Here is a 71,558-nt window from a genome sequence, read left to right as displayed (position 1 = left end):
TATTGACTATCTGGAATTGTTATGTGACTTATAGAATGAAGAAGCCTACTTGTATTATCGTGCCTTATTCCTATGCACTTCAGCCTAAACAATCCCAAGCCCAACTTTTAGGGAAAGCAAAATGAAGGAAGTCTTGTTCAGGCTTCAGAAGCAGGAGAGCAGGCCTCTGATCTACTTTGGACCAGCCTTGACACTACCCAGACTCCGTGTGTGCAAGCACAGCAAGTCAGGCAGCACTTTAGATAAGAAAAGGAGTGGGTCTTAGAATCATTGAGCCCCTGGAGATCTGGCCAACCCCGCAGGGCCAATGAAATCCTATGGCTCACAAGGTGAAACAAACAGCATTGTAAAAAGGTAAAAGTAAAAACAGAGCTGCATTTCTGCATGCAAACTGTTAATTATACCAATCTGCAGTCTAGGATTATAAGCAAGAGCCCCTGAAACTGCAATATGAAGTCTCACCCTTGGGGTGGATACACAGCCCAGGACCCTTTCCCAATAGAGACTCCAGACTGCTTTTAACAAGGGACTTCCAGCCTGTTCAAGTCTAGATGTAGGTTGGCCCAATTTGGTGGTGTATGTGTTGTTAATTCTCTCTATTGTTTCTATTTCTCTTCTTTTAATTACTGTATGTTGAAATTGTCAAATAATCTTCCATAAAAATTTGAAATTGTTTCTGTATGTAATACCATGTGGTTTCTTGTGTTAATGAGTCCTTCCAACCTGAGAGGAAAGTAAAATTTTCAGCAAAAAAAGTGTGTTAAATTTTAAAACAATTAGCAACATTATTTTACAATAGCAGTCTATCTTAAATATTTTATAGTGATGGATAAAAGATATATAATCCACAAATGTAAAGTAGAAAATGAAAGCCACCTTCTCACAACTTCAACTCTGAAGTTACCATTATTAGACATGCCTCCACACATGCACAGCCTCCCGACCAGCGATTTGTTACAATTAATGAGTCTATCCTGACAGACTGAATACAGACTCAAAAGTATGAAATATGTTGCTAAATCTACTCATCCCAACCTTCCCCTCAAGAAACCAATTTGCACCAATTTCCTGGTGACTCCGATGGTAAAGAATCTGCCTGCAGTGCAGGAGACCCAAATTGGATCCCTGGGTGGGGAAGATCCCCTGGAGAAGTGAATCGCTACCCACTCCAATATTCTTGCCTGGAGAATTCTATGGACAGAGGAGCCTGGCACACTACAGCCCATGGGGGTCACAAAGTGTCCCGCACGACTGAGGGACTAACACACGCTCTCCCTAACAGTAAAGGAGAAATAAGGATAGCAATAATAAATGTTCTTTGTAGAAAATCTAAAAATAGAGAAAAGGAGTAGGAAGAAATTTAGTTTGTCAACCCCAATACCTAGAGTCAACACTATTTGCACGTGGTGAATTGAATTTCAGACTGTAACTTCTACTATTTTAAAGAGCCTACAGATAGAAATTTCCTGTATTGGCAAAGCACAAAATACAATGGCTATGCCGGTAAACAATTCCCTCGTGGTCCTTTTCCTCAGGAATTGAGGTGAGTAATCTTTTACCTGTTTGGATAGAGGAGGTTAGCATTCTCATCTCCATGGCAACTTTTTACGTAGTGATTGATAGCGACCGCATCCACTAGAGTCTTTTCATTTGACATTTCCAACCAATCGAGTGGAAGCGGGGGATTGGGGGCGTTTCCGCCGGTGCGAGAGCCAACCGCATCTGCCTTACGTCAGCCATGCGTCATCAGCCTGCGCCAAGGGCACCGTTGGCCCCCCCCTCCGTTCAAGGAGTAGTAGTGCTGCTTCCGCGGCAATGAATTGTTCCCGGGCGGTGGCGGCTTGCTGCCTGTGGCGGCTGCGCACAGGCCGCCTGCAGCCCCTCTCAGGTAAAGGGGAAGACTGAGCGCGATTGCGCGCGGGGCTGAGCCTAGGAATTTTCTCCTTAGGCTTAGGTCGGAGAGGTCACGGGGGGGTAGACGTTTATACGTCACAGGGCTGCGACGGAGGGCGACTGCGCGGCTGGAAAAGCGGCGCGAGGCCTATAGTCGGCGGCGGAGCCCGCCGGACGGAAAGGGAGTGGGTTTTCTCAGTGACGTTCTGGCGAGCCCATTAGGCGTCCGTGCGTTTGGGGGATGACGCAATTTCGCGCCAGTATTGTGACGTCACGGCAGGTGTGGTAGGCGTTCCGAACAGAGGAGAGTTGGCAAGCTTGAAAGTTTAGTGTCCTGAGACGGGGGGCGGGGTCCTTGTAGCTTTCGCATATGGCCTTGTAGGTGGCCCTACGGACCGGCAGCGTGGGTTTCCTCCCATACTCCCGCCCCACTCCGGAGCCGGTTAGAAACGCAGATTCTCAGATCGCTCCCTTAACCTACCGGATGTTAACAAGCCCTTGGAATGACTCGTGTGCATTTGCAAGTTAGAGAAGCACCGGAATGTTGGAAGGAGCATCGAGTTGGAGTAGGGAGACTTGGGCTTGGATTCTGACTCGTCTTTTCCTCACTTATCCGAGCTGCCTCAGAAAATTGTGAGGTCGTTGTCTCAAATACCACCTTCAGGATTTTTGCTTTATAACAATACCACTGATATTTTACCACTGATGCTACTAGAGTTTTGTTTTGTTTTGTTTTTAATTTCCCTAGACCGTATTCCTTTCTAAAATCAGAACATTGGAAACTAGATCCCTAGGTAAACGGAAAACCAGTATCTCTTGTCCCAAGGAAAAAATCATAAACGTACGCTGAAAACAAGTTATTGTATTAGATACTGTTGTCTACCAAGGTTTGAACTCAAGACCATCTTTTTTTCTTGTAAGAAAGGGAAATTAACAAATGTTAGGAAGATTTTAAGATATGTCAGCTGTAAACTGAGACAGTCTCTTTGATAAAATCAAAGGAGTTGGAAGAGAATCAGTTAAGTTGCTCAGTCGTGTGTGCGACTCTTTTCGACCCCATGGCCTGCAGCACACCAGGCTTCCCCTGTCCATCACCAACTCTGGGAGCTTCCTCAGACTCATGTCCATTGAGTCAGTGATGCCATCCAACCATCTCATCCTCTTTCATCCCCTTCTCCTCCTGCCTTCAGTCTTTCCCAGCATCAGGGTCTTTTCCAGTGAGTGAGTACTTCCAATCACATGGCCAAAGTATTGTGGAGTTTGAACTTCAGCATCTGTTCTTCCAATGAATATTCAGGACTGATTTCTTTAGGATGGACTGGCTGGATCTCCTTGCAATCCAAGGGACTCTCAAGAGTCTTCTCCAATACCACAGTTCAAAAGCATCAATTCTTCAGCGCTCAGCTTTCTTTATGGTCCAACTCTCACATCCATACATGACTACTGGAAAAACCATAGCTTTGACTAGACAGACCTTTGTTGGCAGGGTAACTTCTCTGCTTTTAATATTCTGTCTAGGTTGGTCATAGCTTTCCTTCCAAGGAGCAAATGTCTTTTAATTTCATGGCTGCAGTCACCATCTGCAGTGATTTTGGAGCCCAAGAAAATAAAGTCTCTGAGTGTTTCCATTGTTTCCACATCTGTTTGCCATGAAGTGATGGGACCAGACGCCATGATCTTAGTTTTCTGAATGTTGAGTTTTAAGCCAGCTTTTTCACTCTTCTCTTTCACTTTCATCAAGAAGCTCTTTAGTTCTTCGCTTTCTGCCATAGGGTGGTCTCATCTTGTGTATCTGAGTTTATTGATATTTCTCCTGGCAGTCTTGATTCCAGCTTGTGCTTCATCCATCCTGGCATTTCACATGATGTACTCTGCATTTAAGTTAAATGAGCAGAGTGACAATATACAGCCTTGACGTACTCCTTTCCCAATTTGGAACCAGTCTATTTATTCCATGTCCAATGTGTGTATGGAAGAAAATCATAGCAACTTAAGATCTTTTCATATATAACTTGAAATCTCGTAGGTGCCATCACTGGTATATGTTTCACATTTTAGGAAATCACAAATATGATACGCTTGAGAGCTTTTAGCACTGGGCCTCAATTTTCTTACTTCTCAGTTTCAAAGTCTGTGACAGTGCAGGCAAAACTCAGGATCTTTGAAGATTAATTTTAATGCGCCTTCATTCTTTTTCATTTGTAGTTACTTTGCATCCTGTATCTTTTTATCTTTGTAATGACTCAGTAAGAAAGGTTTTATTATTGTGTTTCCCCAAAAAAGGAAATAACCAGATTGTTTCCAATTTTATTTGTAAGAAATGGCAATTCGGAATTGTCAAAAGTCTGTGTTAGAGACAAGATAGGTATTTTCTGATTCCAGTTCTGTGCCCTGTCTATGGTCCATCTCATACTTGTTTTTCTTTTCCATTATAATTTATTACTAGATATAGTTTCCTGTGCTATATAGTAGGACCTTGTTTATCCTTTTTAAAAACATTTTTGATGTGGACCATTTTTTACATCTTTATTGAATTTGGTGCAATATTGTTTCTGTCTTATGTTTTGGTTTTTGGCCGCGAGGAATGTGAGATCTTAAATCCCTGACCAGAGTTCAAACCCACACCCCTGCACCGGAAGGCAGAGTTTTAACCACTGGACCACCAGGGAAGTCCCTTATCTATTTTATGTATAGTAGTTTGTATCTGTTAATTCCAAATTCCTAGTTTATCCTTCCCCCACTCCATTTCCCCTTTGGTAACCAAAGGTTTGTTTTCTATGTCTGTGAGTCTGTTTCTTAAATAAGTTCTTTTGTAAACTTCTTAGATCTCGTTTTAGATTCCACACATAAGTGGTATCACCTGGTATTTGTGCTTCTCTGCCTTCATTTAGTATTATAATCTCTAGATCCATGCATGTTGCTGCCAATGGCATTATTTCACTCTTTATGAGTGAGCAGTGTTGCATTGTGTGTGTGTGTGTGTGTGTAGATAGACCACATCTTCTTTGTCCATTCATCTGTCAATGGATATTTAGTTTGCTTCCATCTCTTGGCTGTTGTGAATAGTCTGCTAAGAACATTGGGGTGTGTGTGTCTTTTCCAGTTATAGTTTTGTCCAGGTATATGCCCAGAAGTGGTATTACTGGATCATATGGCAACTCTGTTTTTAGTTTTTTGAGGAACCAGCATACTGTTCTCCATAGTGGCTGCACCAGTTTACATTCTTACTAACAATGTACAAGGGTTCCCTTTTTTCCACACCCTCTCTAGCATTTGTTATTTGTAGACTTTTTAATGATGGCCATTCTGACTGACTGGTGTGAGGTAGTACCTCATTGTAGTTTTGATATGCATTTTTCTAATTAGCAGTGTTGAGCATCTTTTCATGTGTCTATTGCCTATTTGTATATCTTCTTCGGAGAAATGTCTATTTTGATCTGCCTAAATTTTTTAGTGGGTTGTTTGGTTTTTTGTTTTTCGTGTGTTTTTTTGAGTTGTATGAGTTGTTGGTATAATTTGGAAATTAAGCCCTTGTTGGCTGCATTGTTTGCAAATATTTTCTGTCTGCAGGTTCTCTTTGCATTTTCCTTTGCTGTGCAAAAGCTTATAAGTTTGATTAGGTCCTATTTGTTTTTGCTTTTATTTCTATTGCCTTGGGAGACTGATCTAAGAAAACCCTGGTACTGTTTTTGTCAGAGAATGTTTTGCCTATTTTCTCTTTTAGAAATTTTGTGGTGTCATGTCTTATTTATTTATAACTTTATATTTTGAGTTATTTTTGTGTATGCTATGAGAGCATGTTCTAACTTGATTTACTTGTGGCTATCCAGCTTTCCCAACACCACTTGCCAAAGAGACTTTTTCTCATTGTATAGTCTTGCCTCCTTTATCAAAGATTAACTGGCTAGGTGTGTGGGTTTATTTCTGGGCTCTATTCTGTTCAGCTGATCCATTTGTCTCTTTTTGTGCCAGTGCCACGTTTTTTGATTACTGTAGCTTTGGAGTATTGTCTGAAATCCGGGAGGATTATTCTTCCAGCTTTGTTCTTTTTTTCTCAGGCTTGCTTTGGCAATTCTAAGTCTTTATGGTTCCATACAAATTTCATGATTATTTTTTCTAGTTCTGTGAAAAATGTCACAGGTAATTTGATAGAGATCACATTAAATCTGTAGATTACTTTGGATAGTATGGCCATTTAAACAATATCTTTGCAATCTAAAAAGCATCCATCCAATACTTTTTTTTTTAATTTTTTTTTTCATCCAATACTTTTTAAAGCCACCTTGCAGAGGTTGTGACAAGATAGGATGGCAAATATTACAATACCTCACCCTCCACACATACCTCAAAAAAACATTTATTAGGTGCCTGAATCTGGAAAAGTGTTGCAGTGCTAGGGAAAAGTCAAATATGTTTTTAATAGAATTATAACTCTACCCATCAAAAGTCAGCTGTGTGTTTGAACTCATGCATTTAACCCCTTGCTTTTTCTCAGTAAATGATTTCTTAAAAATTAATATTGAGGAATTTCCCAGTGGTTCAATGGTTAGAACTTTGCACTTTCATTGCTGAGGGCCCAGTTCAATGGTTCAGTCACTGGTCTGGGAATTAAGATCCCACAAGCCACTCAGCTTGGCCAAAAAAAAGAAAGGAGTATTGCGTTGTTTTAAAAGTTCTTTCTTATTAACACATTTTGTGGTGGGAGTAACAAAATGAGAGAACAAGCAGACAAGGTTATTTTAAGAAATAGAGTCATCTCATTATTTATTCATGGCTGCACTGCGTCTCTGTTGCTTTGCACAGGCCTCCTCTAACCGCAGCAAGGGGGGGTGCTCTTCCTTGCAGTTCGAGGGCTTCTCATTGCAGTGGCTTCTTGTGTTGTGGAACACAAGCCGTAGGTGGGTGGGCTTCAGTAGTTGTGACTTGTAGGCTCTAAAGCACAGGCTCAGTTAGTTGTGGCTCACAGGCTTAGTTGCCCTGTGGTGTGTGGGGTTTTCCAGAGCCAGAGATCGAACCCATGTCCCCTGCATTGACAGACAGACATTTAACCACTGGACTGCCAGGGAAAGTCCCATCTCATCATTTTTAACTTTAACTTTTAGACCACATCTTTCTACAAGGAGGCCAGGCCTTGGACTTGGAGGAAGAACTTGGACAGGTTACCTTGACTTTGTCAAGTGTCTCAAATTGTTCTCCACATGGGAACATGGTCATGGAGGGACTTCCCTGGCAGTCCTGCAGTTAAGTCTCTGCACGTCCACTGCAGGGGGCGTGGGTTCAAAGCCTAGTAGGGGAGCTAAGATCCTACATGCAGCGTGGCCAAAACAAAACAAAAGGCCATGGACCGCAGTGACCTGCTGTCCGACGACACAGATCTGAGTGGTACCTTACCCCTGGCAGAACTTGGAATCCACCCAGTTAAGTCAGGCATGCTCAGTGAGATGGAGCAGGTTCTCTGGAAGAACGGATCAAAGCTGGGACAACATGCTTCCGACCCCCATACCCACTGCTCCTTTGTCTAGAGTGAGGCATTTAAAATCCTCAGCCTGAAAAGTTCAAACGCACATCTCAGATTTCATCAGGCCTACCCCATCACTTTGTGTCCAAAGCACTCAAGCCTTTTTTAATGGGAAAAAAAAAAAAAAAGGCTAGAGATGTATCAGAATGAAACTTTCTACACATTTTGTGGGTATTCCTTAGCCTAAATGAAAGGTATCTGTTAAACAGATGGTAGTCATGCATAAGAGCCCTGAAACACATCTCAAGATGATATCAATACAGTCAGAGTTCACATTACCAACTCAGTGGTCTAACTCTTTACTTCCATATCTGCAAAATGAGTTAACACCGTATACATCTAAACATGTTATAAAACTCTTCTCTTAGGGGAGAGAACTTTGGGAATGCTCTAATACAAGCCTCAGAGTTTATAGTCAAGGTGTTAACTATTTGGAGATTTTTTTAAAAGACAAAATCGAATCTATCCTGAAGAATTTACGTTTTGAAAGCAAGAGGAGTTCAGTTGAATTAAGTACCAGAATGAGATGAAACGTAAGCGCTAGGCTAGATTCTCAAAGTCAGATGCTCACTGGCACAGATACTTTTAATAAGAGAAATTAAATCTACAGTTCTTAACCTTGGCTGCAGAGAACATTTGTGCACAGAACTCTTCAAAAGCATCATCTCCCAGGGATCAACTGGGGAGGAGCATCCATGATTCTGAGAGCCCCCTAGGGGTTGTGTGCAGCCAGAGTTGGAAAAGAAGGAGGTGTATGAACTGGGGAAACATGCCCATCCAGAGACAGCTGCCGTGTTAGCTGCCTGGTGAGAAGACGCCATCAGTATTTCTAGATCGTCATATACTTCAAGTGAAGCCAGGCTCCAGATCTTTAGTTAAATCTTGTATGTTTTAAATACTGGTAATTAATTTACTTAGGAAAAAAAAAAAACAACACTACACCCTGCTGTATTTAAAATGGATAACTCACAAGGACCCACTGTGTAGTACATGGAATTCTGCTCAGTGTTATGTGGCAGCCTGGATGGGAGGGGCATTTGGGGGAGAATGGGTACATGTGTATGTATTGCTGAGTCCCTTCCCTGTTCACCTGAAACTATCACATTTTTTGATAATCGGTTATACCCCAATACAAAATAGGAAGTTTAAAAAAAGCCACAAATCACTGGAGGTTAAACAGAGTCCACTTGTAGGCATCCCCAACCTATGGGGAGCTTATTTGTGACCTTTGCTGTAAGATGCCTCTTTCTTCTATGAAAGGAATCATCTCAGTTTTCCCTGAGAGTAATGGAGAATAAACACTTGCATTGCAGCTTATGGAAGAAGAATCAGTGTCAGATTTTGCAGTTCGGGAATGACCTTAGACAATATCAATAGGGAAGCTGTGGATCGAATAATCCGGGTGGATCATGCGGGTGAATATGGAGCGAACCGCATCTACGCAGGGCAGATGGCCGTCCTGGGTCGGACAAGCGTCGGGCCGGTCATTCAGGTGGGTGTCTCTTGATCTCTCAGTGATGAATCACACTGGGTCATGCATTGTCAAGTGAGGTACTGTTGTCCCCAAGAGAGGAAAAATTGGTTGTGGGCTGGGGGTGAAGGAGTAAAAAGCATATTATTCTATTTTATACAGCGCAGACAAACATAAACAGATTTATAGTACATAAACAAATATACAATCTAGCTGTAGTATTAAAATTTCATGGCGGGGAGCAATAAAAAAGGATTAAGAGTCATTGCACTGACTCAAAGCACCAGTTGTAAGACCCTGTGGGCCCACCGCTAGTGGAGCCCAGTGGAGATATTCTATATTTTATACTGAAAGGCAGTTTGGACAGGCCTGGGCTTCATAGTCACATAGACCGAAGGTCACATCCCAGCTCTCTCCCACCTCCTACCTGTGTGAGCTTGAGGAAGTCACATGACGTGTTCCGTGTCTGCAAAATGAGCTGACAAAACGTCATTCAGTTTTGGTGAAGAATAGATGAGCTGGTGTAGAGCAGCGAATACCATGCCTGGCATGTAGCAGACACTGAGCACAAGTTAAATGGCCTGCTGTGAGTACTTGGGCAAATTACCTGACCTCTCTGTGCCTCACTTCCTTCATCTGTATAGTGAGGATAATAATAGTTTGTCCTTCACAAAGCTGTTTGACAGTACCTGGCTATGGGACATACTCTTAAGTGTTAGCTCTTAGGATCATTCTTCCTTTCTCTTTTGATGTAAATGATACATTTCTTGCTGTCCGAAAGGAAATCATATAAAGGATAATATTCTGCCTTCTTTATTTTGAAATCGGCTACACATCTCATGTCTTTGGGGGTGTGGACTGTTGTCCTCAAATAGGTGCGCTGTGGATCTGAGCAACTTCTGCCGGCTCTGCGGTTCGGAGTCTGCTTGTCTGGAATGGAGATAACAGACACTTCTCTTGGTTTGCTGTCTCTCTTCCCCGTAATCTGATGTTTGGGGCTTTTCCTTTGATGATTCAAGGGGGCTGGGGGAAGTAGCAGTTCTCATCATTCTCCCCATTGTGCTTCCTTTGCCCACATGAGCACAGCATGTGGCTTCCTTATTATGTAGCGGGTGGTCTCTCTGAAATGTCCTTGTTTTTATGTTTCTTACAGAAAATGTGGGATCAAGAAAAGGACCACTTGAAAAAGTTCAGTGAGTTGATGGTTGCATTCAGGGTGCGGCCAACCATTCTGATGCCCTTTTGGAACGTGGTGGGGTTTGCACTGGGTACGTGTCTATCTCGGAGAGCCTGCATGAGCTAAGGGATTTGGGATGATTGAATCACTAAATAACCCCTCTATGATTCTTGCTGTGTCCCCTTACAACCTTTTCATTTACTTAATATTTTTCTAAAGTTAAATTGTTTTTTTTTTTTTTGCTTAAATTTATTTAAGGTAGAACCTTAAAATCAGTAGTTTTATAAATAGAAGATACATTGAAAATACAACAGAGAAGGAAAAGGCTAGAGTAATTTGACAGTGGTCAGATGAAGTTCCCTGAGGAAGGTTCTAAACTTGGGATCTGCTCACTCGTAATAAGAGTCGGAATTCCCTGGCAGTTCAGTGGTTAGGACTCAGTGCTTTCATTGCTGAGGGCCCAGGTTCCAGCCCTAGTTGGGGAACAAAGATCCCACAAGTCCTGAGGCACAGCCAAAAGAAAAAGACAAAAAGGGAGAGTCAGTGATACAGAAGAACCAAAGAACCCCAGTGAAGACTCACTCCTGCCATAATCAGTAGGTTAGAAAATGCACTGAAAGAACATTCTTACTGTGATTCAGGGTTTGACACTGTCATCTGGTACCGTGGTTTTCAAGGATGGCAGGTTGCTCCTGAGGACACTTGGCAACATCTAGAGGCAGTTTTGGTTGTTGCAACTGGGGATGCCACTGGCACCTAATAGGTAAAGGTCAGGGATCTGGCTAAACATCCTACCACGTTTAGAACAACCACTTCCCCACAACAAGGAATTACCCAGCCCCAGGGTGCCAGTGACAAACCCTGACCTGGTCTCCATCCCCGGTGGTGTCCACCCCATCCTTTACCTTCTGGATCTGACCATTCCAGGCGCCGGAACTGCCCTGCTTGGGAAGGAGGGCGCCATGGCCTGCACAGTGGCTGTGGAAGAGTCCATCGCACACCACTACAACAACCAGATCAGGACGCTGATGGAGAAGGAGCCTGAAAAATACGAGGAGCTTCTGCAGGTATCTGACCACACTCTGGAAGGGACTGCGGGGGGAAAGGGCAGATACACAGTTTGGTAAGAGGAACAAAATAGAGTTTTAGGGACTAGCACTGCCTTAGAAACTGAGGGCAGCACCTCATCTGAAGGGCGTACATATTGCAGCTGAGCTATGGGCCATGTCATGCGCTCAGGCGGAGCTAGGACTGAAACCCACGTTTCCTGAGCCCACGCCTGTATTCTGTCTGCCTCTGGGTCATTGTTGGATCCTGAGCAAAGGCCATGAGCACAGATCCTTCAGATTAAATAAACGAATGTCCTCAGAATAGTAAACAAATATCCTCAGAAATTTGCTACAGAAAATAAGGGAACTGTTTAATTTTTTTTTAAGTCTAAGTCAGTGGCCACCCACCTGTCTCTGTAAATGAGTTTTTCTGGAACACAGCTGCACTCACTTGTCTGTGTGTCTGTGGCTATTGTCCCCTCTAGGGTGGCAGAGCTGAGTCATCAGGACAGGGACCTTATAGCCCAAGAAACCTGAAGTACTGCCTCTGGCCCTTTGCAGAAAAGTCTGCCTACCCGGGTCTTAGACAGGAATATGAGGCTTTGGCCACCAAAGTAAGTTTGAACAGTGGGGAGTTGGAAGGCTGACTTGTTTCAATTTCTTTTTATTTAATCAGGTGATCAGGAAATTTCGGGATGAAGAGCTTGAGCACCATGACATAGGCCTCGAACATGACGCAGAACTGGTGGGGACCCATCTTTACTGTTTGCTTGTAGTGGTACTTTATTTGGAAGGTTGAGGGACAGGAACATTTCTGTTTCCAGAAAGTTATAAAACCACCGTCAGAGAAAAAGAACCCATATCGGTCAGTTCAGTTCAGTCACTCAGTTGTGTCCCACTCTTTGCGACCTCATGGACTGCAGCACGCCAGGCCTCCCTGTCCATCACCAACTCCCAGAGCTTGCTCAGCTCAAGTCATTGATGTCCAGCCTGTGATGGCATCCAATCATCTCACCCTCTGTCGTCCACTTCTCCTCTTGCCTTCAATCATCATCAAGCATCAGGGTCTTTTCCAAAAAGTCATTCTTCACATCAGGTGGCCAAAGTATTGGAGTTTCAGCTTCAGCATCAGTCCTCCCAATGAATATTCAGGACTGATTTCCTTTAGGATTGACTGGTTGGATCTCTTTGCAGTCCAAGGGACTCTCAAGAGTCTTCTCCAACACCACAGTTCAAAAGCATCAGTTCTTCAATGCTCAGCTTTCTTTATAGTCCAACTCTCACATCCGTAATTGCTACTGAAAAACCATAGCTGTGACCAGATGGACCTTTGTTGGCAAAGTAATGTCTCTGCTTTTTAATATGCTACTTAGGTTGGTCATAGCTTTTCTTCCAAGGAGCAAGCATCTTCTAATTTCACGGCTGCGCTCCCCATCTGCAATAATTCTGGAGCCCCAAAAAATAAACACTGTCACTGTTTCCACTGTTTCCCCATCTATCTGCCATGAAGTGATGGGACCGGATGCCATGAAGTGATGGGACCGGATGCCATGATCTTCGTTTTCTGAATGTTGAGTTTTAAGCCAGCTTTTTCACTGTCCTCTTTCACTTTCATCAAGAGGCTTTTTAGTTCCTCTTCACTTTCTGCCATAAGGGTGGTGTCATCTGCATATCTGAGGTTATTGATATTTGTCCTGGCAATCTTGATTCCAGCTTGTGCTTCCTCCAGCCCAGCGTTTCTCATGATGTACTCTGCATAGAAGTTAAATAAGCAGGGTGACAATATACAGCCTTGACGTACTCCTTTTCCTCTTTGGAACCAGTGTGTTGTTCCATGTCCAGTTCTAACTGTTGCTTCCTGACCTGCGTGCAGATTTCTCAAGGGGCAGGTCAGGTGGTCTGGTAGTCCCATCTCTTGAAGAATTTTCCAGTTTGTTGTGATCCACACAGCCAAAGGCTTTGCTGTAGTCAGTAAAGCAGAAGTAGATGTTTTTCTGGAACTCTCTTGCTTTTTCCATGATCCAGCGGATGTTGGCAATTTGATCTTTGGTTCCTCTACCTTTTCTTAATCCAGCTTGAACATCTGGAAGTTCTCTGTTCATGTACTGTTGAAGCCTGGCTTGGTGAATTTTGAGCTTCACTTTGCTAGTATGTGAGATGAGTGCAGTTGTGTGGTAGTTTGAGCATTCTTTGGCATTGTGTTTCTTTGGGATTGGAATGAAAACTGTCCTCTTCCAGTCCTGTGGCCACTGCTGAGTTATCCAAATTTGCTGGCATATTGAGTACAGCACTTTAAAAGCATCATCTTTTAGGATTTGAAATAGCTCAATTGGAATTCCATCACCTCCACTAGCATCGTTCATAGTGATACATCCTAAGGCCACTTGATTCACATTCCAGGGTGTCTGGCTCTAGGTGAGTGATCATATCATCATGGTTATCTGTGTCATTGAGATCTTTTTTGTATAGTTTTCTGTGTATAGTTCTTCTTGCCACCTCTTCTTAATATCTTCTGCATCTGTTAGATCCATAACATTTCTGTCCTTTATTGTGCCCATCTTTGCATGAAATGTTCCCTTGGTATCTCTAATTTTCTTGAAGAGATATCTAGTCTTTCCCATTCTGTTGTTTTCCTTTATTTCTTTTCATTGATCACTGAGAAAGCCTTTCTTATCTCTCCTTGCTATTCTTTGGAATTCTGAATTCAGATGGGGATATCTTTCCTTTTCTCCTTTGCCTTTCACTTCTCTTCTTTTCTCAGCTATTTGTGAGGCATCCTCAGACAAGTATTTTGCCTTTTTGCATTTCTTTTTCTTGGGAATGGTCTTGATCACTGCCTCCTGTACAATGTCATGAACCTCCATCCATAGTTCTTCAGGCACCCTGCCTATCAGATCTAATCCCTTGAATCTGTCACTTCCACTGTGTAATCATAAGAGATTTGATTTAGGTCATACCTGAATGGTCTAGTAGTTTTCCCTACTTTCTTCAATTTAAGGCTGAATTTTGCAATAAGGAGTTCATGATCCAAGCCACAGTAAGCTCCCAGTCTTGTTTTTGCTGAGTGCATAGAGCTTCTCCATCTTTGGCTGCAAAGAATGTAATCAGTCTGATTTCGGTATTGACCATCTGGTGATGTCCATGTGTAGAGTTGTCTCTTGTGTTGTTGGAAGAGGGTGTTTGCTAAGACCAGTGTGTTCTCTTGGCAAAACTCTGTTAGCCTTTGCCCTGCTTCATTTTGTACTCCAAGGCCAAATTTGCCTGTTACTCTAGGTATCTCTTGGCTTCCTACTTTTGCATTCCAATCCCCTGTGATGAAGAGGACATCTTTTTTTGGTGTTAGTTCTACCAGGTCTTGTAGGTCTTCATAGAACCGTTCAACTTCAGATTCTTCGGCATTAGTGATTAGGGCATAGGCTTGGATTACTGTGATATTGAATGGTTTGGCTTGGAAATGAACAGAGATCATTCTGTTGTTTTTGAGATTGCACCCAAGTACTACATTTCAGACTCTCTTGTTGACTGTGAGGGCTACTCCATTTCTTCTAAGGGATTCTTGCCCAGAGTAATAGATATAATGGTCATCTGAGTTAAATTCGCCCATTCCAGTCCATTTTAGTTCACTGATTCCTAAATGCCGTCTCCTGTTTGACTGCCTCCCATTTACCTTGATTAATGGACCTAGCTTTCCAGGTTCCTATGCAATATTGTTGTTTACAGCATTCGACTTTAGTTCCATCACCAGTTGCATTCACAACTGAGCATTAATAGAACTGCTTGACAGAAAGCAAGCAAATGCCTTGCTCCCAGCTGGGAATCATTTCTTGCTTCCTTATCCTTTTCCCCAGCACATTCACTCTTTCTGGTGAGAAGCTGGTTGGGTCAGATGTTTTGGCTGTAGCAAAGGCATTCTAATCTTTTGAAAAGGATTCCCCCCCCACCCCCCGTTAAAATAAATCATTTCTTAGATCTTATTACTTATCAGAGAAGTCCCAACCCTGCCATGCTAGACATGTGCCTTGCAATGGAAGGTGAATATAGAACGGATTTGTTTGATTTGCTTACTGTTGGTTTTTTTTTTTTTTAACAGGCTCCAGCATATACCGTTCTGAAGAGCATTATCCAGGCTGGATGCAGAGTGGCGATATATTTATCAGAAAGACTTTAAAGTATGCCCACTTTTCCTTGTGTGTAAGGATAATAGTAATTTTAACAGGTGACAGTGGCAGAGAAGGAAATGTACAGTTATTGTTCTGTGACTTTGTTAATAAATTATGAGAGGTTTTTTCGTTAATAAAATTCTCCAGTGTTGGTTGTTCTCTGTGCTGCTTTACGGCCATAAGGCTGACAGTTTACCAGGTGTGTTCAGATGACAGGAAATGAAGCTGGTTCTCATTTGGTCTATACATTTTTTCCTAAAGCAACAAGTATGAATTAAGGAAGTAACATATCTTTGAGAGAAAGAAAAAAATGAGTTTACCAGTATCACAAAGTAATTTAAAACAGTGATGATTAACATTGACAAAGCAAGACTGTCTAGCCCATCAGGTAAGCAGAAGACTGACACTGTTTTTATTGTGAAGTGTGGGTTGAGAGCAGGTTACTCATCAGAGAATATACTAAATTGTGGATTATTTGTGAAGTTGAATTATAATCATTTCCTTTAGGTCTGTTCCCTAAAGAATGGACCAAAATGAACTATAATTTTCATCCTTTGTTGAAATCTTTTATGATTTACAAATTTTAAAATAATTTGTGGGGAAAAACCTATATCAGTTGTTCTCTTCTCTGGCTGCCCATTAGGGTTCCTGATGAGCCTTTTGGAATTTTTCAGGTTGTGAACCAAAAATTCTGACTTCATTAGGGGGGAGCCCAGGATCACAGTGGTTTCAGAAGCTCCCAGGTGATTCTAGGCTGAGTCAGGGCTGGGCACCCCTGGGCTAGATTGTCAGCTTCTGTGGTGAAGAGTCATGTCCCTGGGTCTTTGCCTCCTGCCTAGTGCCGTGTGTTTCATCACCGCCTGGCTTCAGGGCATCCCGTTTTGAAGGACAGCAACACTGGGATAGTTTGGATAACCTCTCTTTTTCCTAAACCGAACATGCATTTAATCATATGTGAGCAAGTGAATCAGTCTTCTGGTACTAATTGCAATAAATTAAACCTGGGAGAGAAGGGTTGAAGACAACTGAATTCTAAATTCTTGCAGTAGGTTACAAACAGATGTCTGTTGAAAGGCCAAGTTTCTACTCAGTTGTTGCCTGTCTCCATTATTTTATAAATATGCATTTTATTTCCTGTAAAGACAATGAGTTTATTGAGGGCTAAACATCTTTTCTAGTTCTTAGTCCACAGTAGGTGCCCATTAAAAGGGAGGGGAGGAAAGGAGAAAAGAAAAGGAAGGGAGGGACAAAATGTACTTAAGTAGCTACCAAACCGCTAGGAAAACGGCCTCGGTGGGTGCTCTTCATCTGGCTCCCAGGGCGCCGTCCCTAGCCCTGTTCTGTCCATCGTTTTCTTCTTGGTATCTCATCCTGCCTTGAGGCTGACTCCGTCACATTTATATCTCCAGCCTGGATTTCTCATTTTCAAATAGCCGTCTGCCTACAAGATCCTCCACTTGGAAGTCAAGAAAGTCCCAAGTTCCACACACCCCAAGCTGAGCTCCCTACCCTCCCACCCCTAGTCTTGCTTCCCCAGTGGCCTCCCCATCACAGGGAATGGCACCTCCTTTGTGGTCCTCAGGCCAAAAGCTCTACGGTCCCCTTTGACACCTGTTACGCTCCCATCAACCAGGACATCCTTTGGGCTCTACCAGATCTTCTTCACTGTCTGAACTGCCGTCACTCAAGCCTCTCTCCCGCTTCCCCCCATCTCTCACCTAGGCTATTTAGAAGCCTTCTAACTATTCTTCCTGCCTTACCTTTGTCCTCCCATTATCCATTCTCAACCCAGCAGCCAGAGCGTACTTTGAACTGTCAGTCAGATCCCAATACTATTGCTCAGCTCAGAACCTCGCTGTGGCTTTCCCCAGTTACCACAGGTTAAAGGTCATGGTCCCTAAGATGGCTTATGAGACCTACATAATCTCGCCTCTGTGACAGCTTCCCTTTCCTCACTCTTCTAGTCACACTGGCTCCCTTCTGATTCCTTGAAATGCTGAGGCATATTTCTGCCTTGTGGCCTTTGCAATGGCTATTCTCTTGGCCCGAAATCCTTTCCCCTGGATATCTCCATGGCCAAATCCCTCACTGACTCCTAAGGTTTTGTTCAAATGTCAGTTTTGAAAGGACACCCACTCTGAACACCTCTTTCCAAAAGGTGTAGCCCACCCCACTACATAACCTCATGCTCCTTGCTCTGTTCTGCACTTTCCCCCCATAGCACTACTACCTTCTAGCATATTATATAAGGTACTTACTTCCTGTGTTTCTTGTCTGTTTTCTCTCTGCAAGAATATAAACTCTATAGGGTAGAAATCTTTGTTTTAATCACTAACACATAACTAGTTGATGGGCTTGGATGAAGAAATTGTTCTCCCTTACTAGAAGTCATTTTCAGATAACTGGTAAATCAGAACTACTCTTTGCATCCCAGCAAAATTCAGTGGAGATTTATTGAAAAGATTTTACCAAGCTGTGCTGGGCCCCTGGCCCTGGTCTGTACAAATTGTTTTGCTGTAAAACTCAAAATCTTTTAGCCAGCAGTTGGGGAGAGGGTGGGGATAGGGAGATGATACCAGGAAACCAAAGGAAGGCCCTTCTCTGTGTTTCTTGCTGATGATTTGAAAAAACACAGACTGGAATGTTGCATATGAATCCACATGCAAAAGAATGAATTTAGATCTGTACTTAACAGCACATAAAAAAATTAAAACACTGTTAAATTTCTAAAGCTCTTAGAAGAAAACATAAGAGTAAATCTGTGTGACTTTGGATTAGGCAACAGTTGTTTAGATACGACACCGAAAGCAAAAGCAATGAAAGAAAAAAATAGATAAACTGAACTTCATCAAAATAAAAACTTCTATTCTTGGAAGAACACTATCATGAAAGTGAGAAGACAACCAACAGAACAAGAGAAAATATTTGCAAATCGTGTATCTGATAAGGGATTTGTATCTAGAATATGAAGAATTCTTACAACTCTAAGACAAATTAATTAAAAATAGGCAAACATATCTCCAAAGAAGATATGCAAATGGCCAATTAGCATTTGGGGAAAAAGAAATGCCCCACATCATTCGTCACTACAGAAAATCACAACGAGATACCCCTTCACACCCACTAGGATGGCTACAATCAAAAACATGGAGAATAAAAAGTGTTGGTGAGGATGTGGAAAAATTGTAACCCTCTTACACTGCTGGTGGGACTGTAAAATGGTGCAGCCCCTTTGGAAAACAGTCTGACATTTCCTCAGATAGTTAATATATAGAATTACCGTGCTACCCCAACCCCTCTCCTAGGTGTAAACTTAAAAGAAGTTGTATTCAAATAAGTAATTGGATATGAATATTCATAGTATTAATAACATTGTATTCACAGTATTAATAACATTGTCTGTGATAGCCAGAAAGTAGAAACAACACAAGTGTCCATCAGCTGATGAATGGATAAACTAAATGCGGTGTATCTATACAATGGAATGTTGCTGCTGCTACTGCTAAGTTGCTTCAGTCGTGTCCGACTCTGTGTGACCCCATAGACGGCAGACCAGCAGGCTCCCCCGTCCCTGGGATTCTCCAGACAAGAACACTGGAGTGGGTTACCATTTCCTTCTCCAGTGCACGAAAGTGAAAAGTGAAAATGAAGTCACTCAGTCGTGTCCGACTCCCAGCGACCCCATGGACTGCAGCCCGCCGGGCTCCTCCGTCCATGGGATTTTCCAGGCAAGAGTGCTGGAGTGGGTGCCATCGCCTTCTCTGATGGAATGTTAATCACCTGTAAAAAGGAAGGGAGTGCTGATGCATGTTGCAGCACTGAGGAACCTTACAAACTCGATGTGAAAATATCTGGAGAGCGATGCGGCAGTAGCTGCACAATATGAGAGTGCTTAACACCGCTGAATTCTGCACATGGAAACGGTTACGATGGTAAATGGTTACCTATATTTTACAGCAATAACTTTTGAGCCCACTTATATGAAATGTGCAGAACAGGCAAATCCAGAGACAAAGCATAGCCTGCTAGTTGCCTAGGACTGCAAGAGACGGAATGGGGAGTCATTGCTGATGGATTTAGGGTTTCTTTTGGGGGTGCTGAATGTTCTAGAATTAGATGTTGGAGATCGTTGCATAAGCTATGAACACGCTAAAAACCACTGAAATGTAGGCTTTAAAAAATGAATTTTATGGTATGAATCATAGCAATTTAAAAAATACAGGATTTGTAGATTTATGCTCTAAGTGTGTGTTAGTTGCTCAGTCGTGTCCTATTCTTTGTGACCCTATGGACTGTAGCCCACCAGGCTCCTCTGTCTATGGAATTCTCCAGGCAAAAATACTGGAGTGGGTAGCCATTCCCTTCTCCAGGGGATCTTCCTGACCCAGGGATCAAATCCAAGTCTTCTGTTTTGCAGACAGATTCTTTACATCTAAGTCACATAGCAATTTTATGCTGCATTTAAAAGCAAATTTCAGTCCAGGCGATTGAATGGGAAATGATTTATTTAATGTACAAGCTTTCAAGCCAGCAGAGCATGTGGAAGTCTTGATTTTCTGAGATGCTGATGCTCTTTCTTGCCTTCCTGTATCAAAATGAATTTTATTAGTATTGCGGTCAGTAGTCTTAGTCCTATGAAGGCATTTTGTACAATCCTTATTGGAAGCCCAGATTTGCTACTGTTTGTTTAGCATCCCCTTCAGAATTGATGGCTGATGTTTTGTGCTTTCTGAGAGCTTCTTGAATATAAGGCTAGAGGGCTTTTCTGAATCCCCCTTTGATTGTTTTAATTCCATTACAGCTTGTCCTCTGTATTAACAAGGTAATCTTGTCTTTCTCTTACTTTACTGCTCTGACCTTTCAGGGGAAATGTGATTTCAGATTTGGACACCATCCAAAGATGATGCCAGGATGACGAAGGATATTATCCTTGCAAGCAGTCCCGTTCCAAAGATGTGATCTGAGCTATAGCTATTTGCATGTTTTTGATTCCTTCTCTACTCAGAAGTGGTCCACAGATCAGTAGCAGTGGTAACCTGGGAACATGTTAGAAATGCAGAATTTGGGGAATCCTCCCAGGACCTACCTAATGAGAATCTGCATTTTAACAAGATTTGGTGGTTTTAAAGTATGTCTGCAGATTCCTTGATATTTCTCTGTTTTGTTGTTGGTTGTTTTAGTCGCTAAGTTGTGTCCAACTCTTTGCGACCCCTTGGACTGTAGCCCATCAGGCTCCTCCGTCCATGGGATTTTCCAGGCAAGAACACTGGAGTGGGTTGCCATTTCCCTCTCCAGGGGATCTTCCTGACCCAGGGATTAAGCCCTCAGCCCCTACATTGGCAGGTGGATTCTTTACCACTGAGCCACCTGGGAAGTCCAAGTGTTCATTTGAAAAGTGAAAGTGAAAGTCACTCAGTTCTGTCTGACTCTTTGCGACCCCATGGACTGTATATAGTCCATGGACTTCTCCAGGCCAGACTACTGGAGAGAGTTGCCATTCCTTTCTCCAGGAGATCTTCCCAACCCAGAGATCAAACCCAGGTCTCCTTCATTGCAGGCAGATTCTTTACCAGCTGAGCCACTAGGGAAGTCCAAGAATACTGGACTGGGTAGCATATCCCTTCACTAGCAGATCTTCCCAACCTAGGAATCAAACCAGGGTCTCCTGCATTGCAGGAGGATTGTTTACCAGCTGAGCCACCAGGGAAGCCCATTTCTCTGTGTGGTGGAGCCTAATTCTCCTTGTCTTGAGTATGGGCTGTCCTTAGCGACTTTTTATAACACATATTGTGGCAGAAATGGTGGAGTGTGACCTGCAAGACTGCTAAGTCATAAAAGACCTTGCAGGCTCCACGTTTCTCTCTAGGATCTCTCTCTCCCTCTCCAGGAAGCCAGCTGCCTTTGAGAACAGTTAACCTGTGGAGTGGGTCACGTGGCCAAGAACTGAGGCCCCCTGCCAACAGTCATGTTGTGAAACATCTGTAAAGGGAATCCTCAGTCTCAGTCAAGCCAACATCCTGACTGCAACGTCATGAGAGGCTGAGAGCCAGAACCACTGGGCTGAGTCACTCCCCACTCTCAGCGACTATAAAGGATAATACGTGCTCAGTCATGTCCAAATCTCTGCAACCGCATGGACTATATAGCCCACCAGTCTCATCTGTCCATGGAGTTCTCCAGGCAAGAATCCTGGAGTGGGTAGCCATTTTCTTCTCCAGGTGATTTTCCTGACCCAGGGAGTGAAACCACGTGTTCTGCATTGCCGGCAGGTTCTTTATAGTCTGAGCCACCAGGGAAGCGCTCCATTACCTAAAAGTAACCACTGTTAGTAGTTCACTGCCTTCATTTCCAGACTCAAAAAATTTCCTATCCATGTTTGTACAGCTTGAGGTTTGTCTTGTTCCTCAAACGGAATAATAAACTGTGCATCCTGATCTGATGTGTACATTTTTGACTTCGTGAGGGATATCGGCCACCTTTCCGATCTGTGGATCCAGCCAATGGGTCCACCTCATCCCTCCAGCTGGCTGCTAGTTCCCAGCAGGACCACCGCCACCACCACGCGCCCCGCAGCCTGCACTACGCTCCGCACCCCGGCTCAAAAGAGGAGGAAACGCTCAGCGCAGGGGAGGCTGGAACTTAACCACTTGGCTCTCTTCTGTCCTCTTCTTTCCCCAGGCCTCTTAGGTCCCCCTCTTCCGCCAGCGGGGGGCATCTGGGTTATTAACATAATTGGGGGACTTCTCATGCTTTGGGCACCACCCTTGAACACAAGTCTCTCTGGAATTTTCGGAGGAGGGACGCCTTTGGGGTCTTTAACCCTTCTGGAGACCCCAGACTTCTTTGCCAATATGATAAAACCTCTGGACCCTCACCCCTGGGCCTCCTTTAGGCCTGTCAATCCGGGTCATTTGAGAAGAAAACGTGACCTTTCCCCATCGCGAGGAACAAAAGAAACCTTCCCTCAAAAATCGTTCTTTCCGGCTCTACGGGAACACAAAGCACTTTTCTACTGAATATGTTTCCAAAGGTTTAAAAGGCTCCTTTTGCCTTCGAGGACTTGCTCCCTCCCACTCCAGTTCCCGAAATGGCAGCCCTGCAGGGCTGTTCCTGAGCCGCGGGTCCTTTGATCCGGATCGCGGAGGACGATCCGCTGGGCGCGCCAAGGTCGAGCAAGGGCGCGCGCCGCCCGCCGCCGCCAGAGGGCGCTCTCGCCCCGGCGATCCGAGTCGGCCAGCCGCCGCCAGCCCGCCCGGCCCTGCCTGAAGTCTCGGGGACACGCCCGGCGGGCAAGGCCAGGTCATTGCTACAGTTCAGTTCAGTCGCTCAGTCCTGTCCAGCTGTTTGCGACCCCAAGGACTGCAGCACACCAGGCCTCCCTGTCCATCACCAACTCCCGGAGCTTACTCAAATCCAGGTCCATCGAGTCGGTGATGCCATCCAGCCATCCCATCCTCTGTCGTCCCCTTCTCCTCCTGCCCCCAGTCTTTCCCAGGCCACTGGTACGGATGGTGATAATCCAGCCTCGTGAACTCGCTGTCGGACGGGAGTGGCTCGTCTCTTTCACACACTGCGAGGTGTGGGCTGACGCACCTGGCCGCTGCGGTCTGCGAGGGCCCACTGACGAGCGTCCTTAACTAGGAGGATACAATTTCTTGTTCAGAAAAGAGAGAGAGGAAAACACAGGGGTGGTCGATTATCCTCTTTCTAGGGGAAACGCACGATGAAACCGGCTTCAAGCGCCAAGCAGTGTCCGAGGGGGTCTCATGACTGTTTATTCATTAGCCTCCCTTTGGTCCACACGTTCAGCCCTTTCCCTGATGAAGGCTGTTTGCCCTTCTAAATCCGCATCTGCATCTCATAGGTGAAGTCATCCCTCAGGGCCTCTCCCATCCCAGCCCCTCAGCTTCTTGCACCGCAGCGTTAATGCTCCCTACCATCTCTCCAAGCTGGCACAAACTCCCCAAAGTCAAGGGCTAGCCCAACACCTGGAGTATAGCTTGCCCTCAGTCAATGTTTTTGATAAGCTAATCTAAACTTTAAAAAGCATATGGAATGGAACAAAAGTAATTACAAGTAATGAAAAATGAGCCTCCTGATCTCAATATACACACACCTAGAAACTTCTGGATGCAAGTGTGAAACAGGGAGGGAGGGCCAACCTTGTGAGGGAGTGCCCCTCGGTCAGTATTCTTGTCCATCAGCACCCCAAAACCCGGCAGACATTTAATGCATGACTATGTCTCCCCTCTTTTGAAACGCTTTTTATTCATTCCTGCTGTTTGTCTTTTTTTTTTTTTTTGAGGCATCCTTTTCATGATACATTTATACATTTTTCCTTTTTTTTTTTTTTGGTTCAACTCCAATATTTCCAAGGTTGTACAGAATTTCTTCTTAATCCTGGAATTTTTAACTGGGCACGTGCATCAGAATAAACACTTGAGATTTAAAAAAAAAAAAATCTACAGATGTTCCTGCTCTGCCCAGAAGCAGAAAACTGGGCTGAAGCAGAAACTTCTGGGCTGGGCCTAAGTGTGTGTGCTCAGTCATGTCTGACTGTGACCCTGTGGACTAGAGCCGACCAGGCCCCTCTGTCCATGGGATTTTCTAGACAAGAATACCAGAGTGGGTTGCCACTTTCTACTCCAAGGGCCTAAGGGAGAAATAGAATTTAAAAATTCATGCAGGGGCTCTGATACGCAGCCGTGGTTGAGGATCAGTGGTTTGATTCCACAAGGACTTTATTTTAAACCTGCCTCCGAAGGGGGCTTTCTCTCCTTTTTCCATCCTACTTTTCTGGGCTGCTTCAGGATTTCCGCTCTGTCCCACTTCTCCTGCACTCCTTCTGGTAAGATGTGACTTATAATTGCAGTATTCTCCAGCCCATTCAGTGCCGTGACAGTTGGAAACATATTCCAGATCAAGTTGTCTTCATCAGGTGGGAACAATGCTGAACAGCCGGACTCCCTGTTCTGCTGGGTGAGTGGCTTTTGTGTGGTATTTTCCATGCCTAACTTCCAGCTGGCTTTATTGAAACAGTCTGAAAAAATTGCACGGAGATGCCACCTGTTACACTGACTTCCTGACGCTCTCTGTATGTGTGTTTAAATAAGAAAATATGGGCATTAAAAAGAATAATTATCTCAGTTATCTGGATACTTTAAGGTAGCATATTATTCTAAGTGCTGTGGAATATCCTAAATTTAGGATATGAAATTCATACTCCTTTTTTACATTATTTAGAAGAGACACAAAACATCTCACATTTGCTTTAGTAGGAAGTTGTTTGTTCTGCTAAATGGAAAATCCATAGGGTGTTTTGTTCAGGTATGGTTTGATCCAGGAGCTCACACCAAGTACTTGCTTTCTCTCTCTCCTCTCTCTCCTTCCACAGTGTTGACATTAAACCTCAGAGTGGCCCCTGGGGTCTTCTTCAAATATGAGCACATTGTTATCACACAGCGCTTTCATACATCACCTCCTAACACTCTTCAATCCAAAAGAAGGATGAGGGTCTGTTCCTCTAGTTTCTGCAGAAGAGGGAGAAATTTTTGTTTTCCCAGAATCTAAAACATAGCCCTCCCCCACCTCTAGCTTCATTTCTCTCCAATCAGATCACATTCCTGGCCCTCAACCTGGCCTGGGGGATTGTGACTAATCTCATTGGCCATGCCTGGTTACACGGTTGCTCCTGAAGCAAGTGGAGTGGGGACAATTCCAGCCAAGCCATGTGAGTCAAGAGTGGGTAAGGTGGTTCCCCCAAAGGAAACCAGAGTCCCCTCACCAGAAGGGAGAACAGATATTGGGCAGATAAAAAGGCCTGATGTCCCCTGAGCCCAGGAAGCTGTGATGGAGACAGGTCTTGAGTGGATGCAAGTGGGGCAGAGGGTTCCAGATGCGGTGGAAGGCTGAGACCCAGGGGACATTACTATAGCCTCCCCTTGATGGTGAATGAGGACCTCCATCAGGGCTCTGGGGTGCCAGGTGGCCTAGAAAGATGGTCTGCACCACCCGGGTCTGAATTCTGGCTCTACCACTTACCAGGTGTTACCTAACCTCTCTGGGCCTTAATTTCCCCCTTGTAAAAGATGGCACTGGGGGTATCATGGATAAATACGAAAACAATATGCTAAGTGGGAGGAACCAGTCGCAAAGGCCACAGAATACGTGATCCATTTACATGAAATGTCCAGAATAGGCGTATCTATAGAGACAGAAGGTAGATTCGTGATTGCTTGGGGCTGGGGGAAGTGGGGGTAATAAAAAGATTCTAAAATTGATCGTGGTGATGGCTGTACAACTGTGAGTATACCAAAAGTCAGTGAATTGTACATCTTTCATCTGTGAATTGTATGGTATGTGAATAAAAGCAACCATGGAGGTTTTTTAAAGATAATACGTGTCATGTATTTTGAGCAGTTCCAGACACACCTGCTCTACCAGCACGATCAGACCCAGAGGTCACGGCCACTCTGACGCTCCCAGGTCCCTGGTGCATCACCATCCTGAATTCCCTCCGTCTGGTCCTCACTTTTCTGAACAGTCCCATCATCCAGTCCCTTCCGTCACTCCACTGATGTGTGCGCCTCTCTCTCCTGGCAGGATACTGACGGCATGGAAAGAAGAAGGGCAGGACTTGTTGGCTAATCAGAAAGGATTCGTGATGGTCAGTTTTATGTGCCCGCTTGACTGGGTCTCGGGGTGCCAGACATTTGGTCAGATGTGATTCTGGGTGTGTCTATGAGGGGGCTTTCGGTTGAGATTAATTCTTGGGTGAGTGAAGCACGTGCCCGCCCTCCTGTGTGTGGGCTTCACCCAATCAGCTGAAGGCCTGATTAGAACAACAGGCTGACCCTCCCGAATGAAGGAGGAAACTCCTGCCTGGCTGCTGAGCTGGGACAGCAACCTTCTGCCTTCGGACTCAGATGGAAACACTGGCCCTTCTTGGCTCTGGAGTCACCAGACTTGACAGAGAACCACGCCATTGGCTCTCCCGGGTCTCTGACTTGCTAGCTGCAGATCCTGGCCCTTGTTAGCCTCCCCAGTCACATGAGTCTCTTCCGTTCTCGCTATGCGTCCTCTTGGTTCTGCTTCTCTGGAGAACCCTGACTAACACAGAAACGAAAAGAAAGATGAGTCAATGGGGAGTTTCAGGCTGGATGACTAGGAAAACAATCAGAATCTAAGACAAAAATAAGGAATTCAAATCAAGGAAGAGCCTGGTTTGTGAAGTTTTCTTTCATTCACAAATACTAATTCAGCGCCTGCCCTGTGCCAGATAAAGTGCCAGTTGTTGGAGATTAAAAGCTCCACCAGTTGCTAAAACCAGAGGCCAAATCTGTCTTTGCCTCTGTCTTCAGCTTTGAGCCTGAACATGGAATGAATCTCAAGATCTACAATTTAACCTCCTTGAATTGCTCTCGGCTCTCTTTTCTTGGCAGGTGGAGAGGCCTCTCATTGGAATCACCATCCCCTGGTGGTTCTCGATGGTAAAGAGCCTGCCTGCCAATGCAGAAACCGCAGGAGACACAGGTTGGATCCCTGGGTCAGGGAGGTTCCCTGGAGAAGGGCATGGCACCTGATCCAGTATTCTTGCCTGGAGGATTATATGGACAGAGGAGCCTGGCATGCTACAGTCCATGGGGTCACAAAGAGTTGGACATGGCTGAACAACTAACACTTTCAGCTTCATTTTCACCCATCTTTTAAAAATCCAAGACATTTAGTAATGATTTCATTTAAGGTTCAGGAGGACCATGGAAATATTTGAGGTATTTGAAGAGTTACTGTATATGAAATTAGAAAATAGAAAGTTATTGGTATTGATCAAGGTGTACCGACATAAAGTATTTTTGTAGTCCCAAGCAAGTCAAGGTGATAAGAGTGTTAAATACTAACAGTGTTAAGTGCTTGTTGGGGAGGATGAGATAGTGTTCAAGGGAAAATTATCTACATTTTTCAATATAATGCCATTAAGCAAAGCAGGGCCTAAAGTATAGAAAAAATGGGAAGGGGAAAGAGAGCCTCTTCAGACAGGGAGAAAAAGACACCCATCCTGGAAGCAGCTAAGGCTGAGTCCTGCCTCCTAAGGGTCACTCCCTACCTCATGTTTTATTCCTATCTGAGGGAAGGGGATCTTAAGAAAGCCACTCGAAGAAGGGACAGCTTAGGCCATGATTGCCTCCTTGCAGGTCCATAGAGCATCATGTTCACCCACCCCTAGGAGCCTGGGGGGCATTCAGACTGTTAAATCATCTTGGGTCAAGGAGTGGGGGTCATCCATTCTCCAGTGGCAGGAAGTCTTGTCTTCCTCTTCTCCATTTCCTTCTTTGTGTTCTAAACAGAGATAAGGGAGGGAATTAATCACTCTAAAAAGGAGACTGCCTTTGGTATTGATTCCTAAGTAGACTTGAGCAAAGCTGGAGATTATCTGGAAGTTTTATCAGGTTTTAAAAAAATGCAAAACCATTCCATTTTCTCTGCACTGCCATCACCTCTTCCCAAGGAGTGGCCCCCATTATCTCTTACCTGATGTCACTGTCTCTGTTGGGCTCAACGCAAAGGATGTTGTCTCCCTCTACAGTGCAACTGGATGTGCCCAGACTCTACGCTGAGGTCAGTGAAATACAAACAGAAGTTCTTAGGTGAGACTTTCAGCTCCTTAGGAATGGAGCAGACAGCTGGACCTGGTCCTTTTTACATGCTCCTAACTCTTGCTTCCAGCCTAGAATATGGATACGATGGCTTACTCCAGAAGTTACTGTGAACTATGAGGCATTGTTGGGGATGAAAGCCCTGGCTAAGGATGACAACCCAAAAAGAGAGAAGACTTCTAGATCCCCGGTGACCACAATACTGCCACCACCATTTCTGGACAGCCTACCTTCTGACCTGAAACTCTTACCATGTTTAAGCCATTGTTACTTTTGGTGTCTGCTAGTAGCACCCAAAAGTTATCAACCCTAACTGACACTTTTAGTGAATGGCTTCAAGTCTTAGGGTAGACCCCCTTTCTCCAGGAGGCTTTCTCTGATTGCCGACCCTCCACCTGAATTCCCTTCTATGGGTTCCTGTAACGCTCTATCTGTCCTATATCAAAGCTCTTACCATAGCCTTGTCTCCAAGCCCCACCAGGCTTTAGCCTCCCAAGACCAGGGACCTTGTCTCTCCTGTTATCACTGTAGTCCCAGCTCTAGCACAGCGTGGGACCCATTGTGGGTACTTGATACATATCTGTGGATGAATGGATGAATCAGGCACTCACTGTGGACCAAGACAGTCTCTTTTCTCAGGAAGCTCACAGTTTAGATTTCTGCTTTAGATGGAATAGATGTGAAGAAATTAGTTCAAGATCAAGAAGGCAGAATTGATAAAAAGTTCACCTGTCCCAGCATAGCAATTTAGTCATTCATTGACTCCTAGAGTTACCTTTATCTGGAGGCTAATCATGGTGTTTGTGCTTGCCAGCATGGGAGATCAGCAAGCTAAGCATGGGATGAAGGAAGGTTCTACAGTTCTTGGATCACTCTTCACACGGCTTCTTCACAAGAGTCTAGTTTCCGGCAACATGTCTTAGATGCTGGAAGCCCCAATCCCTCTCCTAGAAATCTACTCTGAAGATACAATTCCCCTGGAGCAAAATGACTTTGCAAAAGGAGGTTTCTGTCATCATATTTGTGTTAGCAAAAAATATAACCTACCTCCAGACCAGAAGGTAGAACTTCATCCATTAATCAGAAGAGGATCAACTAAACAAACCATGATTTAACTGCCAGGGATTGCTCTGCAGCAATTAAAAAGAATGAGATGGCTGTTTATTGTAATATAGAAACATATCCAAAGAAACACAGTAGTGGAGCAAAACCAAGACGCAGAACAGTGTGTATCAATGTTGCCCATCCTTCACCAGCCTGACGAGCTTGAGCTGGAATTCACATCTGTAGGTCAAAGGTTTCCACAAACTATGGCCAAAAAGCCAGCTCTAGCTTTTTCTTTTTAATATATGTATTTTACTGAAGTATAGTTGACTTACAATGTTTCAAGTGCACAGCAAGGTAATTCAGTTATACAAATACACGTATATTATTTTTGAAATTATTTTCCATCATAAGTTATTATAAGATATTGAATGTAGTTCCCTATGCTATACAGTAAACCATTGTTCCTTGTTGCATATCTATTTTAAATTAGAAATCTAGCATTCTGTTCATACCGTCAAACAAATAGAATCAAAATGTCATAATTTTGTTAGTTAGGCAAAAATTCATGTTTTCTAAAAAATATTCAGTTCAGTTCAGTTCAGTCGCTCAGTCGTGTCTGACTCTTTGAGACCCCATGAATCGCAACACGCCAGGCCTCCCTGTCCATCACCAACTCCCAGAGTTCACTCAGACTCACGTCCATCGAGTCAGTGATACCATCCAGCCATCTCATCCTCAGTCGTCCCCTTCTCCTCCTGCCCCCAACACTCCCAGCATCAGAGTCTTTTCCAATGAGTCAAGTCTTCTCATGAGGTGGCCAAAGTACTGGAGTTTCAGCTTTAGCATCATTCCTTCCAAAGAAATCCCAGGACTGATCTCCTTCAGAATGGACTGGTTGGATCTCCTTGCAGTCCAAGGGACTCTCAAGAGTCTTCTCCAATACCACAGTTCAAAAGCATCAATTCCTTGGTGCTCAGCCTTTTTCACAGTCCAACTCTCACATCCATACATGACCACAGGAAAAACCATAGCCTTGACTAGACGGATTTAGTCGGCAAAGTAATGTCTCTGCTTTTGAATATGCTATCAAGGTTGGTCATAACTTTTCTTCCAAGGAGTAAGAGTCTTTTAATTTTATGACTGCAGTCACCATCTGCAGTGATTTTGGAGCCCCCCCCAAATAAAGTCTGACACTGTTTCCACTGTTTCCCCATCTATTTCCCACGAAGTGATGGGACCGGATGCCATGACCTTCGTTTTCTGAATGTTGAGCTTTAAGCCAACTTTTTCACTCTCCTCTTTCACTTTCATCAAGAGGCTTTTTAGTTCCTCTTCACTTTCGGCCATAAGGGTGGTGTCATCTGCATATCTGAGGTTATTGATATTTCTCCCGGCAATCTTGATTCCAGCTTGTGTTTCTTCCAGTCCAGCATTTTTCATGATGTACTCTGCATATAAGTTAAATAAGCAGGGTGACAATATACAGCCTTGACGTACTCCTTTTCCTATTTGGAACCAGTCTGTTGTTCCATGTCCAGTTCTAACTGTTGCTTCCTGGCCTGCATACAGATTTCTCAAGAGGCAGGTCAGGTGGTCTGGTATTCCCATCTCTTTCAGAATTTTCCACAGTTGATTGTGATCCACACAGTCAAAGGCTCTGGCATAGTCAATCAAGCAGAAATAGATGTTTTTCTGGAACTTTCTTGCCTTTTCCATGATCCAGCGGATGTTGGCAATTTGATCTCTGGTTCCTCTACCTTTTCTAAAACCAGCTTGAACATTTGGAAGTTCATGGTTCATGTATTGCTGAAGCCTGGCTTGGAGAATTTTGAGCATTACTTTATTAGCATGTGAGATAAGTACATCTGTGCAGTAGTTTGAGCATTCTTTGGCATTGCCCTTCTTTGGGATTGGAATGAAAACTGACCTTTTCCAGTCCTGTGGCCACTGCTGAGTGTTCCAAATTTGCTGGCATATTGAGTGCAGCGCTTTCTCAGCATCCTGTTTCAGGATTTGAAATAGCTCAACTGGAATTCCATCACCTCCACTAGCTTTGTTCCTAGTGATGCTTTCTAAGGCCCACTTGACTTCACATTCCAGGATATCTGGCTCTAGGTGAGTGATCACACCATCGTGATTATCTGGGTCATGAAGATCTTTTTTGTATAGTTCTTCTGTGTATTCTTGCCACCTCTTCTTAATATCTTCTGCTTCTGTTAGGTCCATGCCATTTCTGTCCTTTATTGAGCCCATCTTTGCCTGAAATGTTCCCTTGGTATCTCTAATTTTCTTGAAGAGATCTCTAGTCTTTCCCATTCTGTTGTTTTCCTCGATTTCTTTGCATTGATTGCTGAAGAAGGCTTTCTTATCTCTTCTTGCTACTCTTTGGAACTCTGCATTCAGATGCTTATATCTTTCCTTTTCTCCTTTGCTTTTCACCTCTCTTCTTTTCACAGCTATTTGTAAGGCCTCCCCAGACAGCCATTTTGCTTTTTTGCATTTCTTTTCCATGGGGATGGTCTTGATCCCTGTCTCCTGTACAATGTCACGAACCTCATTCCATAGTTCATCAGGCACTTTATCTATCAGATCTAGACCCTTCAATCTGTTTCTCACTTCCACTGTATAATCATAAGGGATTTGATTTAGGTCATACCTGAATGGTCTAGCGGTTTTCCCTACTTTCTTCAATTTGAGTCTGAATTTGGTAATAAGGAGTTCATGATCTGAGCCAGTCAGCTCCTGGTCTTGTTTTTGTTGACTGTATAAAGTTTCTCCATCTTTGGCTGCAAAGAATATAATAAATCTGATTTCGGTGTTGACCATCTGGTGATGTCCATGTGTAGAGTCTTCTCTTGTGTTGTTGGAAGAGGGTGTTTGCTGTGACCAGTGCGTTTTCTTGGCAAAACTCTACTAGTCTTTGCCCTGCTTCATTCTGTACTCCAAGGCCAAATTTGCCTGTTACTCCAGGTGTTTCTTGACTTCCTACTTTTGCATTCCAGTCCCCTATAATGAAAAGGACGTCTTTTTTGGGTGTTAGTTCTAAAAGGTCTTGTGGGTCTTCATAGAACTGTTCAACTTCAGCTTCTTCAGCGTTATTGGTTGGGGCATAGACTTGGATCACTGTGATAATTGAATGGTTTGCCTTGGAAACGAACAGAGATCATTCTGTGGTTTTTGAGACTGCATCCAAGTACTGCATTTCAGACTCTTTTTGTTGACCATGATGGCTACTCCATTTCTTCTGAGGGATTCCTGCCCACAGTAGTAGATATAATGGTCATCTGAGTTTAATTCACCCATTCCAGTCCATTTTAGTTCGCTGATTCCTAGAATATCAGGAATATATTCACTCTTGCCATCTCTTGTTTGACCACTTCCAATTTGCCTTGATTCATGGACCTGACATTCCAGGTTCCTATGCAATATTGCTCTTTACAGCATCGGGCCTTCCTTTATCACCAGTCACATCCACAGCTGGGTATTGATTTTGCTTTGGCTCCATCCCTTCATTCCTTCTGGAGTTATTTCTCCACTAACAAAAGCTTTTCTACTATACTTGATAAAGCCTTGAGAAATAACATCAAAGATTTAAAAAGGAAGAGATGGAGAAATCGGAGAACATAAACTGAATGAAATGGGAGCACCGAGTATGAAAGAGAAAAAGGGAGACAAACTAGATAAAAGTGAAAGACCATCATACAGTCCAGTTGGTTTTCAACATGACTGTTCATTAGAAACATATCTGGAGCTCTGGAGAAAAAAAAAAACAATACCTGGGCATTTGTATCTTTCAAAAGATTCTAAGATAATTATGATATATGATGTACATCAGATTTTAAAAGATGATTGCAGGTTTTTCTATTAGATCCTAGTTTTGGTGATATGGAACTCTATTATTTTTCTGTTGACCAGTCATGATACAATGATATTAAGTGAATAATAGCTCTATAATCACAATAGTAAAAAATGTTTATCAGTTTTCACAATCGAAAGTATAAAATATATACATATAAAATATAAATGTAAACTTAAAAAAAGATCATTACAATTGCAAGCCATAATGGGAACATGATTGACTTAACAATATAAAATAATTACATCAATTTGGGGGTTTAGGCAGAGTGAAATAATAAGTGGAAGTGCATACATGCACAAATTTTCACCCACCCAGGCAGTTTTGCTAGGTGCATTTAATCCATTTACATTTAAAGTAATGATTCATATGTATGATCCTATTACCATTTGTTTTCATAATTGTTTGGGGTTTATTTCCTGTGGGTCTTTTCCTTCTCTTGGGTTTACACCTAGAGAAGTCCCTTTAGCATTTCCTGTAAAGCTAGTTTGGGGGTGCTGAGTTCTCTTAACTTTTGCTTGTCTGGAAAGCTTTTGATTTCTCTACCAAATCTGAAGGAGAGTCTTGCTGGGTAAAGTGTTCTTGGTTGCAGGTTCTTCCCTTTCATCACTTTAAATATTTCATGCCTTTCCCTCCTGCCTTATAGAGTTCCTGTTGATAAATCCTCTGAACAGCCAAACGGGAGGTCCCTTGTGTTATTTATCCTTCTTCCCTTGATGCTTTTAATATTTTATCTTTGTCTTTAATTTTTGTCAGCTTGATTACTCTGTGTCTCAGTGTGTTCCTCCTCGGCTTTATCCTGCCTGGCACTCTCTGTGCTCCCTGGACTTGGTTGACTATTTCCTTTCTCATGGGAGGGAAGTTTTCGGCTATTATCTCTTTGAATATTTTCTCAGGTTCTCTCTCTCTCTTCTCCTTCTGGGACCCCTATAATGCAAATGTTGGTGCATTTAATATTGTCCCAGCGGTCTCTTAGGCTGTCTTCGTTTCTTTTCATTCTTTTTTCTATATTCTGTTCTGCAGCAGTGATTCCCAGCCTTCTACCCTCCAGGTCATTTATCTGTGCTCTTGCCTCAGTTATTCCGCTATTGATATCTTCTACTCTATTGTTCATCTCCCTTTGTTTGTTCTTTAGTTCTGGTAGGTCTTCGGTAAACATTTCTTGCGTCTTCTCAGTCTTTGCCTCTATTCTTTTCCCAAGATCCTGGATCATCTTCATTATCATTATTCTGAACTCCTTTTCTGGAAGATTGCTTATCACCACATTTAGTTGTTTTTCTGGGGTTTTATCTTGTCCTTTCATCTGGGATATAGCTTTCTGCTTTTCCTCATGATTAACTTTCTATAATATGGTTTTTGTTTTAGCCGCTGTGAGACTATGCTTCTCTTTGCTCCTTCTGTCTGCCCTCTGATGGCTGAGACAAAGAGGCTTGTGTAAGGTTCATGATGGGAGTGACTGCATGCGTGCATGCTAAGTTGCTTCGATCACGTCCGACTCTTCACCACCCTATGGACTGTAGCCTACCAGGCTCCTCTGCCCATGGGATTTTCCAGGTGCATGCTAAGTCGCTTCGGTCACATCCAACTCTTCACCACCCTATGGACTGCAGCCCACCAGGCTCCTCTGTCCATGGGATTCTCCAGGTGCATGCTAAGTCGCTTCGGTCACGTCCAACTCTTCACCACCCTATGGACTGCAGCCCATCAGGCTCCTCTGCCCATGGACTCTCCAGGCAAGAATACTGGAGTGGGTTGCCATGCCCTCCTCTAGGGATCTTCCCCACCCAGGGATCGAACCTGCGTCTACTACATCTCCTACGCTGCAGGCATTCTTTACCCCTGAGCCCCTGGGGAAGGCCTATGGGAGTGACTAGGGAAAACTGGGTCTTGTTCTGGGGGGCAGGTTCTTGTTCAGTAAAGCTTTCATCCAATTATCCGCTGGTGAGTGGAGTTGCTCTCCCTCCCTGGTAGTTATTTGGCCTGAGGTGACCAAGCCCTGGGGTCTACAGGCTCTATCTAGGGTTAAAGGTGAACTCCAAGAGGGTTTATGCCAAGTGCCTGTCTCTGTGATGAGCCCCTGCCAACCTCTGCCTCAGCAGGAAGCCCTCCAACACTAGCAGGGAGTTTTGATTCAGTTTTCTGTGAGGTCACTGCTCTTCTTCTCTGGGCCTTGGTGTATGCAAAATTTTGTTTGTTCCCTCTAAGACAGGAGTCCCTGTTTCCCCCAGTCCTCTGGAAGTCCTACAGTCAAATCCCCCTGGCCCTCAAGGCCCTGAAGAATCCCAGTCCCTTTGCCAAATCCCCAGGCTAGGGAGCCCGACGTGGGGTTCAGAACCCTCACAACAGTGTGAGAACTTCTTTGGTATTATTATTCTTCAGTCTGCAGGTCACCCACCTGGTGGGTATAGGATTTGATTTTATCATGATTGCACCACTCCTACCATCTTGCTGCACCTTCTTCTTTGACTTTGGACGTGGGGTATCTTTTTCTGGTGGGTTCCAGCATCCTCCTGTTAATGGTTGTTCAATAGCTGGCTGCAATTTTTGTGCTCTTGCAGGAGGAGATGAGCCCACATCCTTCCATGCCACCATCTTGAACCAGAGTAGCTGTTGTTATAAATAAAGTTTTATTGGATCACAGTCCAGTCACACCTTTTGCTTCAGTTCAGTTCAGTCGCTCAGTCATGTGCAACACTTTGCAACCCCATGGAGGTCTCCCTGTCCATCACCAACTCCTAGAGTTTACTCAACTCATGTCCATTGAGTTGGTCCATTGTCAACTCAATGGACCATCTCATCCTCTGTTGTCCCCTTCTCCTGCCTTCAATCTTTCCCAGCATCAGGGTCTTTTCAAATGAGTCAGTTCTTCACATCAGGTGGTAAAAGCATTGGGGTTTCAGCTTCAACATCAGTTCTTCCAATGAATAATCAGGACTGATTTCCTTTAGGATGGACTGGTTGGATCTCCTTGCAGCCCAAGGGACTCTCAAGAGTCTTCTCCAACACCACAGTTCAAAAGCATCAGTTCTTCAGTGCTCAGCTTTCTTTATAGTCCAACTCTCACATCCATACATGACTACTGGAAAAACCAAACTTTGCCTAGACGGACTTTTGTTAGCAAGGCAATGTGTCTGCTTTGTAATATGCAGTCTAGGTTGGTCATAACTTTTCTTCCAAGGAGCAAGCATCTTTTAATTTCACGGCTGCAGTCACCATCTTCAGTGATTTTGGAGCCCCCCAAAATAAAGTCTGTCATTATTTCCCTTGCTTCCCCATCTATTTGCCATGAAGTGATAGACCAGATACCATGATCTTAGTTTTCTGAATGTTGAGTTTTAAGCCAACTTTTCCACTCTCCTCTTTCACTTTCATCAAGAGGCTTTTTAGTTCCTCTTCACTTTCTGCCTTAAGGATGGTGTTTTTTGCATATCTGAGGTTATTGATATTTCCTGGGAATCTTGATTCTAGCTTGTGCTTCATCAAGCCCAGCATTTCTCGTGATATACTCTGCATATAAGTTAAACATGACTGCTTTCTTGGTACCATGCAAAATGAATAGTTGGACCCTCAAAACCCAAAATATTTAACTCTCTGGCTGGCCCTTTACAGAAAACATCTGCTGACCCCTGATGTAGACCTTACTCTCCTTATCTTTAAAATGGGTCAACAAAACCATGACCTGCTTCATAGAGATTGTAAGGATTATGAAACACAATGAACATAAAAATGACTTAGCATTTATAGAAAACATTCAATAAATATAGTGCTTATTATGATTTTCTCACTGATCTTATCCTCCTTTTCCTCTAGCAGAAACAAAGTTTCATGCAAATCTAAGTAAACTACTTTAGATATTCAAGAGTAACTTATTAGATTTATAAATGTGTGTACGTGTGTTGTGTGTGTGTTTGGGGGGTGGATGGCATTGAGTTGAGTTATGGGAAACCAATAGATTTTAAACTCCAACCCATGTGCCAAGTGCCCTCCATGTGTTTCTTCACTTAATCCTACTACCCAGGGCACCTGAAGACTAGAAAACAAGAGACACAGAGTTGATGAGACCCAGTGAGAAAGTCGCTGAGCAGGGGCTGAAACCCAGCACGGTTTTCCTCCAGAATGCCTGTACTTCACGCTATAGGAGCGCCTGCCGGTGTCCACTACAGGCAAGCTCTTATAACACCGCGTATCTCCCCTGTGGTTTGCCAGGACGACCTGGTCAGTGCCTGTTGCCCTGCCTACTTATCTGTGGCAACCTTTTTCCTCAAGAGTGTCTGAGTCAATAAATTCCAGGATCTTCTCTACCACGTCAGCCCAGGATGGCTGAGACCTGTGTTTTGTCCACTGGGTGCATCTGAGGTGCTTACAGAAGAGCATGGCACATAGTAGGTGCTCAACAAGTCTGTTCTGAGTCAATGGATGGTAAGTGAATCATCAGTAACCCACCTGCAAGTGAGCAAAAGCCATGATGACTGTCCTGTAAAATGACTTTGGACACACAAGGGTGCCAGGCTCTTGGTCCCTCTCTGTGCTGTGACAAGCTGGACTCAGTTTGGATTTGGGACTTGATTCATGGGACTGAATCACCCACTTCACATCTGGCATGGTCTGGATGGCTCGCCCCGGAGGAAGGGGGTGAGTATTGTTCAAGGCCTCCTACAGGCTAGGGGTGTTGGTAGGCTGTGTCACGCAGGAGCAGAAATGAAACACATCAAATTGAGCCCTGGGTGCCTTGGCCGGAGAAAAGCGCGGTAGAGCATGTGCTCAGCACAGCCCTGACATGAAGGCCGGGCTGATAATCCATCCCTTTGATGCCCGCAGTGTGTCATGGGCCACCTTCAGCCTCAGAAGAAAGCCTGACCTTTGGAGAGGCTATAAAAAGACGGCCTAATTCACTGCTGCTTTCCTCTCCAGCTGCCTTTAACAAAAGAGAAAAGTGAAGGGCCTATGTTTCTGTGGAAGAAGCACAAAAGCAGCTCAGCATTTTGTGAAGCTGATGGCCAGAGCGCCCTGCCACAAACATGCTGCTGCCCAGGCTCAGGGCAGCCTGGTGTGGCCGGGGAGGCCCTGACAGCGGCGGGCAGGGGGGGCATCCTTTCACGCCCACCCCTGGCACCAGCAGACTGAGCTGAGGAGGCATTTGGGAAGGCTGCTCCCAAGGTCACTGGCAATGCCAGCTTTCAAAGACTCAGAAATCACATGTACGCCTATGGTGTGTTCACAGGGTCAGATGAAGACCGCCAGACCCTCCAACAAGAGCGTCCCAGGCTGCAATTGACCAAAACGTCCCAGAGGATGAGAGTTGCTGCAGGTTTCATAGAAAATGGGCTGTGTGTTCATTCTCGCCATCCTTTCCCGTGTGAGGATGCAACGGGGCAGGTTCCAGCATCAGCAGGGACGATGAAATCCACATACTGGGAAGGATACCTTTGGACTAGTTTCTCAAATTCCTGGAATATACAGCACTGTATTGATGCATGTGCTCAGTCAGTAGTTGTGTCCAACTCTTTGCAAACCCATGGACTGTGGCCGTCTGGGGTTCCTCTGTCCATGGGATTTCCCAGGCAAGAATACTAGAGTCAGTTGCCATTTCCTCCTCCAGGGGATCTTCCCACCCAGGGATCGAACCTGCATCTCCTGCGTCTCCTGCATTGCAGGTGGATTCTTTACCACTGAGCCACCTGAGAAGCCTGTACAATCTGTCTGTACACCTAGCTTATTTCTTCCAAGGCTGGATCCCACCACTGTGTTCTCTGGTTGAGCACTGTAAGGGGTTGTTTCTTGGGGCCATGTTGAAGGGGACAGCAGATTACCAGCTTCCATCTCATATGCAGCAAGATGGGGGCGTGTGCTCCAGACTCAAGCATAGATGGGCAAGTTACCTGCAAATTTCACATAAATTAAAAGCACTCCAACTGTGTTCCAGACCTGAACAGTTTCCATCCATTTCCATACATCCTAACTTCATTTCCAAGTACATGCTCCTGAACTATCTTAGAGGTACAAATGGCCAAATTCTAAGCCTTGTGGGGTTCAGTTTAGGGATGGGGCTTTGCTGTTCAACTCTTATAAGAAAACTAAATGGTAGAGATTTGGATGCCCGTTGGAGGGGGTTAAGATACCACCAAAAAGTGACCAGTATTCAAAACCGGCCATCTTTTCCAGGTCAGAAGGTTCCACCAGACCGGCTCATCAGTAAGTCAGTAGTTACAGCACCCTTGATGTCTTTTCTGAAAGGCCCTGTACCCTTGGCAGTTCTGGGCTCCTCTCTGCCTTGTTTCTTTTTGGTGTCTTTTTTTCCTCATCCAACAGAGATGCAAATCCACAGTGACCCTCCCTTGGGGGTCAAAACACGCAGGTCCTCTAGGCTTTCGAGGTGCATCACAGAGCCCTGCTTTCCGTCCTTGTGGGAAAGATGTCCCAAGCGAAGTTTACGGAGCGGGGGTGACCCTGGGGCATCGCGGCCAGGTTGCAGTCTGCTCCTGTCGGTAGAAGCGCCTTGACAACCGTGTCCTGAGCAGATGATCACAGGGCATCTGTTTGGGGCCGGGTACCAAGCAGTCCACGGGCTCAGTAAGGACTTCTTGTATCTTGCTACAGGCTTTCATTCTCCCCAGCCCTTCAGATTTCACAGGCTTGTAAAGTGAATTCAACAAATATTTATTCAGTGAGTGATTCTTGTGCCAGGCACTGGGGAGATAACGGGGCATGAAGCAGATAAAAGCCCTGCCCACATTTGAGAGGCCTGGGATCGCCGAGTTTTCACTTTGTTGTTAGCACTTCAAGAAAGAAACCCCTTCCTGTGAACATCATTGCTATCCTTTTCTCCTCAGAAGAAAATGACTACTTAAACCTGTAACAGAGTGGAAGGACATACTCTTAAAGGGCAGAATTTTTAAATGACTAAATGACTATATTAGAACCATATCATATGAAAATTTAAACTGTTGGGATTCAGCTATGACAAAAAAATCAATCAGCTAATATAAGAAAGAAATTGAAACATGTATTATATCATATGTGAAATGAATCGCCAATCCAGGTTCGATGCATGATACCGGATGCTTGGGGCTGGTGCACTGGGATGACCCAGAGGGACGGTATGGGAGGAAGGTGGGAGGGGGGTTCAGGATGGGGAACACATGTAAACCCGTGGCGAATTCATGTTGATGTATGGCAAAACCAATACAATATTGTAAAGTAATTAGCCTCCAATTACAATAAATAAATGTATATTAAAAATAAATAACTAAAGACAATAATTAACAAGGAAAAAATAAAAGAAATGGAAAGTTTTATTTGAGCCAGATTGAGGATTATAACCTGGGAACAGCCTCTCAGAAACCTACAAGAATTGTTCTCTTGGTTGGAGGTCAAGCATGGTTATAAATGTTTTTGAGACAGAAGGATGTACCGTCAATGATAACAACAGTTTCACAATTTAGCAGTACAGTAGTGGGTCTTGGGTCCTCCTGGCGCCTTAGAGGATCAAGAAGGGAAGTTATCTCCTCAGGAGTTGTCCTTTTGATGTTGGGAGCATACTGCTCTTTAGAACTGAGTAGGTGTTTCTGCCAGTGGGGAGGTTTGCTCGATGAATGACACAGATATACAACGCACAGTGCAGGCAGAGAGGAGGGCAAAGGGCAGAGAAAACTTTTTATGTTTAAATTTTTCTTGTCTTGCAGTACAATATGAACTTTAGTTCACAGCTACATAAAAATGTTTCCGGGTGTGGCAGAAAGCTCTTTAAATAGTATGGACTGTCCTGTTCATCACTTTACTTCAAGCTGAGTGCCCAAAGATACATATGATTGCCACAACTTGGCCCATAAACTCAAACCAACCACTTCCTCAGGTGCTCAACCACTAAAATTTGGTTTTTAACACTGGAGAAAACTCTGACTGTGACGGCCAACGGGGGACAGAGTATCAGTTTCTGCAACAGCAACCTCCTAACAGATTTTCAAATATTCCTTTCCTCTCTCAACATTATATTAAAAACATCTTCAAATATACAGATAAATTGAAAGAACTGTACAAAGAACACTGATGTACCCACATCTTCTGTTCTACCATTACTGTTTAGCCTGACAGCTTTCTCACATTTGTATATTCCTCCATCCCTCTCTCCATCTTTCTCATTTTTTTCAACATTTTGAAAAAAAAAAACTGGGGGCTGTACTGCACAGCATGGGGGACCTTAGTCCCCCAATCAGGAACCAAAGCTGTGCCCCCTGCAATGGAGGCTCGGAGTCTCAACCACTGGACTGCCAAGGAGGTCCCCGTCTTATTTTTGTTACATTTCAAAGGCAATTGCTGAGGCAGCACATGTCAGCATATGTATTACTTACTAGAATCTGATGTATGTATGTGTGATTTCTTGGAGGCAAAATTTAGATACAGCGAAATGCCCACACTTGAAGAAGATCACTTAATGAATTTGAATGTAAGTGTGATCTGAGCCCCTATGCCGATCTACTTTGAACTAAATTTGACTTTCTTTTGCCATGTGCTGATTTTCAAATGTCCCTACCCTGTGAGTCGAGATTCCCCTGTGAATTGAGCTTTATGAAAAATTCCCTTCATATGTCTTATTTTGGTCTGTTGCCCCAGACCCAGGAAAACATGCCCATTTGAAAACATGAGGCAGTTTGCGTATGGGGGGTGGGAGGGTGGGCAAAAATACCAGCTCAGGAATACCCAGGAAGCATGGGTTTGAATCTCATCTCTACCACTTTCTAGCTCTATGACCTTGGGCAAAGTATGTATCCTATAGCTAGTCCTCAGTTTCCCCAGGGACTGTGGATAAAAATAGACCATCTCTCATCAGGTTGTTCCGTGTGGTGGAGGCTGAATGCGGTTAAATCATGCAGAGTCCTAATGAGAACATCCCTTGCTGAAGGGTGAACTCTCAGGACAGGCTGACCCTCATCACCACCCTGCGAGCAGGCAGCAAGGACGAGAGGCCTGCAGCCAACTCATTAACTTTATAGACAATTGACTTTGTGCCTTTTGAACTCAGTCTTTTTATGTTCCACTCAGCTCTGAGTCTCCTTGGCCTCCTTGGCCCTCCAGCCAGAAATGTAATGACTGTCAAAATTCTCTCTATGACATCACCAGGCAATGTCTGGGGAAGTCTGTGTTCGTAAAATGACTCAAACTAGAGGAGCTGTGGCAGGTAGGGGTTGGTTGCTTGCTCTCTAACTGGGTGGGATTTATAGTGTAAATCCCACGGCCTTGAGTTTAATATTGCACCATTTTATTGGCACCAAATTGTATTACAGACTCAGTAGCTCTCTCCTAGCCCTTCATCTCTGCAAGACGGAGCTTCCCTTTGACGGATGCTGGTTTCATTATTCACGACTCTTATATCAACAGAGGCTTTGAAAATGGAGATCAGGAAAGAGCATTTTCTGGTGAAAAGCTCTTTATCAGTATGGAATTCCTTTGGTCCACTTCTGAAATAGATTGACTTGTTTTCACTGTCAGTACTGAGCAGTGCACTGGACAGGTGTAGTACCTGCTCACACAAAAAAAGCACCTCAGGATATATTTAGAAATATAAACATTTAATGAGTAATCACACAAAAAGTGAATCACAATTAGAATGGAGCCCATTGATCAGATACTGTTGCTTGCCTACTATGGCAAAGTCTGATGACTGTCTTGGGGCATTTATTCTCTTTCTTTTCCATAGTAATGAAACATTTATTCTTAGCAAGATGCTTGCTACCTATGATAACGACATTTCCCAGCCTCCTCTGTGGCTATATGTGGCCATGTACAATTCTGGGACTAATCTATTTTTCAAGAAAATATTTATTTATTTGGCTGCACCAGGTCTTAGTTACAGCATGTAGGATCAAGTTCCCTGACCAGGGATTGAACCTGGGTCCCCTGCATTGGAAGCTCGGAGTCTTAGCCACTAGACCACCAGCGAATTTCCTGGGACCAATTTCAATGTGCGGAGGGGTTCCCCCGCCCCCACACTTGCAAGAAATTTTCAGACACCAGTTGGATGTCCTACAATTCAACTCAGTTCTGACATCTGCCTGGAGATAGTGTTGGATCCCACAGGTTAAGGACTCCGTTTCCCCCTGCCTCTCCCCCATCAGATACCAGTTATCACCTGTGCTTCTGACTGACTGGCTATAGATCGGATGTTCCAACAACCCCCATCCCCATTTTGGGTTTGGTCAGCTTCCTAGAGCAATTCATGGAACTCAGAGAAAGCTTTTACTCACCAGAAGCGCCTTATTTAAAAGGCTGTAATTCTGGGACAGCCAGATGGAAGGGACGCACAGGGCAGGGTGTGTGGGCCGGAGCTCCCATGCCCCCTCCCAGCACACCACGCTCTCTGCACCTCCATGTGTTCCTCAGCTGGAAACTCTAAACCCCATCCTTTTGAGTTTTTATGGAGACCTGATTACATAGGCCCTGGTGCTGGGAAAGATTGAAGGCAGGAAGAGAAGGGGATGACAGGGGATGACATGATTGGATGGCATCACCGACTCAACGGACATGAGTCTGAGTAAGCTCTGGGAGTTGGTGATGGACAGGGAGGCCTGGCATGCTGCAGTCCATGGGGTTGCAAAGAGTCAGACACAACTGAGCAACTGAACTGAACTGAACTATTACATAGGCACAATTGATTGAATCATTGGCCGCTAGTGGTTGAGCTCAATCTCCAGCCCCCTCCTCTCCATGGAGGTCAGGGTGGTGAGACTGAACATTCCAACGCTCTAACCAGGTGGTTGGTTCTGGCAACCAGCCCCCGTACTCAGGTGCTTCTAAAAGTCACCTCGCTAACAACACAGGACACCTTTGCCTCTTCCATCACTTAGTATATTCCAAGGATTTTAGGAGCTCTGTGCCAGGAACAGAGATGAAGCCCAAATATATATTTCTTATTGTAAGTCACAATATCACACATGTGTCTAAGTCCTGGCCAAGGTAATGTGCAGAAGCAGCATGTGCAATTTTATGTCATGCTCTTAAAAGGAAGAGCGTGCCCTCTCTTTGTACTTCTGCTCCCCTGTGGGCTGGAATGCAGGTGGGGGTGGGCGGAGCAGTCAGGGTAGCACCTGGGTGTGGTGGGTCAGTGAGATGGAGGCAGTCTGGCCCCCAACCCCATGACTGTTTCAGGAGAGACAAACTGCTATTTTGCTTCAGGCACGGTCATTTCAGGTTTTTCTGTAACAACAGCAGAACTTACATTCTAATACATTGATCTATCACCCAGTCCCCTTCTTCCTTATTAAGAGAGCCCCAAATTTATTCAAGCATCAACTCTTAACACAGATGACTGTACCCCTAACTCAGAGGTAAATTTTTGTTAATATAAACCAATCAGGGCAATGGGCCTGGACAAGATGTAATTCTTGGCCTGGACAAGATTTAATTCTAGGCCATGAAAATTGCTGAAAGTTCTGCTGGGGGATTTCTGTGAAATTTTCCTTGTTCTAAAATAGAGATCCAAGGGAGACGGCCACCTCTCCCTTATACCTAACGTACCAGGCAGGGTGTTAGGTCCGTCTTCTGATGGATGCTATTGTGTCTGGGTATGATGCTTGGATCTGTGGCAGTTATTTTGTAACCAGGAGGAGAGCTAGTCTATAGCTGGAAGGAATCTGACGGCATGATTGAGTCAGTAAATTACATGAGCCTAGAACCATTCCACCTTCAGACTTCCAGTTTGTAAGGTTGTAACATGTCCTGGCCAACCCGCGGGGACCCTGGCCGTTCTATCAGCCAGTGGGGAAGTGTGGCCAGTTAGTGCCCTGTGGGCACACTCTCACAGAAGAGGGGCAGGAGATGGGAAGGACCCATCCCTTCAATTGTCTGCCTTTTTCCTCCCACGGAGATCCAACCAGTCCATCAGTCCTGAATATTCATTGGAAGGACTGATGCTGAAGCTGAAACTCCAATAATTTGGCCACCTGATGCGAAGAACTGACTCATTTGAAAAGACCCTGATGCTGGGAAAGATCGAAGGCAGGAGGAGAAGGGGATGACAGAGGATGAGATGGTTGGATGGCATCACCAACTCAATGGATATGAGTTTGAGTAAACTCTGGGAGTTGGCAATGGACAGGGAGGCCTGGTGTGCTGCAGTCCACCAGGTCACAAAGAGTCGGACACGACTGAGCGACTGGACTGGACTGAACTGAAGATATTGTGAAGGGGCTCTGTGCAGCCTCGTTGTTGGCTGAGGGGCCTGCTGCGTTTGCAGCAATGCTGTGACCAGCTCTGTATGCCTCGTACTGTATGTTCCCCTTCCTTCCCTGCTCCCCCTCTGCCCTCACTCTTGCTTCCTAGGTTTTGCACTCCCAGTAACATATTCATACGCAAGCTATACTCTTAGATTCTGTTTTTCAGAGAACCAGGCTAAAAATCCTTTCCACCCCTGAGTCTGGGTTGCAAGGGAGAGACACACTCATACGATCTCAGAGCCCGGTGGGGATGGCAAGTATTTCACAAGTGGGGAGTATTATCAGATTCATGGGAACTGAGGCAGCTGCTCCGAAAACAGGAAGGGGGCCTGGAATTTTATCTGGGCTGCTCTAATGCCCCCGTATCAACTCTGATACCCACCATCCTCGGATCAGCTGCTTGCTCTCCTGACTTCTTCTTACCCTCCTCTGAACTGCAATGATTTCTGTTTCCTTAAGGCCTCTGCCTGTTCCATCCTTCTGCTTATACACGAAGTGAAGTGAAGTGAATGTCGCTCAGTCGTGTCTGACTTTTTGCTACGCCATGGACTACACGGTCCATGAAATTCTCCAGGCCAGAATACTGGAGTGGGTAGCCTTTCCCTTCTCCAGGGGATCTGCCCAACCCAGGGATGGAACCCAGGTCTCCCATATTGCAGGTGGATTCTTTACCAGCTGAGCCACAGGGAAGCTCACTTATACGTGGCTTTGGCTTAATTCTGAACTCTGCTTCTCCATGGCTTCTGTGTCCCATTCAGACTCCCCAAGAGAGAAGATAGGTTTGGGTCCCTGGGTCACCATCAAGTACTGGGGGACACTGTTGGCAAAGCTGGGTGTCAGGCCCCCATATTACAGGCTGCCCTGGCCCAGTCACTTGAGAGTAAGTGTTCAGACACATTTGCATCAACTTGATTTTGCTGTGATGTTCACCAAAGTGATTGATGGGTGTGTCTCTCTGAAGAGACGACAGACTTGTGTGGGTATTCTGAGCTGCATGCCATGAGCTGTGTAGTAGAACACAGGAGAACCCACAGGAGAGCTTTAGAAAAACAAGAGATCATTTATCGCAGATACTCTGAGAATCACTGGAAAAGTTGCAGGAAAGGGCTCTGAGCTCAACTTCCAGAAAATGTTTCCAAGCCACACAGCAGAACCTGGTCAGCACTTGGCAACTGAAGACAAACATAAATTAACCTGCCTTCCCAGAATGTGCCCTTTCTGTGCTACACAGACACACCCGAGAGATATTGCAGGTTAAGTTCCAGCCCACTGCAATAAAGCAAATATCACAATAAAGTGAGTCACAAAACTATTTTTGCTTTCCCAGTGCACATAAAAGTTATGTTCACACTATACTGTAGCCTATTATGTATGCGATGACATTATGTCTAAATAAACAATGTACACACCGTAATTTAAAAATACTTTATTGCTGATCATCATACTAGCCTTCGAGTCAAAGCAGTAACATCAAAGTTAACAGATCACAGATCACCATAACAAATATAATAGTAATAATACAGCTTGAGATATTATGATAATTACCAACATGTGACAGAGATACCAAGTGAGGAAATGCTATTAAAAAAAAAAACGGCACCGATAAACTTGCTCACAGGGTGATCAAACACATTAAATTTGTTTAAAAAAAAAATCCATGAGGCAAAGTAAAGCAAAGTGCCATAAAACGTGTGCCTGTAAAACCTTTTACAGTGTGAAAGGGAACGAAGCCGAGGGGTTCAGAGTTCAGCTCCAGAGTCAGCCTTGCCAGTGGTGTGACTTTCTCATCCTGTCTCTGCCTCGCTCTGCCCATATGTGAAATGGCATTGATAGCTGGGCTGGTTCTGAGCTTCTCTGCAGAAACCACAGGGCAAGAGCCGAGTCCAGGAGGCACATGGTATTTATCAAAGGGCTCTGGGCACTCGTACCTCAAATATCTTTGTATAGACATCCTTTCCACAAGCATTTTCACTGCAAAATTAATTGGTCATGAGGCAATTTTACTGTAAAAGATAAAATAACTGGTTGACAGTTGGGTTTGACTGTTGGCTTTCAACGGGTTGACAGTTTGGTTTCATTTCTCCATTAACATAGGACTGTCCTTCTTCCATCCCGTCAGTCTCAGCCCTCATGATCTGTACAGTCACGAGCAGGCGTGGCGGTCTTAAAATAGAGGATGATGACAACTATGTATATGGACTTGATAGAAAATATGGTGATAAAATTTACTGCAAGTGTGAAGTAAGAGAGTAAGTCAGAGCACGTAATTATGGCTCAGTTGGTAAAGACTTGGCCTGCAATGTAGGAGACCCAGGTTCGATCCCTGGGTTGGGATGATCCCCTGGAGAAGGAAATAGCAACCCACTCTAATAATCTTGTCCGGGAAATCCCATGGACAGAGAAGCCTGGTGGGCTACAGTCCATGGGGGTCTCAAGAGTCCGACACGACTTAGCGACTAAACCACCAGACGGCAATAGAACATGATAACAGGTCAGTCTGCAGATCCTTTGGTGATTTGAAGGTACAGAGTTGAACCCACACCTTCTGCAGAACTTTGGAACATCTATCAGGGGACATGCAACAACCTGCCAAGAACAAACAGCTTTCCCAACACGACACAAAGCTCAGGTACAAATATGCATCCTAGTATTTGGAAGCTGATACCCCTCTTAAAGACAAAAGAAATTTTAGAGAAAAAGCAAAGCTGAACAGGCAGGTGAGACCAAAGCAAAAGAAAGCTTTAAAATATAAGAACAAAAGACTTGGAGGACAAGTGCTTCAGCTCAGTTCAGTCGCTCAGTCGCATCCGACTCTGCGGCCCCATGGACTGCAGCACTCCAGGCCTCCCTGTCCATCACCAACTCCCGGAGCTTATTCAAACTCAAGTCCATTGAGTCGGTGATGCCATTCAACCATCTCATCCTCTGTCATCCCTTTCCCCTCCTGCCATTAATCTTTGCAAGCATCAGGCTCTTTTCAAGTGAGTCAGTTCTTCACATCAGGTGGCGAAAGTTTCAGCTTCAGTGTCAGTCCTTCCAATGAATATTCGAATTGATTTCCTTTAGGATTGACTGGGCTGATCTCCTTGCTGTCCAAGGGACTCTCAAGAGTCTTCTTCAACACCGCAATTCAAAAGCATCAATTCTTCGGTGCTCAGCTTTCTTTATAGTCCAACTCTCACATCCATACATGACTACTGGAAAAACCATAGCTTTGACTAGATGGACCTTTGTTGGCAAAGTAATGTGTCTACTTTTTAATATGCTGTCTAGGTTGGTCATAACTTTTCTTCCAAGGAGCAAGCATAGTTTAATTTCATGGCTGCAGTCCCCATCTGCAGTGATTTTAGGTACAATCTATAAAATAGAATCACTATCTGTGAAGTATTAACCATAAATTGGCACACATTTTAAATGTATTCAAATACATTTGTATTTTGCCATAAAGTCTTTTAAATTTTATTTATTTCTCATGTTTCATTATTTCCTTTTTAATGCCCCTTTTTTATTTTTCACTGATTTATCTTTTACAGCAACATTGCCTGAAGGCCAATTAATTATGCAACGAAAATGTCTGCAGCAGAAACACCAGATTTATCAAACACACTGTCCTTTCCCATCCACCAAAGCCTGATCAGGTATCACCCTCCTCCCCACTCCAGGCGCCTTCCCTGGGCCCTCCCTGGGAAGTGAATCACTGCCATTCTTTCTTCACAGGACACACCTCTGGGGAATCAGAAATGTTGGGAGGGCTGTGTATATATATTTGCTGAGCATTAAAAAAAAAAAACCCAAGAGAAGACTTTGTCAAATATTAACCATTAAGGATTTTTAATGAAATAATGGTCAAAAGTTGATGAAACAGTGGCAGCTTTTTGAATCTACCCACACCATGTGGCATTTTAGTCCTTAAGTAGAGAGCCCCTACTCTTTTACAGCACGTCCCCCTCTGCCTGGCACATTGTATGTTGGGTAATAAATTAAAGAAAAAATGAATTTGTACTTGATCTGAAACATACAGTAGATTTTTCCAAGGGCAAATTTCCAAAGTCTGTACCTTGAACTCTCTGGAGGAAATGAGCTATGGAAACTGATTATAGGCAGAAAAGATGATAGTAATGGTAATATCCTACAAGGCAGGAGACGAGGGAGACATGGGTTCAATCTCTGTATGTGGGAAGATCCCCTGGAGGAGGAAATGGCAACCCACTCCAGTATTCTTGCCAGTTAAATCCCACGGACCGTGGAGCCCGGCAGGCTACAATCTATTAGGGTCACAAGGAGTCAGACATGACCACGTGACTTCACACACACACACACACACACACACACACACACGCACACACAGTAATACAGTACATCATTTACTGAGGGTGGCTCCCCCAAAAGGCTTGTCCACATCCTAACCCTGAAACCTGTGAGGGACCCTGTCCCTAACTTAATTTAGGGACAAAGGGGCTTCAGCATGTGAATTTTGAGGAGACACATTTCAGTCTATGGCACCACCCCAGTTCAGGTTAATCATTGCATTCTCTTCTGTGTGTGCACCGTCGCTCAGTGGTGTCTGACTCTAGCAACCTCATGGACTGTAGCCTGCCAGACTCCTCTGTCCATGGAAGTTTCCAGGCAAGAGTACTGCAGTGGGTTGCCATTTCCTCCTCCAGGGGGTCTTCCGGTCCAAGAGATTGAACCTGCATCTCTGGCATCTCCTTGGCAGGTGGATTCTTTACCACTGCATTCTCTTACTTGGTCACTTCTAGCATAGGACTCAGGGTTATCCCTAAGCATGACATTTGCTGCAACTTTCAGGCAACCAAAACCTTCTTTTCCCTTGCATTGAAGAAAAGGTCAGTTTAGAGCAGTCAGGGGCCTCTCCAGACAGACTGGCCGAGAGTGCAGCCCACTTAGAAGAAAGCAGAGCTAAGAAGTGGTTTGAGCAAACCTAGATCCAGCCATACTGAAGTATTCTAGGATCTTAAAGAGCTTGGACTGCACGGAGATCCAACCAGTCCATTCTGAAGGAGATCGGCCCTGGGATTTCTTTGGGAGGAATGATGCTGAAGCTGAAACCCCAGGACTTTGGCCACCTCATGCGAAGAGTTGACTCATTGGAAAAGACTCTGATGCTGGGAGGGATTGGGGGCAGGAGGAGAAGGGGACGACCGAGGATGAGATGGCTGGATGGCATCACTGACTCGATGGACGAGAGTCTGAGTGAACTTCGGGAGCTGGTGATGGACAGGGAGGCCTGCGTGCTGCAATTCATGGAGTTGCAAAGAGTCGGACAGGACTGAGCAACTGAACTAACTAACTAACTAAAGGACGTCTCGATTAACCTGACAATAAATGGACAATAAATGCTTTTAAAGCTGCATGTCTGTCACTTGCAACTCAAAGACTCCTGACTTAATAGACTTTGATCTCATGGTTAATGTGAATAGGAGGTGGAGACAGGTATCTGAGTACAGTTCTGCTTAGCTCTGAGAGGCTTTCCTGGGAGTAATCTTGGGGCTTAAGTCAGGAGCCGTCCTCTGAGTCCTGATTCCCAGATGACTTTTGAGTTCTGACATTTTTAATATATTTACCTTGCTCTCCTTTACTGGTGGTGGGAACAAAGAAGGTGCAATGAGTGTAAATAAGTTGTTTAAAAATTATAAGTTCAGATAATTAAATAAATGCTGATAACTGCAGGGAGTGCTCCCTGTTATGAAACAAAACAAGGATTCCTGGGCTGGGGGCCCAGCGTAGGCCCTGACAAAGGACCCTTCTCAGGAAGGGAAGGCCTCTCGGGTCCTGCTTCCCTGGAGCCAGGTGCCAATGTTCAAAGCACAGCTCTGCTAAAAGCTGTGTGACCCTGGGCAAGGGCTGAACCTTGTGTATGCCCTAGTTTCCTCATCTGAAAAATGCGGAAAAATAATAGTGCCCTTTTCATAGGAGGACGTGAGGAGCCAGCGTGTGTGACCTGTGTAAAGGCTGCGATCGTCCCTCCAAGGCTGGCTCCTCCTCAATTCCGGGTCTCAGGAACCCACCGTCACCCACTACAGAGAGCCTCCAGCTTCCGCGGGGCAGCCCCCACCTTGTCACAACCTCACACAGTTTTATTCCTTTCCACAGCATTTTTCTGCTGTGGGACGCCTCCTTTTTTTTTATGCTTTCCTCTTTTAAAAAGGCCGTTAAACTTTAGGAAGGGCATCATTAGCCCGGTCTATTTCGCCAACTGCTGTTTCACCAGCCTCTGGTCTGCCGGGCACACAGTAGGTATTCAGTAGGTATCGGTTTGAATAAAGGACGGCGGCACACTGGCAGGGGCCGCTTCCGCTCCAGGACCTGCCACGCCACCAATACCCCGCCGCCGCGGCTTGCTGGGGTGAGGGGGGCGGTTTCGGGGGAGGGCGGGGGATCGACGGGCTCCTCTGCGCCGTCTCCCCCTCCTTCCTTTCAACGTCTCAGAGCAACTCTGTGTGAACACAACTCCAGAAAGCTCCCTGGACAGGCCACCGCCCCGCAATCAGAGCCGTTCTATCCGCCTTCGGGGAGGGAGGACCGGGGAGGCCAGCTGCCAGCGCGTCCTGAAGTCCCTCCCGCCGCCCCGCGTCGCTTGAAGGCGGAGGCCCTGGAGGGGGCCGACCCCGCCCGCCGGCTCGGCGCGCGGCTTCCAGACTCCGGCATTTCCTCCCCGCTAGCTGGCGCGGTCTCGCCTCCCCTCGGAAGAGGAAACTCCTGGGGCCGAGTAACGGGAACAAGCGCGGAGGGGAGCGGCGAGCGACCTCCGGGTGGGTGCCCCGCAGCTCCGGGAGGGCAGCCCCGGGTAGGCGCCGAACGCGGCGGGACCAGAAGCTGGCCGCGGGCGGCGTGCCGGAGCGCGGGGCGGGGAGGGCCGCCGGGCCGGACGCCGCGCGCAGTCGGCACAGGGCGCGGCCGGGAGCCGGGGCGGGCGGGGCCGGCCGCTGCTGGAAGGAGCGCTTGAGCTGGGAGAGGAGGCCGAGCTGGAGGGCGGCTTTCCCCGGCCCGGCGACGGGGGAGCCGCCGCGGAAGCGAAGGAGACCGGGACAGTGGGGCTGCCCGGGCGCTGCGCGCATGCTGGGCCGGGGACGCCGCCGGGGCTCGCGCCCTGGGCTGTTCCGCCGTCGCTGCCCCCGGCGCCCGGCATGTCGGTGCACTACACTCTCAATTTGCGCGTCTTCTGGCCCCTGGTGACCGGCCTGTGCACCGCCCTCGTGTGCCTCTACCATGTCCTGCGGGGAAACGCGGGCGCCCTAACCGAGGCCCCCGACGGCGCGGATGGCGGCTTCCCGCTGCTCAAGGTGGCGGTCCTCCTCCTCCTTGGCTACATCCTCCTGCGCTGTCGCCACGCTGTCCGGCAGCGCTTTCTGCCCGGGCCTCCCCGCATGGGGGGCCACTCTGCCTTCTCGGCTAAACACTTCCCCGAGCCCAGCCTAGACATCTTGCTGGAGAGTTACTACGAACACGAGGTGCGCCTGTCGCCGCACGTGCTGGGCCACAGCAAGGCACACGTGAGCCGCATCGTGGGCGAGTTGGTGCGCGCTGGCCGTGCCCGAGGGTCCCCAGGCCCCATCCCCGGGGGAGCGCTGGCCTTGGCCTTCCGCGGAGACTTCATCCAGGTAGGGAGCGCCTACGAGCAGCATAAAATCCGCCGGCCCGACGGCTTCGACGTGCTCGTGCCGCTGCGCCTCCCTCCCCTGGTGGCCCTGGAGCCGCGGAGCCTGGGCGCAGAGCCCGAGCTGGCTCCAGCCTTCCACGGCTGCTTCGTGTGTGCACTCAAGGCGCCGCCAGGGGCTTCCGGCGGCCACTGGCTCCGGGACTGCAAACCCTTCTCCGACGGCTTCTGCGTGGATGTCCGCGGGCGGCGCCTCCTTTCGGCCACACTGGTACTGCGCTGGTTCCAGGCGCACCTGCAGCGCTCCCTGGCCACCGTGCGCTACAGCCTGGAGGGGCGTTGTCGGGTCAGCCTGACCCCGGGCGGTCTGGAGCAGCCGCCCACCCTACACATCTTGCCCTGCCGCACCGATTACGGCTGCTGCCGCCTTTCCATGGCCGTGCGACTCATCCCTGCCGTCCATTTGGGCGACAGCGTCTTCCTGGTGGCGCCACTACCGCCGCCCTCACCTGCCGGGCCCCTGTCGGAGCTCCCGGGAGGCCTGCGTGCCGATGCCCTGTGGGGGGTGAACACAGCGCGCCAGGAGCAGAAGCTGCTGAGCTGGCTGCAGGAAAGGGCCCCTCCAGGTGCCTGCTACCTCAAGTGCCTGCAGTTGCTTAAAGCTCTGCGAGACCTTGGCGCCCGCGGGCTGGACCCGACGGCCGCCGCGCAGTGGGGACGCATCCTCTCCTCGTACGTGCTCAAGTCGGCGCTGCTGGCGGTGCTGCAGCGCGAGGGGGCTCCGGCACCAGGCTGGGACGAGGCGCACCTGGGCGACCGCCTGGAGGAGCTAGTGCAGTTCCTCAGGGACTGCCTGCTGCGACGCCGGACGCTCTTCCACTGCGTCCTGGGCCCTGGAGGGGCGGCCGCCGAGATGGGCCCGCTACCCAAGGTACTGCGTGAAGCTGCCCCAGTTGACCTCCTGGCGGCTTTCGACCGGCAGGTTCGGGAACTCACAGCCGCGCGGTTGCTGTCCACGTGGCGAAGGCTGCCCCAGCTTCTCCGCGCCTATGGCGGTCCCCGCTACCTTGTCAGGTGCCCGCCACCCCGGAGTCAGCGCACCCAAGGGTTCCCTGAAGATGAACCATAAACCCTGTTAGAACCCCCACCTGGCCCAGTGCTCCTGCAGCCCCACTCCACAGGTGGGGTGGGGATGGCAGTGAAGCCTGTTTAAGGCAAGGAAGATGACCTGCAGAAGGGGTTGGATATTCAGAACGTGGCATCTGGCAGCTTAAACATCACCCCAGCTCCACTATCCAGAGAATCATGGCATCTTCACACCCACCAGAGTGTCCTGGACGAGCTATGGAAAGACGGCAACTGAGAGTTGGTCCAAATGTTGGTTTGTGTGGAATGATTCTGTAGAAGGATTTAGCTTTTAGGGAGGTTCAGTAAAGCAAGAACTAGCTGCAGAAAAAGTTCCCTCTGCCAGTTGTTCAGAAGATCTCTCTTGCCCCCCAGTTTAAAGAAGCTAATGTGTTTTTCTTGACATAACTACTTGGTAGGTCCTGGTTTCCTGGCTGTCTTGTTAAAAATCTGAACTTTTCTCTACAACTGGAACTGAAATTCTATTACAGGGGCTCATGTTCTGAGGTACAGAGTTTCCACTGTTCAGATAAATATCAAGGTATTTTTAAAGGGTCCCATCAAGGGTGTTTGACAGGATTGTGAAGAATTAAGTCACAGGTGTTGAGCAGCAGTCAAGAGCTGGTTAATGAAACTTTCAGAGCAAACAGCACTATATTGATCAGTTCTTTCATTTTGGGGTAATTGCTAGTGCCACGTGTGGCATCGAAAAGGGAGGCCAGTTATATTTGCTATGAAGGGAGGTGCAGTCTTGAAGAGCAGGCTTGCTCAACACCACTGCAGGCAGGCGCTGGGATGAGCACTCATCAGCCCCTGCTGTGAGCCATGCTCAGGGCAGAGTGACAATGCTTCAGACAGCACTGGTGAGGGCAGAAAACATGTTGAGTCTCGAAAAAGATGAAGCTCACTCTGCCTAGCAAGGTGTCTCGCCAGGGCTTGCTGCTGGCTAGGGATAGAAACCTTTTTTGTTTGTTCGTTTTTGTTTTCAAGTCTTTTTAGCAAACTCCTTTTCTTTCTGAGTTTAATGAGATGGTGAAGAGGCAGTGCCTGCTCTCAACCAATTTCAGTGATCCTTCGTGGTTGGGATGTTTTGCTCTGATTGCCCAAGCAGCCTTTTAGCGACCTGAAGGCCACCTTTGAGAAGCAGTTGATTCAGCACAGGTCTTGCAGTGCATTTCACTTAGAGTTCGGCATCTCTGGGCTCTGTGCTTGAAGATCAGTTATTTCCCAGTCCGTCGACAGGAGGAAGACAGCAGGGGAGGGCAAGCTAGGGGGAGATGGAGGGAGACAGCCCTTGTCAGCTGTATGCTCTTTCTTTTCTTTGGGCATAAACATCACCAGGCTGAGTGTATTTTGCAGCTCATCCATTCTGAAATCCCTCTGTCCTCCAATTTTCTAATAGCTCTCAATTGCATCAGTCAACATAAAACTCACTTGAAGTTTAGAATGGGCCATCATCTGCTGAGTAGAAAATATAACCAGTCCCAGTGATACACTTTAGGTTTTTTAACTTTTTTTTTTTAACAGAGACTTTTAAAGGTAAAACTTGGAAGACAGAAGTAGTCACATGAATTGGGCCATTGTTTAATTTCTGAGCTATTTGGAGGGAACTTTTAAAACTTTTTAGGGGCCCTCCTTGGCCACTGTGGGAAATAGTTGTGAATAGATGACTTATAGGGAATCCTTCTCATCAGAACTGCAGAGATTTCTTAGTCCTTTGCAACCTTGGACTGCAAGAGAAACAATTGCAAATGTGCTGTCTCTTTGGAGTTGCGTTGGGGACATTTCCCCTCGATACCACAAAGTCATTCCTAGTTTTTGAGGTCAGTGTTAGGTCGTAAGGTACTGCATTTAGCAAAGGAATCAGTCTACCAACTTCCTGCAAATATATAAACTGCACAGTGTTTTTTTAAAATTACTTTTTAAATAAATTTCAAGAGTAAGTAGATCTTTATATAAATATATATTTATAATGTTTCCATACTCAGCTACAATTTCCCCTGTAGTTGGAATAGGGGAAAGCGAGGCTACTGGGAGGGGGGGATTATAAAGCTTTAAAAGCTGAATTTTCCAAATATTTGTAGTTAAGTTGATAGGTTCCTTTTTTGAATAGCATTTTGATGTTTGAATCTAGTAACATACTTACTGTTCTTGTAGGTTGTTTTTTTTTTCAGGTTAATTACCCAAAGCCTCATCCATCCTCAAGATTTTTAAATTTTATTTTTTTTAATTAATGGGGCATTGTGTTTGTGAATTTTTAAACTATTAATGTTTTATTTAAATGCCATGCTGAGCAATTGTTCTCTGTACATGGTAACCAAAAACTTGGAGATTTCGATCAATTTTGATCAATGTTTAGTAATCCAAAACATGTACTGTGTACAAATGAAATAATATGGCATATTAGCCAGGTTTGTGATGGTTGCCCATGGCACTTAAATTAAGCTCAATTCTGTATTTTATTAGGGCTCCATCATGTCCTTGAGCTGAAATATATACATTTTTGGTGTATACTTGGTACTGGAGATTCATATATGCAAATATTCTCATTCCAGAAGGCTCAAAATTGTTCATGCTCTGAGAAAAAAGATTAACTGTCCAGCCAGTGTCTGAAGAAAATGTTTTGGGGAGATGATTCAGCCTTTTTGCCGTAAGACACACTTCGGTAACTCCCACTGACCAGTCTTGGGAGCCATGTCGAAATGCCTGTGGGCTGAGACGGAGATTTTTTTTTTTTTTTTTTTCAAAATGAAACTGAAGCTGAAAGAAGGGAAAATATGAGCGAATGAAGAGAAATCTGAAGATTTCAGGAAGGAGGACTTAAGATGGATGTGAAAGGAAGAGCTGGGCAGAAGATTTCACTCCATGGGGTGAAATCACATGAGGGTGTGAGAGAGGTTTGGGTTAGGAAACTCGTTGTTTACATATGTGCTATTTCAAAGCAGGGGTCGCAAACTCAGCAGCCTGCAGAAGCAAGACAGGGAGGTAAATAGGGGAGGGGTGGGTGGTGGGGGGTACTCTGCCCATCTTCAGGGTGCACATTGCTCAGTTCTATGCAGGAAAGAGGGTAGAGTGGGGCTGGAAAAAAAAAAGGATTGTTTTTGAAAAAGGAAGCTTTCTGACTTTTAAACAACATAATAAAAAAATCCAAAACACACGTGGGCCAAAAAATACATTTGGATGAGCCTGGGGGCTATCAGTTTGCGACCCCTGCCTTACGCAGTTAACCCCTCAAGTATGAATAAGGTTATATTTATTGTTATGGGTATGATGTAATATGTGGTTGGGGGTGATATTTCAAGTCTACTTTCTCTCTCACAACTAAGCTTTATTGTAGAAACAAATCCCCCAAATTAATACGGCCACAGGTAACACTTAACTCTCAATTCCCAGGAGGATTCTCCATCCTAGAGCCGAAAGAGACTGGACGTCAGGCCCCTGGGGGCCAGCTCTTAGCATTTCCTTCGTGGTGAGTTGGGCCTGAATTCCTTGGCTCTATCAGAGTCTGCAGATGAGTAATCAGGAAGGATTGTAGAATAACTTGTTTCTTCTTTATTTGTGTGTTATTCTTATTTTTAAATTAGGTTTTGTTTTTTAGTAGTTTCCTAGCCTTTGGGAGGATAGTTGGTGGCCGTGAACGCCAGAGAAAAATGCCGGGGCCTCCCTGCCAAGCTTCTCAGGCTTGTTACCAGCCCCACTGTTAAGAGCACTGTTTTGATCAGATGTTTCTCTTTCTGACTCAATGGCTCCCACCAAAACTGACATCCTAGCTGGAAGAATTAAACTAATAGCCTTCCAAAGTGTTTCCTTTAGCCTCAAGAAATAAGTCACTTTTTCTATAAAATGTGGTTTTTGATCTTGATGATGATTTCATTTATCATATACACAGGGAGGAAGATTATTATTATCCCTCCCCAGTGGTGAAAAAAATAAACCTCATGGACATTTCCATTATCCCTTGGGAGGAAAAAAAGTTCAGTGTTATCATTGTGGCATTTGTTAATTTTTTTTTTTAATTGCTTGTCTGTTTCTTAGACACTACTGTTTATTTTTTTTATACTTTCATAGCACATGATTTGGTGGGAATAGAGCAAGTATAAGTTGGGAGAGGATGAAGATACATGTGATCATCTGTACAGAGAGAATGGACTAAAACATGCAGCTAAAATACATGTAATCTCGTTTTTTAAGTATCAGATATTCAGGAATATTGTGAGCACCATTTACTTTTATTTTTAAAGTGCCTTGATTCAGTCACTTGACTTTAAAACATTCCTATTATTTTACTGTTATTTTTAGTGTGGATTTTGACCCTAAACTGTGTATTATGATGCTGTCTATCGGCTGCGGTCACAGCAAATGTTTTGTTCCAATAAGAGACCAAAGAGGTGATCAAATATGGTTCCGCTGCTACAGTTGTGTGATTAAAAGGTGCTTTAGTCACACCAAATTCCCATGGTCCAAACTGTCGAGGCCAGCCATTTGTTTTCTGTTTCAGGTTGAAGTAAATTTGCACTTTTAATCATATGGGTCATTGGGGACCTTGTTCTTTCATACTTTGCTTTATTAATAAAGGAACTTATAGAAACCTCTAGATTGAACATCAGATTTAGAGAGAGTTCTCATATTCCGGGAGGGCAGCGTGTGGCTACAATAGCTTGTGATTCCTTACACAGGCCACCTGCTTTCAGCGAGTGGGTGTATGGGACACTTTTCCACACAGCAAAGATGGGATCATTGTACAGAATTGACATTGTGCATGGGTGGGGAAGGATGCCAGTTCACGGCTCTGTGGGCAGCCTGGGGTCTTGCCTTCAAGTCATTTTTTTAGCAAGAAGCTTCTGGCCCTGCCCTTCCTCTCTGCCTCCCACCTCCACCCGCCTCTACCCTCAGTTCGGCTCTCACACACCAAACACAACTCAAGTCTTGGCCTGTGGCTAATTTGTAGCTTAAGAATTTTGCCCAGAAATTTCTTAGCCCCCCTGCCCCAGGCCCTCTCCAAATGGTAAACATTAGCTAATAAGAAAAACCACAAGGCTTTGTGAGAGATGGAATCTCAGAGGCCGCTAGGACTCTTCAAAGTCTTTAGAACCAGGTGGAAGTTGGCTAGTTAAACAGTGGTTGTGTAGAACACTTGCCTAAGGGAAAGGGGTGTGTTTTGATTAGTTTTCAGCAGTTTGTTCTTGGGTGGCTCCTGTCCCCAGGGGGTGAGGACACACAGAGGTAACAGATAGGGTCTCTCTCATGAATTCACAAGATGCTGCAAGAGGCAGTCAGTTAAAGAAGTCATTTCCATGCAGTGTGGTGGGTGCTAGGTGGGAGGAGGGCCTGGATGCACAGAAGTAGTTTCAGGGAGGGCTGCTTGAAGGAAGCGATTTGCAGTTGAGATCCAAAGATAGACAGGAATTCGCTGATTAAAGGGAGTTGGGCTGGAGAGCAAAGCTTCAGACACAGAGGTGATGGGAGCAGTCAGTTTGGCTGGAAAGTGAGGGTGGGTGGGAGCAAGGGGGCTCCGGTGGCAAAGGATGAGGTGGGAGAGGTAGGAAGGCACCAAGCCACAGGGGTTCCGGAAGCCTGAGCTTCTCAAACTGCATTGTGCAAACCACCTGGGCATCTTGTTTGAATGTAAGTTCTTAATTCCACAGGTCTGGGTGCAACCTGAAAGCCCACTTTCCTCACAGATGATGGCTATGCTGCTGATGCAGGCATAGCACTTTGATTGCAAGGTTGGAAACCACACTGAAAGTCTGGACTGACCCCCAAGATACTGGCAATCCACCTTAGGAAGGAATGGCAGGGTCACATTTGAGTTTGACTCACTCTGAATTGCAAGGTGGAGAATGAAGAGGGTGGCAATTCATCTATTTTTATAAAGTTTTACGGGAACACGGCCATACACATTCGTGTACATACCATCTCTGGCTGCTTCCATTCTCCATCAGCAGGGTGAATAATTGCAACACAGTACTGAAAAGAATTACTCTTTGGCCTCTTACAAAAAACGCTGGCTGGAAGTCATCTGATGCTGCCATGGTCCAAGCCAGGCAGAGGGGTGGGGACAGAGACACCAATTACTTTGAAGACAGACCAGTGTCGTGTTTGGGCCAGTGCTTTATCTTCAAGAGGCCTGTCTTCAAGTCTTGGGTCTTGTTCTTCTCCTCTGTGTGTCTGCAAGTTACCCAATCCTGTCTGAACCTCAATTCCCTCATCTGTAAAATGGGATTAATAATAGAACCTCCCTCATAGGAGTGAGTGAGATTAACTTGACTGTCTATAAAGGACTTGTCACATATTCAGCACCCAGTGTGTGTCAGTGTGGAATTAATTATTGAATGGAATTTCCCTTTAGTCTGTCTCCAACCTCTTCGTCTGCTCCCTTTGGGCTCATTCTTCCTCCTCAGCAGGGTCCACCTGACCATATTTCTGCTCCCAGATTTTGTTCCTCCTGCTCCTTGATGCCCATAGTGTCCCCCTCTAGGGAAAGCTCTTACTCGGGTACCATGGTAGCCTGCTTATAAAAGTCGCCCCTGTTCTCCAAAGCTCCCTATTCCTCTGCCCCTGGCAAAGTGACTTTGCATTCTCTGCCATCCAGAAGGAAGCCTTTTCACCCACCCCTTGAAACTGAAACAGCTTTGTGAGTTTAGTCAGTAGAATGTGGTAGAAAGGGCATTTTGCTAATTCCCAGCCTAGGCCTGTCTGGTTCCAATTGTTCTCTTGGAACGTGTGAACAACTGGCCTGCTGGGGAATGAGGGACCATGTAGCCCTGTCGTCAGAGGTGACTGCCACCTTCAAGATGTGATGGAGGCCATTCCCGATGAGCTTTCCCTTCCCGCCCACAACCAAGCAGACAACAGAATGACTGAAGCACTTGAGCAGCCGAGCCCAGCTAAGACCAGCCCAGATCAGCAAGACCTCCCAGCTGGCCTGTAGCCACCAAGCAAAACTGAACACATTGTTTTAAGCTGCTGAGTTAGTGGTAGCTTGTAGCTCAGCAATACCTGAATGATTTGGAAGCTCAAAAAAAAAAAGGGGGGGGGGAGGGGGGAAAGAGGGGCTGCCAGTGCAGTAAACAGGCGGCCTTGACTTCTATGCATTTGACCTTCAGACAGCCAGACTTTGATAGAAACCACCTTCCCACAGTGAATCCAGGTTTCCCTCATCTGCTGAAGCGCAGTGAGAGTGGGCTGAGTCGTGGCAGTGCTACCATCTTTTGGGGGGCATGTTTGCACTGTTGTTTGTGTTCCTGCATTTGCCCTTATCTTGTAAAAGCAAATGGAAGCTGGAAAATGAAAATGCTGATTCAGGTGACAACATGCTGTAGGTCTCAAAAGTAATGCAACTGACACTCATTCAGTGTCCCCTCATGATTAAGCTTCAGCTTCAGTCAGATGCTGGCTGATGTTAAACTTTTGGGTGGTATGTTCAATTGTAAAGGGAAAAACAACAGTGATAAAAAGCATGTTGGGCAACTATCACTTAGGAAGACATTTGGCCACAACCTACAAAAACTTAACCTATAGTGACTTAAATTATTTTTTCTCATCATCTAGAAGCCTGGAGGTAGGCAGCCAAGAGTTCAGGGAATCAGGGACCCAGGCATCTCTTTGCTCTGCCATTCTGGATATTTTCACTTTTATCCTCATTCCTGTTCTGTCAAGCTGCCACAATGGCTACTTCAGCCATGGAGGAGAGAACCTGGATTAAGGAAGGCAGTAGACTTCCCTGACATCTCATTGGCCAGAACGGTGTCACATGACCACTCCTAGCTGCAAGGGAAGCTGGAAACAGAGTCTGGCATTTAGCAGCCCTGAGCAAAATATGAAAGAAGGATCCATATTAGTGAATAAGATTCTGACACAGAAATGCTAGAAACAAATAGCAGAAGATTGTGTCAATGAGAAGTAGTTGGGGAACTTATAATTCCATAATTATATAATCTAGGACAGGGAGGCCTGGCGTGCTTTGATTCATGGGGTCGCAAAGAGTCGGACACGACTGAGTGACTGAACTGAACTGAACTGAACTGATGCCCATCTGGAGGCCTAGCATATAATAAATGTCATAAATATTAGAACTGAGTGAGTGCATGAGAGTTGCTCAGTCATGTCTGACTCTTTGCGACCCTAGGTACTGTAGCCTGCCAGGCTCCTTTGTCCATGGAATTCTCCAGGCAAGAATACTGGAGTGGGTCACCATTTCCTTCTCCAATTAGGATAGAAGTCCCAGCTCTACCATCCCCTGACTATAAACTTTTAGGCAAGTCCATCAACTTATCTGAACATCAATTTCCTCATTTGCAAAATGAGGTTGATAATCCCTCTTATTGGCTTATTGGAAGAATCAAAGAGTAATGCATGTGGGATTGAGAAGCACTACCAAATGTTAGCTACGGTATCCTAGGAGTGGTAAGGTGAATCCATATCTTAAGGGAGGGGGCCACCCTGAGGCATTCTGCCCAGAGCCTCCCCAATCCCAAACTTCAGCATTGCTGGTTTGGTGGTAGAATCCTTGCCTCCCCATCATCAAGCTTCCTTTCACACAGGACTGTGAGTGAGTGCACTTGTGCATATTTGTTGTACATGTTCCTAGAAAGGAGGACATCCAGTGAGAGATCCATCCATACTTGTATCTTTCTTCTGAATTGTGTCATCTTCTAAGCCTTCTCCCCACTTCATTCCTTAAATGAAATTTGAGTCCTGGTGGAAAGCTCTGGCTAGTAGTTCTCAGGCCTGGCCCTGGCTACTCAAGGGGCTTTGTAAAATTATCCACGTTCAGGACTCCATCCTGGCCCAGTGATGTCAGAGACTCCCCAGGTACAGCCCAGGCATGGATACAGCTCTGTGGATGACTCTAGAACGCAGCCAGGGTTGTGAACCACTGACTTAGGTCAGATGGCTCCTCTGAAACCTTTCAGTAGAGAAACTGGGATCTCCTCACCAGCTACTGTGGAGCCACCAGCTGGTATCTGTGAGGTTTGCTTTGTGACAGAGATAGGCAGCTGAAAGGGTGGAGGTGGTGGTGTGGGAATAAAACCCAAGGACAGAACTCTATGACTGGAATGTACAAGGCAGAATATCACTAAACGGGCACAGGATTTAATGCCACTAGCAGTTCCCTTTATCTACAACCCCAGGGATATGGAAACATTTTTTAAAAAGGCATCCGAGTCACCCTGAAACTTCTCGAGAAGAAAAGCCTCTTTAATAGAAGGGATAGTTCCCTCATCCTCTTTGTCTTCTAGCCTGGAGAAAACACACATCATACACAGCCTGCGTTCCCCAAATGCTGGCTCTTTTCCTGAATAGTCAGTGGTTTTGCCTGCACTTCGTCTCAGTGTCTCCCCTCCCCCACTGCCATCTTGGATGCAGTGACTGAGCCAGCACTTAAGATCAATTGCAGTCCATCAAATCATCTTCCAAAGAAGTCAGGGGAAAAAAAAAATATTAGGAGTCCCACTGTGTGCCAGACTCAAACTAAAAGCTTTTAAGGACCTTATCAAAAGATGTTTGTCTTTATGGTTTATTTAATTATTGGTCTCCTCGAATTCAGAGCTAAGCCTCTGATGCATGGCTGTTGAGCCTTATCAAAGTGAAACCATGAAAACGTATTTCAGTATAGCACAGGGGACTGTACTCACTGCTCTGTGGTGACCTAAATGAGAAGGGAACACAGAAAAGAGGGGCTATATGTATACATATGGAGGATTCACTTTGCTGCACACAAACTAACACATCGATGTAAAACAACTATACTCCAATAAAAATATTTTTAAAAATTTATTTCAACCATGGAGAAAAATGGTCGTGACATTTTAAGATGGGGCCTTCAGGGTCTTGTATGGCAAAAAACTGCACTGAAAACATGGCGTGATATTTTAAGCAAAGGATTTGTGATGATGGGTTATTTTTCTTCCTCTGATAAATAACCTGATTTTTAAAAGCAGTCTAATCAGTAGGAATCTCCACTTTCCAAGCCTTCAAAATGCATTCAGACATCCTCACACGAAACCCAGACGCAGGAGAATGGCCAGGAAGTCTGAGTCATTCCTATGTGTGGTGGAGACTCTTCTGCTGCTAGCTGAGCATCCCCGAGCAGCCCAGTATCTCCCAGTGCCCCTGGCAGGTTGACTGGGCTGAGCGGCTGGCTCTGACCATTGGGCAGGGAGCAGAAGGGACTAGTGGTGATCCTGCAGAGGCAGTGAAGGCCACACGTGAAGATGCCAGCAGCACAAGATGGAACTGAGAACAACTGCTCTTGCCAGACACCTGATTCATGCGTTGAGTGAGAAATCCACCTTTGTGGTGCTGGGCCTCTGAAAGGAAACATCAGGGTTGATGGTTTCAGCAGCATAGCCCAGCCTGACTTAACTAACGCAAGAGACTGTCCTGGCCTAACCCCGTTTCAGAAGACCCCATTGGAAGCCTTTCAAATTCATGCGTTGATTAAAAATGAGGAGTTGTTCTTCCCTCAGTTCAGTTCAGTTCAGTCGCTCAGTCGTGTCCGACTCTTTGCGACCCCATGAATCGCAGCACACCAGGCCTCCCTGTCCATCACCAACTCCCGGAGTTTACTCAGACTCACGTCCATCGAGTTGGTGATGCCATCCAGCCATCTCATCCTCTGTCGTCCCCTTCTCCTCCTGCCCCCAATCCCTCCCAGCATCAGGGACTTTTCCAATGAGTCAACTCTTCGCATGAGGTGGCCAAAGTATTGGAGTTTCAGCTTTAGCATCAGTCTTTCCAATCAACATCCAGGACCGATCTCCTTTAGGATGGACTGGTTGGATCTCCTTGCAGTCCAAGGGACTCTCAAGAGTCTTCTCCAACAGCACAGTTCAAAAGCATCAGTTCCTCGGCGCTCAGCCTTCTTCACAGGCCCCAGATAATCCAAATTGTGAAGTTTTGCATCTCTGTTCACTCATTCAGTAACTGACTATCGAGTGCCGACCCGGTGTCAGGCCCTGTACTGGCCCTTGGGACAGAGTGGCTAGCAAAGCAGACACCGTCTCATCTGGCTGCAGCTTCCAGTCTGCTGGAGGAGACAGACACTTACCCAATAAGCCTGCCAGTGAGTGCTGTATAACTAATAGAGGTAGCAATTTTGAAGGAAAGAAACAGGTTTCTATGACTCCGTAAATCAGGAGTTTAAGGCAGCCCTGGTGGGAATTAGGGAAGACAAACTGCAAATCTTGGAGCCCAGCACCGGAACCCATGGAGTCTTGTCTCAGAGTGTCACCTTATAGAGCATTTACTGTGTGGGAAGCTCCTTGTCAAAGGCTAGATGCACTGAATCCTCATTTGATCCTTGCAACAGTCCTAGGAGGTGATGCTAATAGCATCCTCGTTATACGGGTAAGGAAGGCTGAACGCCCCATGCCACTTAGTAAGTAAATGCAGACGGGGATTTGAACCCACATCTGCTGGCTCCCCAGCTAACACTTGATGCATTTCTGGCCACCGACAAACTGAGCCAAGGTTAGTCATGCAGGAAGTAGCCCCTCTGGAGTCCCACAGTGGGGGATCAAAATGAAACCAGCAGGCAGATGTTTACAAGTTGCCTGGAAAAGCCACTCGCTGCAGGAGAGGGATAGCTTTCTCCCCACAACCACCCTCAAGCCCCTCCTTAAAGCTCTAGAGTTCCTTTTTCATTTTTACCGCACCTCCCCCGCCGCCCCGCCCCGCCCCCAGGGGACTGACTTCATTTTCCTTTCCGCCAACAGGAAGCCCTAGACTCCACCCTACAGTAGCCCAGCCACGATGGCTGCCCTCCAAACTCAGCCCAGATGCAAATGATGGGACCGGCCAGCTCTCTCTGTTCTCTTGATTTTCTCCCATGCTCCCCTTTCTCCTCATAATAGAAGCAGGAAGGAGGGGTGGGGAGCAGTCATTGAAACATCAGCTGTTACAGCTTGTTGATGTGTTTTTACAGGACTAAACAGATTCCATGAAGACACATAGCTACACAGACATACAAACTATACCTTTATATCTTATACTTTCATATTATGCTTCACATGTACCACAGACATGCACACTTGACCTTACACACATGTACTCATAGCTGACACTTTTATGTCATATACTGTGTCTAGGCAGTTTTCTGGGTCTGGGCCAACATTTGCCCCGAGGGCCAAATCCAGCTTGTTTGTATGAATAAAGTTTTATCAGAACACAGCCACCCTGGTCACTGTCTTGGTTGCTTTTGCGCCACAGCAACAGTGCTGAGTAGTTTTGACAGTGACTATATGGCCCCCAAATCTAAAATATTTACTCCCTGGTCCTTCACAGGAAAAGTTTGCTGATCCCATGTTCTAAGTGTTTGAAAACTCTAGGAAGTAAATTTATCTATTGCTGCATAACTAACCACCCTAAAACTAAGTGGTTTAAAAATAGCCACTCTCATTATTATCTCTCAGGAGTCTGTTGTTAACTGAGCGCTGCTGGCAGTTCTGTTACGGAACTGAACCCGGGTCCACAGCACAGCAAAGCCACACCAGGCTGTAGTGAAGGAAAGTGCAATGTTCATTGCAAGACATCAAGAGAAGAGAATGGGCAGTTTGTGCTCAAAGGCCAAAGCTCCTCAACAGCTTTCAGATGAGGGTTTTTAAAGACAGTATTAGGAGTGAAGGTTGCAGGGTACATGATAGACTTTCTTCTGATTGATTAGTAGTGAGGTAACAGGGAAGTATTTTAGGACCTTCTGGCTCCAACCAGTCTGGGGTCTGCATGCTTGTGGTCAGCATGCAGTCACCATCCTCCTTCAGGCTGGTGAGAGGTATCTTAGTTTCTGTAGAACAAGTGGAAGATATGCATCAGAATGTTATCTACACCTCTTCAGGAGGACATATTGTCCTCCCTTCTCTGATCATTAACTGTTCCAGGTCGCACTTTGGAACCCAGGGAAAGCCTAAGAGACTAAAGCTTTTTCTACAAACAAGAAGTGGAAAGAGTTGTACCCACGAGGGCCCCGCAGGGTCCTTCTGAGGTAGGAGATAGACTGGGCTCCAGGTTGGACCTTTACAATCAGTCAGCCTACTCTTTGCATTTCCTGAAGCAAGAGATAGGTGGACTCCAGTTGAGGAATTCACAACCAGCCCCCTATTGGAAGTAACAACAGAAACAGGGTAAATAGCCAGTCTTTGTCTCTTAAGAACATCTCAAGAGAATAATCATGGCAAGGAAAAAGAGAGGCAAAAACCCTGTCTGAGTAAAGGATAAGGGAGACACTACACAGGCGCAGAAAGGCTTCTCAGAGTCAAGACAGGGGATAACCCCAGGCCATAATGAGTCTTGCTCTTCCCAGAAGCCTTCACTTCGAGATCCATCTTGGCTGAGAGGTGTGTGCGCATCCTAGGAGAGGGCCCTAGGGTAGGTCAGGTGTGGAAAAAGAAACCAGATAATTGGCCTGAAAGGAGACAAAGACTGGGAAGGACTGACCTATATAAATAACCGCGCTTTACTGCGCTCCTCCTCACTAGGAGGGACAGCTACACCTTTTCTCAATAGGTGTGCATCCCTGCCTTGCTTCTTATCTCAACTAAACTGTTTCTCTGTGTGCTCTCCCGCTTGTTGTACTGTGTCTAATAATAAACTTTGTACCTGCATTTACAGTTTCTGCCTCTGTGATAGATGCATTTTTCACAGGGGCAAATATCCAGGGAAAATTAGCTTCTAAAGCCTCTAGCCCTTGCTGGTCTGGAGGCTAGGATTCCTGGTTTCCATCCAGGCTAGCCAGGTGCAATTCCTGGGCAGGGAATTAAAATCTTGCTTCATGCCATTGCTCACTGCTGCCTCATTTCTCAGGTTCAGTTCAGCTGCTTGTAACGTCAATTGGGACCACAGGGCCATCCAGGCCCATCCAGTGGACGGGCGTGCCTCAGTTTCCCTCTATGTGGCGTCACTGTTTGGCTCTAGCTTCTCATGATTAGGCTACTGGACTCTGAGAGGAAGAGTTCTGTGTGTGCAAATGCAGAACTGCAGGCCTGGTATGGCCCTGATTCCATAGGTCAGAACAAGCCATAAGTCCAGCCCAGTTCAAGGGAAGTGACGTGGACTCTACCTGTCAATGGCAGGGGTGGTAAAGAGTTTGTGACCACCTTCTACTCACCACAGTAATTACTTATCTTCATTTTAGACATAGGGAAACTGAAGCACAGATAGGTTAAGTAACTTGCCCACCAACACCCAGCTCATAAGACAACCTCATACATGCCCACTCACACAAATATGGGGGTGCATACATAGTCACACATCAAACATATATCCACCACACACATCCACAATTCATGTACATGCACACAATTACATCATCATATAGACTGTCAACTTGAAAAATAATCACAGCCTAAAAGTTGAGAGAGTTATGTTTTATCTGGTGGGAATTTTTAGAACTTCAAGCCGGGGAGACAGTGTGTCAAGTAACCCTGAGAGAGGCAAGGGGAGGAGTCAAGTTATATAGAAGTTTTGTAACAAAGGGCAGGTAGTTTGAACATCAAAAGATTATTGTTAGTTAAGAAAAACAGACATCACAAGTTAAGGAATTTAGCGCTTTTCTATGTATGGGAAGATCCAAGAGTCTGGGCTCACTGAGATCATTCCTTTCACACTTAGCTATCCTGGGCCAGTATCCTGTGTTTTTCACTTCCTGAGCTCCCTTGGGGCTCACTGTAGGGAGTGGATCGCAGGTATTCTTCCCCTTCCTGAGTGCCCTTAGGACTCAGAAACTCACATCAGAGGGCTGGAATCATTGAATCCATTGTGACAACTATGACATCCATGTTTATTGACATGGCAGGAAACATTCTAATTCTCAACACCAAATTATTGTGCAAATTCATATATACACATTCATATTTGCACACAGACATTCATATACACACACTCCTGGCACACACGCACCCTCACAGATTCCATCCCCCACTCTCACATAATTATGCCTATCCACTTGCCTGTACACACACATGCACAGTTTCCTCCCTCTCCACTGACCATAGTAACTTCCTTCAGTGATTCAGAGGAACTTTTCCTCCCCGTTTCTGCACAGGGTATTGTCCGCATGCCAGAAAGCCCTGTGCCTTCCCACCATTGTGCAAAATCTCTCTCTACCACTGCAAGGCCTATGGGCCTGGGACCTTCGGTCCCCAGCCCCACTTGCAATGGCCATAGGACTTGAGACCCAGGTGCCTCAAGCTGATGTTCAATGTGGAGGAAATCACTGAGAAACAGGAAAGCAAAGTACATAGCCTGGGGTCACACAGCAGAAGCCATCCCCCCTTCCCCCTGCAGCACACCCTGACCTCCCAGCAGTGGTTCCTGATGAGTGAATACATTGGAAGCACTTGTTCAGTGTTAATTTTTTTAAACTACTTTTTTCTTTCAGAACACAACACAATTGACTGAATGGTATAGAGAGATCCCCATGTACCCAACTGCCCCCTCATCATCAACATCCCTCACCAGATGGTACATTTGTTACAACTGATGGACTTCATCAACTTCAAAAATTGTCACAACCTAGAGATTGAGAGTTATGTTTTATTTGGTGGGAATTTTCAGGACTTCAGGCCCGGGAGGCAGCATCTCAAGTGATCCTGAGAGAACTGTTCCAAGGAGGTGGGGGGAGGAGGCAGGTTATGCAGAAGTTGCAGCAAGGGACAGATAGTCTGAACATCAGAAGATTATTGTTGATTAAGGAAAACCAGATATTTCAAAGAATTTAGCACTTTTCTATGCATGGGAAGATGCAAGGGTCTGGGCTTACTGAAATCATTCCTTTTATATGCATCTCAGCTACTCATTTGAAAAGACCCTGGTGCTGGGAAAGATTGAAGCCAGGAGGAGAAGGGGACGACAGAGGATGAGATGGTTGGAGGGCATCACCAACTCGATGGATGTGAGTTTGGGTAAACTCCGGGAGTTGGTGATGGACAGGGAGGCCTGGCGTGCTGTGATTCATGGGGCCGCAAAGAGTCAGACATGACTGAGCAACTGAACTGAACTGAACAGCTATCTGGGGCCAGCATCTGCGGTTTGATTATTCACATCCTTAGTTCCTTGTTCATCGTAGGGAGTGGCTCAGCTTGTGGTGGCAGCTCCATGGCCGCCAGATAGCAGCTATTGTTCTTCCTGGGCTCAAAATTCACGTTTGGAGCGCCAGAATCAAGGATGGCTGTGACGTCCTTGTTTAACCATATGGCAGGGAATACTCTATTTCATAACTTACACCAACATATCATTATCACCCAAAGTCTACATAAGGGTTCACTCTTGGGTTGCACATCCTTTGGATTTGGACAAATGCCTAATGCTGTGTGCCCACCATTCAATAGCATACAGAGTATGTCCATTGCCCTGAAGTTTCTCTGGGGTCCACCTGTTCATCACTCTCCCCTCCCCCACACCTGATCTTTTTACTGTCTCCATATTTTGCCTTTTCCAGAATGTCCTACAGCTGGAATCATACAGTATATAGCCTTTTCTGATTGACTTCTCCCATGTTATATTAATAATATGCCCCTAAGTTTCCTCCCAGATGGTCAAGCTGGTTTTAGAAAAGGCAGAGGAACCAGAGATCAAATTGCCAACATCTGCTGGATCATCGAAAAAGCAAGAGAGTTCCCAAAAAACATCCATTTCTGCTTTATTGACTATGCCAAAGCCTTTGACTGTGTGGATCACAATAAACTGTGGAAAATTCTGAAAGAGATGGGAATATCAGACCACCTGACCTGCCTCTTGAGAAACCTATATGCAGGTCAGGAAGCAACAGTTAGAACTGGACATGGAACAACAGACTGGTTCCAAATAGGAAAAGGAGTACATCAAGGCTGTGTATTGTCACCCTGCTTATTTAACTTCTATGCAGAGTATATCATGAGAAATGCTGGGCTGGAAGAAGCACAAGCTGGAATCAAGATTGCTGGGAGAAATATCAACAACCTCAGATATGCAGATGATACCACTCTTATGGCAGAAAGTGAAGAGGAACTAAAAAGCCTCTTGATGAAAGTGAAAGAGGAGAGTGAAAAAGTTGGCTTAAAGCTCAACATTCAGTAAACGAAGATCATGGCATCTGGTCCCACCATTTCATGGGAAATAGATGGGGAAACAGTGTCAGACTTTATTTTTGGGGGCTCCAAAATCACTGCAGATGGTGATTGCAGCCATGAAATTAAAAGATGCCTACTCCTTGGAAGGAAAGTTATGACCAACCTAGGTAGCATATTAAAAAGCAGAGACATTACATTGCCAACAAAGGTCCATCTAGTCAAGGCTATGGTTTTTCCTGTGGTCATGTATGGATGTGAGAGTTGGACTGTGAAGAAAGCTGAGCACCAAAGAATTGATGCTTTTGAACTGTGGTGTTGGAGAAGACTCTTGAGTCCCTTGGACTGCAAGGAGATCAGTCCTGGGTGTTCATTGGAAGGACTGATGCTAAAGCTGAAACTCCAGTACTTTGGCCACCTCATGCGAAGACTTGACTCATTGGAAAAGGCTCTGATGCTGGGAGGGATTGGGGGCAGGAGGAGAAGGGGACGACAGAGGATGAGATGGCTGGATGGCATCACTGACTCAATGGACATGAGTTTGGGTAAACTCCGGGAGTTGGTGATGGACAGGGAGACCTGGCGTGCTGCAATTCATGGGGCCACAGAGTCGGACACAACTGAGCGACTGAACTGAACTCAAGTTTCCTCCAAGTCTTTTTCATGACTTGATGGCTCATTTCCTTTTAGTGTGGAAAAATATTTCATCTGGATGTACCACAGCTGATTCACCTACT

General features: G+C 45.5%; 2 protein-coding genes across 2 annotated transcripts; both read left to right on the top strand.

The window, feature by feature from the left end:
- The first annotated feature begins 1,730 nt into the window (after positions 1-1,730).
- Positions 1,731-15,407, top strand: COQ7 (coenzyme Q7, hydroxylase). Its single transcript, XM_069571482.1, has 6 exons — positions 1,731-1,888; positions 8,725-8,903; positions 10,036-10,150; positions 10,987-11,126; positions 11,785-11,853; positions 15,199-15,407. The coding sequence occupies exons 1-6, from the start codon at positions 1,816-1,818 to the stop codon at positions 15,274-15,276; spliced, it is 654 nt and encodes a 217-aa protein (XP_069427583.1). The 5' UTR covers positions 1,731-1,815; the 3' UTR covers positions 15,277-15,407.
- A 36,098-nt stretch (positions 15,408-51,505) lies between these two features.
- ITPRIPL2 (ITPRIP like 2) lies at positions 51,506-58,370 on the top strand. Its single transcript, XM_069571402.1, has one exon. The coding sequence runs from the start codon at positions 52,182-52,184 to the stop codon at positions 53,778-53,780; it is 1,599 nt and encodes a 532-aa protein (XP_069427503.1). The 5' UTR covers positions 51,506-52,181; the 3' UTR covers positions 53,781-58,370.
- The last annotated feature ends 13,188 nt before the right edge of the window (positions 58,371-71,558 follow it).

This window comes from Ovis canadensis, chromosome 24 (genome assembly GCF_042477335.2).
Source record: "Ovis canadensis isolate MfBH-ARS-UI-01 breed Bighorn chromosome 24, ARS-UI_OviCan_v2, whole genome shotgun sequence".
NCBI lineage: Eukaryota > Metazoa > Chordata > Mammalia > Artiodactyla > Bovidae > Ovis > Ovis canadensis.
The sequence above is the reverse complement of the archived record's forward strand: the minus strand, read 5'-3'. Positions and strand labels throughout refer to the sequence as shown.

Excerpts from the sequence above, each read along its gene's own strand:
- COQ7 (XM_069571482.1), top strand. The coding sequence starts at position 1,816 with ATGAATTGTTCCCGGGCGGTGGCGGCTTGCTGCCTGTGGCGGCTGCGC. Across the intron at positions 1,889-8,724 it reads CCGCCTGCAGCCCCTCTCAG|CTTATGGAAGAAGAATCAGT; the intron begins GTAAAGGGGAAG and ends CTTGCATTGCAG. Across the intron at positions 10,151-10,986 it reads CGTGGTGGGGTTTGCACTGG|GCGCCGGAACTGCCCTGCTT; the intron begins GTACGTGTCTAT and ends TGACCATTCCAG.
- ITPRIPL2 (XM_069571402.1), top strand. The coding sequence starts at position 52,182 with ATGTCGGTGCACTACACTCTCAATTTGCGCGTCTTCTGGCCCCTGGTG.